This window comes from Oncorhynchus mykiss, chromosome 10, assembly GCF_057628025.1.
Source record: "Oncorhynchus mykiss isolate SJ-2025 chromosome 10, ASM5762802v1, whole genome shotgun sequence".
NCBI classification, from domain to species: Eukaryota; Metazoa; Chordata; class Actinopteri; order Salmoniformes; family Salmonidae; genus Oncorhynchus; species Oncorhynchus mykiss.
In genome coordinates, this window is record NC_143031.1 from 77,457,591 (window position 1) to 77,529,679 (window position 72,089).

The 72,089-nt window shown below is 41.7% G+C and overlaps 3 protein-coding genes across 5 annotated transcripts; all 3 read right to left on the reverse strand.

Annotated features, from left to right (window-relative positions):
- Positions 1-3,770: 3,770 nt before the first annotated feature.
- LOC110534593 (receptor-type tyrosine-protein phosphatase H) lies at positions 3,771-35,792 on the reverse strand. Its single transcript, XM_090188000.1, has 13 exons — positions 35,525-35,792; positions 30,549-30,591; positions 30,095-30,361; positions 28,897-29,163; positions 22,263-22,532; positions 16,399-16,659; positions 15,634-15,903; positions 12,754-13,029; positions 8,391-8,474; positions 7,806-8,306; positions 5,534-5,673; positions 5,182-5,291; positions 3,771-4,447 (listed from the first exon to the last, which is right to left on the reverse strand). The coding sequence occupies exons 1-13, from the start codon at positions 35,525-35,527 to the stop codon at positions 4,318-4,320; spliced, it is 2,622 nt and encodes an 873-aa protein (XP_090044126.1). The 5' UTR covers positions 35,528-35,792; the 3' UTR covers positions 3,771-4,317.
- Positions 35,793-41,565: 5,773 nt separating this feature from the next.
- Positions 41,566-49,567, reverse strand: LOC110534596 (uncharacterized). Of its 2 annotated transcripts, XM_090188003.1 has the most exons (7): positions 49,286-49,555; positions 46,979-47,054; positions 46,760-46,861; positions 45,355-46,674; positions 45,124-45,266; positions 43,308-43,402; positions 41,566-42,091 (listed from the first exon to the last, which is right to left on the reverse strand). In XM_090188003.1, the coding sequence occupies exons 1-7, from the start codon at positions 49,550-49,552 to the stop codon at positions 41,944-41,946; spliced, it is 2,151 nt and encodes a 716-aa protein (XP_090044129.1). In that variant the 5' UTR covers positions 49,553-49,555; the 3' UTR covers positions 41,566-41,943. The 2 variants fall into 2 exon arrangements, with proteins under 2 accessions (XP_090044129.1, XP_090044128.1); XM_090188002.1 differs by having other exon boundaries at positions 46,760-47,054; positions 49,286-49,567.
- A 5,996-nt stretch (positions 49,568-55,563) lies between these two features.
- LOC110533221 (uncharacterized) lies at positions 55,564-63,682 on the reverse strand. Of its 2 annotated transcripts, XM_090188016.1 has the most exons (8): positions 63,583-63,682; positions 60,508-60,606; positions 59,996-60,071; positions 59,776-59,877; positions 58,730-59,689; positions 56,857-56,996; positions 56,664-56,773; positions 55,564-56,261 (listed from the first exon to the last, which is right to left on the reverse strand). In XM_090188016.1, exons 3-8 carry the CDS (start codon positions 60,054-60,056, stop codon positions 56,129-56,131), a joined length of 1,506 nt encoding a protein of 501 aa, XP_090044142.1. In that variant the 5' UTR covers positions 60,057-60,071; positions 60,508-60,606; positions 63,583-63,682; the 3' UTR covers positions 55,564-56,128. The 2 variants fall into 2 exon arrangements, with proteins under 2 accessions (XP_090044142.1, XP_090044141.1); XM_090188015.1 differs by lacking the exon at positions 60,508-60,606 and having other exon boundaries at positions 63,583-63,679.
- Positions 63,683-72,089: the final 8,407 nt, after the last annotated feature.

Consider the following 72,089-nt stretch of genomic DNA (forward strand, 5'->3'; position numbering starts at 1 on the left):
CGGTTGAGATGGTGTTCTTTGACTTGCAAGCCTCCCCCTTTTTCCTCCAAACATAACGATGGTCATTATGGCCAAACAGATCTATTTTTGTTTCATCAGACCAGAGGACATTTCTACAAAAAGTATGATCTTTGTAACCATGTGCAGTTGCAAACCGTAGTCTGGCTTTTTATGGCGATTTTTGAGCAGTGGCTTCTTCCTTGCTGAGCGGCCTTTCAGGTTATGTTGATATAGGACTCGTTTTACTCGTTTGCACTTTTCGCACCAAAGTACGTTCATCTCTAGGAGACGGAACACGTCTCCTTCCTGAGCGGTATGACGGCTGAGTGGTCCCATGGTGTTTATACCTGCGTACTATTGTTTGTACAGGTGAATGTGGTACCTTCAGGCATTTGGAAATTGCTCCCAAGGATGAACCATACTTGTGGAGGATTACAATTTTTGGTCTGAGTTCTTGGCTGATTTCTTTTGATTTTCCCATAATGTCAAGCAAAGAGGCACTGATTTTGAAGGTAGGCCTTGAAATACATCCACAGGTAAACCTCCAATTCACTAAAATTATGTCAATTACCCTATCAGAAGCTTCTAAAGCCATGACACAATTTTCTGGAATTTTCCAAGCTGTTGAAAGGCACAGTCAACTTAGTGTATGTAAACTTTTGACCCATTGGAATTGTGATACAGTGAATTATAAGGGAAATAATCTGTCTGAAAACAATTATTGGAAAAATGACTTTTGTCATTCACAAAGGAGATGTCCTAACCGACTTGCCCAAACTATAGTTTGTTAACAATACATTTGTGGAGTGGTTGAAAAACTAGTTTTAATAACTCCAACCTAAGTGTATGTAAACTTCGACTTCAACTGTATGTATGTATCTATGTACATTTGAAGTCTGAAGTTTACATACACTTAGGTTGGAGTCATTAAAACTCTATTTTCAACCAGTTCAGTTCACTTAAGAGGGTTAACATTATGATGGAAGTTAGAGGTACATATTAATTATTTACTGGTAAAAATGCACTGACTAGTATGTGACTAAAACGACTGTGGCTAAAACTAGACTAAAATTGTCCAGAGTTTTAGTTGGCTGAAAATAACAAACAAATTATGAAGGATGAAATTACAAAACTGTGACTAAGACTAAAATGTATTTTAAGACTAAAACTAAGACTAAATCTAAAATAACTGTAAAAATGAACACTGGTTGGGGCACACGAGGGAGACTTCTCACTGATGGAATATTGCTTGAATCGTAAACTAGTCCCTCATCGCTGACAACTCGCTCGAATGTCTGTTGCCACACTGGCTGATGTCAGAGGGTGACTTCCATAGCGGCCAGGGTAGCAATAAACCCGATCAACTTCGGGACACACTCATTACTTTAAAAATGTTATAACGAGCATCAAATTCTAATTGATAAAAACCCTCTGTCATTTTACAAGATATACATTTCAGTAATGGTTAAACATTTTATTTTGGGAGGTATTTCATTATGTGTCACGCCTTGAAATCAGACCGAACAAATGTACGTCATTAGGCACCCCTTTCCATAATTTGTTATGAAATTGCGCAAACTCCAACCATATCGCAGTGTGTGTCACAGGCTGACTACACCGCTTGCATCGCGTGCGCGAGCATTGCAAAATACATTTTGAAATCTATATTATTCAATTATCGCACCCACACTGCTCGTGCGCGCCAACAAGCATCTAAAATACAAGTCAGTTCTATTTGTGATGGGGATCGCGCTGCAAGTCCTGACTTTCCCATCTCCTCATTGGTTTATAGAAGCAGGTACCCACTGAAAAATTTGTGGATTAAACCAGCATCCTCTGGGCTTGATTTTTCATGTTTGGAAAGCGTTTCATTCAGTGAGCCATAAAACTGGTATTTTGTTGCTGTGTTGTACTTCTCCTTCAAAGCAATGTCACACTGGATGTCGATGAGCTCCAGTTGTGTGTCAGGTGGTGCTTTCTCGCTGTCGAAAGACAGGGGGCATGATACACCCTCCAGCTCAGTCTCAATATTGCCAAAGTCTACTGTATGTCTCAGTGTGGCACTGCTATGTGGGCGCATACAGTGCGGCCAGTGTCCTGAAATGAGCTAGACCTGCGGCTCATTTTTACTGGAGAACAACATACCTTTGGCCTTGAATTCTTTCACCTTGGAATACAGTTCATGCACAGAAACAGAATTTCACATTCAGATCATTCAGATTCCCCGATATGTCCACACCGAAAGCAACGTCGCCCAGCCAGTCTGTGTCTTTCAACTCGGAGAAGTCGTCAGCTTTACCAACTGTATCAAGGAACATACCTATCTCCCTTCTCAGTTCCCACACGGCGAAATACTTTTCCCAGGCTTAGCCAGCGCACATTTGAATGTAATGATGTATTTGAGACAAGGCCTCATTGTTCAAATGTATTTGTTTTCAAACATTGGAGACTAAATATAGTTTACATGCTGTCAACAATCTAAGCCAACCCTGTCAGTTATTCCCCATGGTTGCTCATTGATTTTGTTGTTGTACAATGAACCCATGTGTTACATATTTTAATTTCTTAATTTAATATAATTTAAAATATGCATTTTTCTAATGTTCATTAAGTTATAGCAGTACAATAACTGACCACCAGATGGTGGACTTGGTATGTCATCTATGTGTAACTCTGTTTGTGGCGCACTGCTTTGCTTTATCTTGGCCAGGTCACAGTTGTAAATGACGACTTGTTCTCAACTAAATTACCTGGTTAAATGAAGGTGAAAAAAATAAAATATGGACATGTGACCAGACCAAGGGGCCAATTCAGCACAATGCAGTGTTCAGGAACTGAAATATACTACATAGTAAAAAACATGCCTCTGACGTGTAGAATAAGGAATCATGTCCGCTTTGTTGATATCATTTATATCTGCAACTTTTGACCAAGTTTGAGTTCTGAATGTGGCCAGAGGCTCTTTCACTATAGTCTCTCTCTCCTTGTCTCCTCCCCTACATCTGCACTGATTGGCTTCACAGGTGAAAACAATGTGGTGGAGGGAAGCTCATCATTAGGCTGGTTTAACTTTCACCTGGTCAGCGCTTTCAGATCAGTGAAGGAGAGAACAGCAGAGAATAACTATTTTTAGACGACTGAGAAAGAGCCCTAGTGTGTAGGGGATAGTGTAGTGTTGTTGATTTAGCACAGGCTGCAGCTCTTCTAGGCCAGTCGTGCATAGTCACTGGTGGAACCTTAAGTGTGGAGGATGGGCTTGTAATGGCTGGTGCAGAATTAGTGGAATGGTATCAAATACATCAAACATATGGTTTCTATGGTTTCTTTGTGATTGATGCCATTCTATTTGCTCTGTTCCAGACATTATTATGAGCCGTCCTCGACAGCAGCCTCTGATGATTTAAAGGCTTTTAGATGAATCTCATGCATTCTGTCAATCACACACACACACACACACACACACAAAACCCTGCCTAAGGCTGTCTCTCTGATAACTGGAGGTATTTGCCACCTGTCCTACTGTAGTCAATGATTAGTCCCAGTTAGTTTAGTAACAAAACCATAGACACTGTTTTGATAAATGATGGTGATTTATGATCCAACCCTACATTCTGGTGTTGTCACCACAAACAGGAAGTTAACAAGATATGAGTCCAAATGTAAACAGTAACATTCACTCTCTATCCTAAAGTGGCAGAGAGGTGTCTTGTCCTTCTAGATTCCATGTTAGCTTAAACATAGTAGAGAACAATAATGTACTAGACAGGAAATGTCTTTAATCTCGGTTGAATGATTTATTGAATTAGCAGGAAGAACACATAGTTTATGTTCAGAATGATAAAAGCACAAGAAGCAAACATATTGTATATCTGATAAACATATACAGTCATTTTAAATGTATTTGAAGTGTAAAACAACAGTAATTGATTGACAGCGGCTATTGAATGATATTACACCCCTATTCTACACATCATTGTTTGACAAATTAATTATGTGAAAGCTTGTGTAGAGGACATGACTCGGTCATGATTGGTTGCTCATAGTCATGTGATGAGGTAGCCCTGCCTGCAACTTCAAAATCAGTGTCAGCTCTCGGCCCGAAAGGGAATTTCCTCTTTGTCTAATTAAGACGTTGGCTTCTCCTGTGCGAGACTCTGGTTCAGATCACTATCTTCGTGTGTGTGAATGTGTTTGTATGTGTTTCTCTCCTAGCTGTAGTTGAGTACAATTCTATCAAATCAAACCAGTCTTCAGAACATCATTAACATACAGTAGAGTTCATTAATCAGCAGTGCAGAGAAAGTACCTATGAGAAGCCTATTTCTCACAGATCCATTGTTGTGAAAAGGTACAATCATAATCCCTCCATACTCCTTGACCTGACGACATGTATATTTCCACACAGTTCTGGTCTCTCCAACCATCAGGCTCTCCACTCCACCAATACCTGTAGTAGAACAACACATAGTTAGACTGACCTCTATTTCAGAACCTAGAGTATGAACAACACAGAGTTAGACTTACCACTCTCCCAGAACCTAGAGTATGAACAACACAGAATCAGTCCTACTTCTTCCACTGTGGTCAGTGTTATTATAGAGCAGTAGTCTCTTACCTTGGGGTGGTCAGTGTTTTATTAGAGCAGGAGTCTCTTACCTTGGGGTGGTCAGTGGTATTAGAGCAGTAGTCTCTTACCTTGGGGTGGTCAGTGTTATTATAGAGCAGTAGTCTCTTACCTTGGGGTGGTCAGTGTTATTAGAGCAGTAGTCTCTTTCCTTGGGGTGGTCATTGTTACTATAGCGCAGGAGTCTCTTACCTTGGGGTGGTCAGTGTTACTATGGAGCAGGAGTCTCTTACCTTGGGGTGGTCAGTGTAATTATAGAGCAGTAGTCTCTAACCTTGGGGTGGTCAGTGTTATTATAGAGCAGTCATCTCTTACCTTGGGGTGGTCAGTGTTATTAGAGCAGGAGTCTCTTACCTTGGGGTGGTCAGTGTTATTATAGAGCAGTAGTCTCTAACCTTGGGGTGGTCAGTGTTATTATAGAGCAGTAGTCTCTTACCTTGGGGTGGTCAGTGTTATTAGAGCAGTAGTCACTTTCCTTGGGGTGGTCAGTGTTACTATAGAGCAGTAGTCTCTTACCTTGGGGTGGTCAGTGTTACTATAGAGCAGTAGTCTCTTACCTTGGGGTGGTCAGTGGGGTGCCGTCCACCCATTTCCAGGTCCCCTCAGTAACAGAGTCAGTCAGACCAATCCAGGCAAAAGTGACTGATTCAAACCCATTGATGAATGTCTGTTGTGGAACAGAAAAAACATTGGTACAGTTTAACTCATTTATGTTTTATTCAATCGGGCAAATCAGCTGAGAACAAATTCTTATTTACAATGACGGCCTACACCGGTCAAACCCAGACGACGCCGGGCCAATTGTGCGCCGCCCTATGGGACTCCCAATCACGGCTGGTTGTGATACAGCCTGGATTCGAACCAGAGTGTCTAGTGAGATGCAGTGCTAGATACATGTCTGTCTCTCACCTGTTCCTCTTCACTGTTAATGATAACCAGATCTGCTCCTCTCTCCAGACAGTCCTGTCTACTCTCCTTCCAGGATTTCCTCTCAGTAGAGAGGTAGTAACAGCTGCAGCCAAACCTTCTCCATCCTTCAGGATAGGACCCTAGAAGTTTGACATTTACCATAGGTGTTACTTGAATGACATTTACTATGACTTTGACACTCAAATGTTATTTAAAATAAAAAGAACATGGCCTCCCGGGTGGCGCAGTGGTTAAGGGCGCTGTACTGCAGTGCCAGCTGTGCCACCAGAGACTCTGGGTTCGCGCCCAGGCTCTGTCCTTGCGGAGATGGTGCAAAATCTATCAACACGGTCGGTCCCTGGGATTGGGCTGGCTAACACGAGTCGGTTTGCTTGGAAGGAAAAGGAGTTGGAGCCTTTAGGACGGGAAACTTTTGGAAGGACAATTTTGATGGGGATTCTAAAGCTGACGGTGAAGGACGTGTTTTGTTTCCAAGGCAACTCCAACGGGAGGGAGCATACGACGTGGCACTACATACAGAGGAGAAACACGATGATATCCTGAGAAGGGCAAGAGCAGTGGGAGGTGAGAGGCCGATGAGCCACTATGAAATAACAAGCCTGGCGAGGAACAACATTAGGGTTGTAACTGTCAACATTTACAACCCATACGTTAAGAACGAAAAGGTGAGGGCCTTTCTGGGGAGATACATGGATAACGTCTCCTCAGCAAGGCACCTCAAAGACTCCCTTGGGTTTTGGAATGGGAGGAGAGGCTTCCAGGCCCTCCTCAGGGAGGACCCAAAGGGACATGGTGGCTACCTCCATCCTCCTGCTATGTTCTCCCTGGGGGCTGACAGGGGGACGTTGTTTTATGCACGTCAGCCTCCATTTTGCAGGCGCTGTATGGCCTACGGCCACATCCTCGCCTCGTGCAGCGCAAGAAAATGCAGATTTTGTGGATCTGGGGAGCACAAGGCGAAGGATTGTGACGAGCCTAAGGCGTGCCACGGGTGTGGCACACCTGTGGCGGGGGTGCCCGGCTTGTCAGAGGTCATACGCGTCTGTGGCTGGGGGGGGGAGCAGGAGCGGGGGAAGAAGAGGAGGGGAAGGAAGCACGCCTCATGACCAGAGTACAGGTCCAGAGGGGAGGGTCGCAAGGAAGGAGGAGGATCAAGAAGCGGCGGATGGAAGAGAGAAGGAAACGGAAGGCACGGGAGTAGGAGAACCAGGAAAAGCGGCGGAAGAAGGCAACTGAGTGGAGGAGCATGAGAGAGAAGAAAGCGAGGGAGGGGCGGTGGAGAAGGATAGGAGATGGTGGATATGCCACACCTTTCAGGTGGACCGGATCATCTTGGCAAAGGAGAAATGCTCACTAACAGAGATGAAAACAAATTTGAGCATTTGAGAGAAACTGGCTTTTGGAGCATTTCTGGTATCTTTTATTTCTGCTCATGAAACATGAGACCAACACTTTACATGTTGCGTTTATATTTTTGTTCAGTGTATCTGACATTTACACGTTAAACATAACTTTTGCAACTATTATTTATTCACACATTCAATAAGTAGCTTTGCATGAGCCTTGGCTTATGAGGGGCCAGAACAGCTCATAGGATCTAGTCTCCTGTTTCTGTAGAGGCAGCTTGATGTTCAAGTAAACACTCTCTAGTCTCTAGTCTCTAGTCTCTTCTAGAATTACTCATTATAAAACTGGGTCAATTAATTACATTACACTTCAGATCCCCAGTTTCTACACAGATCAGAAAATGTCCCTTCAGTTGTGATGCACCTTACATGTGGAACAGTTTTTAACTGTTCATTGTGATTGTTTTCTTAAGGTGTATATGTCTTGTGTCTAAGTAGTTGTGCATGTATGTGTTTTATTTATTTGTATTGAAAACAGGGCTCTACTGCAAATGAGACATTGGTCCTAGTTGATCCTGTTTAAATAAAATAAAAATGTAAGTACACCCGCTGGACACTAGTCTATCGTAGGACCTCCGCTTTATCTCCTTTATGCTGAGTGCCAAGCAGACACTCATCGGGTAACATTTTACAGCCTTTCATATGACTCGGTCGGGGATCAAACTCCCAGACTTCCAATCTCAGGGCGGACTAACCACAAGGCCACTGGTGAATTATAAAAAAATGTCCAACAACAATTTATCTAACTTCCTTGACTGACAAACCTAAATCTGAGGGTGTTCGAGGTAGGTAGTTCTGATTAACTCTGATCTCCTGTGGCATGTGGGGGACAGGTCTATCCTTACCTATATCCTTCTGTAGCTGGTCATGCTCCATAGTTATAGTGTTCAGTCTCTTCATCAACTTGTCTATTTCAGTGGTTTTGGTATTTAGACTATTCTGTAGCTGGTCTCTCTCTGTGGTCCTGGTATTTAGACTATTCTGTAGCTGGTCTCTCTCTGTGGTCCTGGTATTTAGACTATTCTGTAGCTGGTCTCTCTCTGTGGTCCTGGTATTTAGACTATTCTGTAGCTGGTCTCTCTCTGTGGTCCTAGTATTTAGACTATTCTGTAGCTGGTCTCTATCTGTGGTCCTGGTATTTAGACTATTCTGTAGCTGGTCTCTCTCTGTGGTCCTGGTATTTAGACTATTCTGTAGCTGGTCTCTCTCTGTGGTCCTGGTATTTAGACTATTCTGTAGCTGGTCTCTCTCTGTGGTCCTTGTATTTAGACTATTCTGTAGCTGGTCTCTCTCTTTAGTCAGGGTGTTGTAAATTGTCTGTAGCTGGTCTCTCTCTGCAGCTGCATCTGTAAAAGGGAAAACTCAATCAAAATGTGTAACTGTCACAACATTGACTACAAATGTTTTAGTAAAAAACAATGTTGACTTACAGGAATCCCACAGGCCAATGATCACAGCCAGTAGAACAAACACTGCAGCAACTCTGGAGGGCCTCTTCCACCACTGAACATGTTCTGAATAACAAGTTATTAAAGTCAGATCTTTGGTAATGTGGTAATGTGTTTTACTGTATCATTGTTTTATTTGAGCTGGATTCTGCAGGAACAGGAACAGCACCTCAGTTTTGGACTGATGGATTCCACAACCTATTTGGCTGGATCCGCTACCTCTCATGGCATTACAAATAGTTACAATTTGCAGTGTAAAAAAATTATAATTAAAGCAATCAAAGTTATTTTGAGTTTTCTCCTCGTCAATTCTCCTACCCCCTAAAACAAATGCAATGTGAAAACTTAGATTTTCAGCTCGCACCTGAAAAAGGGCACTGTAGGTAGAGGCAGGTAGCCTCAATATTAACGGGCACTGTAGTTAGGGGTAAGGTAGAGGCAGGCAGCCTCGAGGTTACAGTGTTGTGCCAATAACCAAAGGTTGCAGGTTTGAATACCGGAGCGGACAAGGTGAAAAATATGTTGTGCCTTTGAACAAGGCACTTCATCCTAATTGCTGCAGGTTGGAGCCATTGTGATCGTTGTCAAGAAGTCACACCCTTCCCACTGGAGTTAGAAGTTCAGAGTGAGAAAGTATAGACTATATAGAAATATTACGCTAAAATTATAAATGAAATTATGAGGATTTCTATACTCTTGAACAGGAGGAAAAGTAGAATAGTAGTCAAAGAAAATGTACCTTTACATCCCATGCTGACACATACATTATGATTACTAAAGTATTTATTTATTTATTTATTTCACCTTTATTTAACCAGGTAGGCTAGTGGAGAACAAGTTCTCATTTGCAACTGCAACCTGGCCAAGATAAAGCATAGCAGTTCGACACATACAACAACCCAGAGTGACACATGGAACAAACAAAACATACAGTCAATAATACAGTAGGGAAAAAAAGTATATACTGAGTGCAAATGAGGTAAGATAAGGGAGTTAAGGCAATAAATAGGCCATGGTGGCGAAGTAATTACAATATAGCAATTAAACACTGGAATGGTAGATGTGCAAAAGATGGACGTGCAAGTAGAGATACTGGGGTACAAAGGAGCAAGATAAGCAAATAAATACAGCATGGGGATGAGGTAGTTGGATGGGCTTTTTACAGATGGGCTATGTCCAGGTGCAGTGATCTGAGAGCTGCTCTGACAACTGGTGCTTAAATCTAGTGAGGGAGATAGGAGTCTCCAGCTTCAGTGATTTTTGCAGTTTGCTCCAGTCATTGGCAGCCGAGAACTGGAAGGAAAGGTGACCAAAGGAGGAATTGGCTTTGGGGGTGACCAGTGAAATATACCTTCTGGAGCGCGTGTTACGATTGGGTGCTGCTATGGTGATTGGGTGCTGCTAGCGAGCTGAGATAAGGCGGGGCATTACCTAGCAGAGACGTGTAGATAACCTGTAGCCAGTGGGTTTGGTGACGAGTATGAAGCAAGGGCCAGCCAACGAGAGCGTATGGGTCGCAGTGGTGGGTAGTGTATAGGGCTTTGGTGACAAAACGGATGGCACTATGATAGACTGCATCCAATTTGTGGAGTAGAGTGTTGGAGGCTATTTTATAGATGACATAGCCGAAGTCGAGGATTGGTAGGATGGTCAGTTTTACGAGGGTATGTTAGGCAGCATGAGTGAAGGATGCTTTGTTGCGAATTAGGAAGCCGATTCTAGATTTAATTTTGAATTGGAGATGCTTAATGTGGGTCTGGAAGGAGAGTTTACAGTCTAGCCTGACACCTAGGTATTTGTAGTTATCCACGTATTCTAAGTCAGAGCAATCCAGTGATGCTGGATGGGCGGGCAGGTGCGGGCAATGATCGGTTGAAGAGCATGCATTTAGTTTTACTTGCATTTAAGAGCAGTTGGAGGCCATGGAAGGAGAGTTGTATGGCATTGAAGCTCGTCTGGAGGTTAGTTAACACAGTGTCCAAAGAGGGGCAAGAAGTATACAGAATGGTGTCGTCTGTTTAGAGGTGGATCAGATAACACCAGCAGAAAGAGCGACATCATTGATGTAGACAGAGAAGAGAGTCGGCCTGAGAATTGAACCCTGTGGCACCCCCAAAGAGACTGCCAGAGGTCCGGACAACAGGCCCTCCGATTTGACACACTGAACTCTATCAGAGAAGTAGTTGGTGAACCAGGCGAGGCAATCATTTGAGAAACCAAGGCTGTTGAGTTAGCCAATAAGAATGTGGTGATTGACAGAGTCGAAAGCTTTGGCCAGGTCGATGAACACGGCTGCACAGTAATGTCTTTTGTCGATGGCGGTTATGATATTGTTAAGGAGCTTGAGCGTGGCTGAGGTGCACCCTTGACCAGCTCCGAAAACAGATTGCATAGCGGAGAAGGTACGTTGGGATACGAAATGGTCGTTAATCTGTTTGTTAACTTGGCTTTCGAAGACCTTAGAGAGGTAGGATAGATATAGGTATGTAGCAGTTTGCGTCTAGAGTGTCTCCCCCTTTGAAGAGGGGGATGACCGCGGCAGCTTTCCAATCTTTGGGAATCTCAGACAATATGAAAGAGAGGTTGAACAGGCTAGTAATAGGTGTTGCAACAATTTCGAGAGATCATTTTAGAAAGAGAGGTTCCAGATTGTCCAGTACGGCTGATTTGTAGGGGTCCAGATTTTGCAAGCTCTTTCAGAACATAAGCTATCTGGATATGGGTGAAGGAGAAATGATGCGGGCTTGGGCGGGTTGCTGTGGAGGGTGCATAGAGAAATGCTTATTGAAATTCTCAATTATACTGGATTTATTGGTGGTAACAGTGTTTCCTAGCCTCAGAGCAGTGGGTAGCTGGGAGGAGGTGCTCTTATTCTCCATGGACTTTACAGTGTCCCAGAACATTTCGGAGTTTGTACTACAGGATGCACATTTCTGATTGAAAAAGCTAGCCTTAGCTTTCCTAACAGCCTGTGTATATTGGTTCCTAACTTCCCTGAAAAATTGCATATCACAGGAGCTATTCGATGCTAATGCAGAACGCCACAGGATGTTTTTTTGCTGGTCACGTCTGGAGTGAACCAAGGGTATATATCTAGCTATATATATAGCTATATCTATTCCTGGTTCTACATTTTTTGAATGGAGCATGCTTATTTAAGATGTTGAGGAAGGCACTTTTAAAGAATAACCAGGCATCCTCTACTGACGGGATGAGGTCAATGTCATTCCAGGATACCCTGGCCAGGTCGATTAGAAAGGCCTGCTCGCTGAAGTATTTTAGGGAGCGTTTGACACTGATGAGGGGTGGTCGTTTTATCGCAGACCCTTTACGGATGCAGGCAATGAGGCAGTGATCGCTGAGATCTTGATTGAAAACAGCAGAGGTGTATTTGGAGGGCGAGTTAGTTAGAATGATATCTATGAGGGTGCCCGTGTTTACGGATTTGGGGTTGTACCTGGCAGGTTCATTGATAAATTGTGTGAGATTGAGGGCATCAAGCTTAGATTGTAGGATGGCCGGGGTTAAGCTCAGAAGATAGATGGGTGGCAATCAATTCACATATGGTGTCGAGGGCACAACTGGGGGCAGAGGGTGGTCTATAGCAAGTGGCAACGGTGAGAGACTTGTTTCTGGAAAGGTTCATTTTTAGAAGTAGAAGCTCGCATTGTTTGGGTACAGACCTGGATAGTAAGACAGAACTCTGCAGGTTATCTTTGCAGTAGATTGCAATACCGCCGCCTTTGGCAGTTCTATCTTGGCAGAAAATGTTATAGTTAGGGATGGAAATTTCAGGGGGTTTTGTGGTTTTCCTAAGCCAGGATTCAGACATGGCTAAGACATCCGGGGTTGGCAGAGTGTGCTAAAGCAGTGAGTAAAACAAACTTAGGGAGTAGGCTTCTAATGTTAACATGCATGAAACCAAGGCTTTTACGGTTGCAGAAGTTAACAAATGAGAGCACCTGGGGAGTGGGAGTGGAGCTAGGCACTGCAGGTTCTGGATTAACCTCTACATCACCAGAGGAACAGAGGAGAAGTAGGATAAGGGTACGGCTAAATGCTATAAGAACTGGCCGTCTAGCACATTCGTAAACAAAGAGTAAAAGGAGCAGGTTTCTGGGCACGATAGCATAGATTCAAGGCAAAATGTACAGACAAAGGTAAGGTAGGATGTGAGTACATTGGAGGTAAACCTAGGCATTGAGTAATGAAGAGAGTGATATAGTCTCTAGAGATGTTTAAACCAGGTGATGTAATCGCCTATGTAGGAGGTTATTTTGATATCTAGTTAAGATCTTATAAACTTTGACACCAAACATAATACTTTAGTAGGATAATTCCTTACCTGTGGTTAGGGTTGTTGACACCAGTTGACTTTGCTTTCCATTTTCCAGCACAGTGCAGACAGTGACGGAGTACTGAGTACCACATTGCAGGTCAGAGAGACTGATGCTGTGTGAAGATGTGGTAGTGATGTGTGGTTTTGTCCCTGGACACTGGTAGGAGATTTGGTAATGATAATGATGTTGGGTTTGGTTCAATCCTGGTGGCTGACTCCAGCTAACAGCAGCTGATGTGGTGTCCACTGAGTCAACAGTCAGCTGGTCTGGAGCAGGAAGTACTAAGGGAAAATACATTATTGTCAGTGCTATAGATTAACTCTAGAAATAAACTACAGAAGGGAAAGTAGAATAGTTGTAATGAAGTAGAAAAGGCCAGCTTGCAATTCCTTTAGATATGGGAAGAAATAAGTTAAAAACAGACGTCACACAACAGCAGTTGGATTTGTAAAGTAACACAAATGAAGGGTTTCTGCTCTATTCATTTAGTAACGGTGCTGTGCCGCTGCCAGATTGTTGCCACACCAAAGATAAATCAATATAAATGAAAAGAATGTTGTGATTATAAATCCTCTCCACAATAACAAGTGTTTAATACTGTACTACTGATAAAGTTAAAGCAATCAGAGGCAGATCAACTCCTTGATATAATGACTCACAGGAATAGAAGACAGCCTGAATTCAGACACTGTATTATAAACAATGTTTAATGATATCAGCACCAAACTGCATGATAAGATCTGGGAATTCACCATCATATATAACTCATCAGGGAAGATACTGGACCTTTACACCCCATGCTGACTGTTACGGGTTTCGGTTCTGTTACGAGTTTCAGTTTCTCTATCCATTTAGAGGTTGACTAGGCTGGGCACTCTGATTGGAGTCACCTCGTTAGTCAGTATGTGTTACATCTGTGCTGGCCCTGCTGGTATTTAAGAGCTGCTGGTCCTGCTGGAATTTAAAACTTATTTGGGATCGGTTTCCCTTCCATGGGAAGGTTGAGCTAACATAGGCCAATGAGATTAGCATGAGGTTGAGCTAACATAGGCCAATGAGATTAGCATGAGGTTGAGCTAACATAGGCCAATGAGATTAGCATGAGGTTGAGCTAACATAGGCCAATGAGATTAGCATGAGGTTGCGCTAACATAGGCCAATGAGATTAGCATGAGGTTGAGCTAACATAGGCCAATGAGATTAGCATGAGGTTGCGCTAACATAGGCCAATGAGATTAGCATGAGGTTGAGCTAACATAGGCCAATGAGATTAGCATGAGGTTGAGCTAACATAGGCTAATGCGATTAGCATGAGGTTGTAAGTCACAAGAAAATTTCCCAGGACATAGACATATCTGATATTGGCAGAAAACTTAAATTATTGTTAATCTAACTGCACTGTCCAAATTACAGCAGCTTTTACAGTGCAATAATACCATGCTATTGTTTGAGGAGAGTGTATAATTTTGAACATGAAAAGTTATTAATAAACAAATGAGGCACATTTGGGCATATTGGGATACCTACACCTCATGTTAGGATGGCCAAGGCATTTAGCGAGAAACTCCTGTTTATTTAGCTCCATATCCCTTTTAACTTCAGATCCTAAGTTGGTGTTTGCTTATCTGAGACAAACCTTAAGGGGCATCCATGGAGGGTGGCTTTTAGAACCCGTTACTAGTGGCTTTGCCATCTTTCAGTGGGAACCCCCATGGTGTCTTTTAGAACCCGTTACTAGTGGCTTTGCCATCTTTCAGTGGGAACCCCCATGGTGTCTTTAGATCCCGTTACTAGTGGCTTTGCCATCTTTCAGTGGGAACCCCCATGGTGTCTTTTAGAACCCGTTACTAGTGGCTTTGCCATCTTTCAGTGGGAACCCCCATGGTGTCTTTAGAACCCGTTACTAGTGTCTTTGCCATCTTTCAGTGGGAACCCCCATGGTGTCTTTTAGAACCCGTTACTAGTGGCTTTGCCATCTTTCAGTGGGAACCCCCATGGTGTCTTTAGAACCCGTTACTAGTGTCTTTGCCATCTTTCAGTGGGAACCCCCATGGTGTCTTTAGAACCCGTTACTAGTGGCTTTGCCATCTTTCAGTGGGAACCCCCATGGTGTCTTTTAGAACCCGTTACTAGTGGCTTTGCCATCTTTCAGTGGGAACCCCCATGGTGTCTTTTAGAACCCGTTACTAGTGGCTTTGCCATCTTTCAGTGGGAACCCCCATGGTGTCTTTTAGAACCCGTTACTAGTGGCTTTGCCATCTTTCAGTGGGAACCCCCATGGTGTGTTTTAGAACCCGTTACTAGTGGCTTTGCCATCTTTCAGTGGGAACCCCCATGGTGTCTTTAGAACCCGTTACTAGTGGCTTTGCCATCTTTCAGTGGGAACCCCCATGGTGTGTTTTAGAACCCGTTACTAGTGGCTTTGCCATCTTTCAGTGGGAACCCCCATGGTGTCTTTAGAACCCGTTACTAGTGTCTTTGCCATCTTTCAGTGGGAACCCCCATGGTGTCTTTAGAACCCGTTACTAGTGGCTTTGCCATCTTTCAGTGGGAACCCCCATGGTGTCTTTAGAACCCGTTACTAGTGTCTTTGCCATCTTTCAGTGGGAACCCCCATGGTGTCTTTAGAACCCGTTACTAGTGGCTTTGCCATCTTTCAGTGGGAACCCCCATGGTGTCTATCAGAAGCCCTTTTGAAACCCTTTCTGTGTTTGGTTGTTGAAGTGATTATCTTTGTTAGTTCCCTTTTCTGGGAGTGACGACTGTTTGTCTTTTGGGAACATAAAACAGACACATAATTATGATTTGTTAAATTACATTTGTCTTTTTGATATCTAGTCAAAATGTGACACCAGACAGAATACTTTAGTTGGGTACTTCCTTACTTGTGGTGAGGGTTGTTGACACTAGTCGACTTTGCCTTCCATTTTCCAGCACAGTGCAGACAGTGACAGAGTACTGAGTACCACATTGCAGGTCAGAGAGAGTGATGCTGTGTGAAGATGTGGTAGTGATGTGTGGTTCTGTCCCTGGACAGCGGTAGGAGATCTGGTAATGATGTTGGGTTTGGTTCAATCCTGGTGGCTGGTTCCAGCTAACAGCAGCTGATGTGGTGTCCACTGAGTCAACGGTCAGCTGGTCTGGAGCAGGAAGTACTAAGAAAGATAAATAAGAAAGAAGCTAAAAAATAGAAGTCACAACAGAAGTTGGATTTAGGGGTTTCTGCTGTATCCATTTATCAACGGTGGTCCGCTGCTGCTACATTGTTGTCGCCACTCCAATTTCTTTAAATATAAAATAAAATAATGGTGTCATTATAAATCCTCTCCACAATAACAAGTGTTTAACACTGTACTACTGATAAAGTTGAAGCAATCAGAGGCAGATCAACTCCTTGACATAATGACTCACACTAATGGGAAGCAAGCAAGAATTCACACACTATAAAAACCTTTATTAATTTCAGCACCAAACTGCATGATGAGGTCTGGGGAATTAACCATCATATATTTCTCATCAGGGAAGATACTGGACCTTTACATCCCATATTGACACATCCATTATCATTAGTTCATAGTTATTTCAATAACTAGTTCAAGTTTAATCAGCTTTGACACTAAACAGAATACTTAAGCAGAGTACTTCCTTACCTGTGGTGAGGGTTGTTGACACCAGTCGACTTTTCTTTCCATTTTCCAGCACAGTGCAGACAGTGACAGAGTACTGAGTACCACCTTGCAGGTCAGAGAGAGTGATGCTGTGTAAAGATGTGGTAGTGTAGTGTGGTTCTGTCCCTGGACAGTGGTAGGAGATCTGGTAATGATGTTGGGTTTGGTCCAATCCTGGTGGCTGGCTCCAGCTAACAGTAGCTGATGTGGTGTCAACAGTCAGCTGGCCAGGAGCAGTGGGTACTAAGGGGAAATAAACTTTTGTCAGGGCTATTGTTTATCTCTAGAAACTACAGAAGGAAAAGTAGAATAGTACTTGAAAAATAAGCTTGCAATTCCTTTTAATATGGGAAAAAATAAGCTAAAGCAGAAGTCAGAACAGAGGTCAGATATTAGATAATGTAAATAAAAAAGAAGAGTTTCTGCTATATTCATTAATACATATAAATGAAAAGAATGGTGTAATTATATCTCCACAATAACAAGTGTTTAATACTGTACTACTGATCAAGTTAAAGCAAGCAGAAGCAGATCAACTCCTTGACATAATGACTCACAGGAATGGAATAATATACAGTGCCTTGAGAAAGTATTCGGCCCCCTTGAACTTTGCGACCTTTTGCCACATTTCAGGCTTCAAACATAAAGATATAAAACTGTATTTTTTTGTGAAGAATCAACAACAAGTGGGACACAATCATGAAGTGGAACGACATTTATTGGATATTTCAAACTTTTTTAACAAATCAAAAACTGAAAAATTGGGCGTGCAAAATTATTCAGCCCCTTTACTTTCAGTGCAGCAAACTCTCTCCAGAAGTTCAGTGAGGATCTCTGAATGATCCAATGTTGACCAAAATGACTAATGATGATAAATACAATCCACCTGTGTGTAATCACGTCTCCGTATAAATGCACCTGCACTGTGATAGTCTCAGAGGTCCGTTAAAAGAGCAGAGAGCATCATAAAGAACAAGGAACACACCAGGCAGGTCCGAGATACTGTTGTGAAGAAGTTTAAAGCCGGAATTGGATACAAAAAGATTTCCCAAGCTTTAAACATCCCAAGGAGCACTGAGCAAGCGATAATATTGAAATGGAAGGAGTATCAGACCACTGCAAATCTACCAAGACCTGGCCGTCCCTCTAAACTTTCAGCTCATACAAGGAGAAGACTGATCAGAGATGCAGCCAAGAGGCCCATGATCACTCTGGATGAACTGCAGAGATCTACAGCTGAGGTGGGAGACTCTGTCCATAGGACAACAATCAGTCGTATATTGCACAAATCTGGCCTTTATGGAAGAGTGGCAAGAAGAAAGCCATTTCTTAAAGATATCCATAAAAAGTGTTGTTTAAAGTTTGCCACAAGCCACATGGGAGACACACCAAACATGTGGAAGAAGGTGCTCTGGTCAGATGAAACCAAAATTGAACTTTTTGGCAACAATGCAAAATGTTATGTTTGGCGTAAAAGCAACACAGCTGAACACACCATCCCCACTGTCAAACATGGTGGTGGCAGCATCATGGTTTGGGCCTGCTTTTCTTCAGCAGGGACAGGGTTGGTTAAAATTGATGGGAAAATGGATGGAGCCAAATACAGGACCATTCTGGAAGAAAACCTGATGGAGTCTGCAAAAGACCTGAGACTGGGACGGAGATTTATCTTCCAACAAGACAATGATCCAAAACATAAAGCAAAATCTACAATGGAATGGTTAAAAAATAAACATATCCAGGTGTTAGAATGGCCAAGTCAAAGTCCAGACCTGAATCCAATCGAGAATCTGTGGAAAGAACTGAAAACTGCTGTTCACAAATGCTCTCCATCCAACCTCACTGAGCTCAAGCTGTTTTGCAAGGAGGAATGGGAAAAAATGTCAGTCTCTCGATGTGCAAAACTGATAGAGACATACCCCAAGCGACTTACAGCTGTAATCGCAGCAAAAGGTGGCGCTACAAAGTATTAACTTAAGGGGGCTGAATAGTTTTGCACGCCCAATTTTTCAGTTTTTGATTTGTTAAAAAAGTTTGAAATATCCAATAAATGTCGTTCCACTTCATGATTGTGTCCCACTTGTTGTTGATTCTTCACAAAAAAATACAGTTTTATATCTTTGTTTGTGGCAAAAGGTCGCAAAGTTCAAGGGAGCCGAATACTTTCGCAAGGCCCTGTATATTTTTATTTATTTAACCTTTATTTATCCAGCTAGGCCAGTTGAGAACAAGTTCTCATTTACAACTGCGACCTGGCCAAGATAAAGCAAAGCAGTGCGACACAAACCACAGCACAGCGTTACACATGGAATAAACAAACATACAGTCAATTACACAATAGACAAATGTATATACAGTGTGTGCAAATGAGGTAAGATTAGGGAGGTAAGGCAATAAATAGGCCATAGTGGCAAAATAATTACAATTTAGCAATTAAACACTGGAGTGATAGATGTGCAAAAGATGGATGTGCAAGTAGAGATACTGGGGTGCAAGTAGAGATACTGGGGTGCATAGGAGGAAAAAATACAATATGGGGATGAGGTAGTTGGGTGGGCTATTTACAGATGGGCTATGTACAGGTGCAATGATATGTAAGCTGCTCTGACAGCTGGTGCTTAAAGTTAGAGAGGGAGATATGAGTCTCCAGCTTCAGTGACTTTTGCAGTTCGTTCCAGTCATTGGCAGCAGAGAACTGGAAGGAAAGGTGGCCAAAGGAGGAATTGGCTTTGGGGGTGACCAGTGAAATATACCTGCTGGAACACGTACTACGGGTGGGTGCTGCTATGGTGACCAGTGAGCTGAGATAAGGCAGGGCTTTACCTAGAAAATACTTATACTACCCACCACTGCGACCTGTATGCTCTCATTGGCTGGCCCTCGCCTCATATTCGTCGCGAAACCCACTGGCTCCAGGTCATCTATATGGGGCTTTGGTGATAAAACGGATGGCACTGTGATAGACTGCATCCAATTGCTGAGTAGAGTGTTGGAGGCTATTTGGTAAATGACATTGCCGAAGTCAAGGATCGGTAGGATAGTCAGTTTTACGAGGGTATGTTTGGCAGCATGAGTGAAGGATGCTTTGTTTGCGAAATAGGAGGCCGATTCTAGATTTAATTTTGGATTGAAGATGCTTAATATGCGTCTGGAAGGAGAGTTTACAGTCTAACCAGACACTTAGGTATTTGTAGTTATCCACGTATTCTAAGTCAGAACCGTCCAGACAGGTGATGCTAGACGGGCGGCAGGTGCGGGCAGCGATCGGTTGAAGAGCATGCATTTAGTTTTACTTGCATTTAAGAGCAGTTGGAGGCCACGGAAAGAGTGTTGTATGGCACTGAAGCTCATCTGGAGGTTAGTTAACACAGTGTCCAAAGAAGGGACAGAAGTATACAGAATGGTGTTGTCTGCGTAGAGGTGGATCAGAGAATCACCAGCAGCAAGAGCGACATCATTGATGTATACAGAGAAAATAGTCGGCCCGAGAATTGAACCCTGTGGCACTCCCATAGAGACTGCCAGAGGTCCAGACAACAGGCCTTCTGATTTGACACACTGAACTCTATCTGAGAAGTAGTTGGTGAACCAGGCGAGACAGTCATTTGAGAAGCCAAGGCTATTGAGTCTGCCGATAAGAATGCGGTGATTGACAGTCGAAAGCCTTGGCCAGATCGATGAATACGGTAGCACAGTATTGTCTTTTATCGATGGCGGTTATGATGTCGTTTAGGACCTTGAGCGTGGCTGAGGTGCACCCATGACCAGCTCGGAAACCAAAATGTAATCGCAGAGAAGGTACGGTGGGATCCGAAATGCTTTGTTAACTTGGCTTTCGAAGACATTAGAGAGGCAGGGTAGGATAGATATAGGTCTGTAACAGTTTGGGTCTAGGGTGTCTCTCCTTTTGAAGAGGGGGATGGTCGCGGCAACTTTCCAATCTTTGGGGATATCAGACGATATGAAAGAGAGTTGAACAGGCTAGTAAAAGGGGTTGCAACAATTGCGGTGGATAATTTTAGAAAGAGAGGGTCCAGATTGTCTAGCCCAGCTGATTTGTAGGGGTCCAGATATTGCAGCTCTTACAGAACATCAGCTATTTGGATTTAGGTGAAGGAGAAGCTGGGGAGGCTTGGGCAATTGCTATGGGGGGTGCGGAGTTGTTGACCGTGGTAGGGGTAGCCAGGTGGAAAGCATGGCCAGCTGTAGAAAAATGCTTATTGAAATTCTCAATCATCTCAGATATATCGGTGGTGACAGTGTTTCCTAGCCTCAGAGCAGTGGGCAGCTGGGAGGAGGTGCTCTTATTCTCCATGGACTTTACACTGTCCCAGAACTTTTTGGAGTTTGTGCTACAAGATGCACATTTCTGTTTGAAAAAGCTAGCCTTTTCTTTCCTAGCTGCCTGTGTATATTGGTCCCTAACTTCCCTGAAAAGTTGCATATCGTGGGGGCTATTCGAAAGTGTGAAAGCGTGAACTCTGATATTAGTGCTTTCGCAAAGTATTAAGACCCCTTAACTTTTCCACACTCTGTGACGTTACAGCCTTTTTCTAAAATGTTTTAAATAATTTCCCCCCCCATGTCAATACTCCATAGTGACAAAACATTTGTATTTTTTTTATATTGCAAATTTGATTTAAAACATCACATTTACATTAATACTCAGACCCTTTACTCATTACTTTGTTGAAGCAGCTTTGGAAGCGATTACATCCGTGAGTCTTCTTGGGTATGACGCTACAAGCTTGGCATACCTGTATTTGGGAAGTTAATCCCATTCTTTTTCGATCTTCTCAAGCTCTGTCAGGTTGGATGGGGGCGTCAAAGCACAGATATTATCAGGTCTTTCCAGAGATGTTTGATCGGGTTCAAGTTCGGGCCCTGGCTGGGCCACTCAAGGACATTCACAGTCTTGTCCCGAAGCCAATCCTGAATTGTCTTGTCTGTGTGCTTAGGGTCATTGTCCTGTTGGAAGGTGAACCTTCCACCCAGTCTGAGGTCCTGAGCGCTCTGGGGCAGGTTTTCATCAAGGATCTTTCTGTACTTTGCTCCGTTAATCTCTTCCTCGATCATGACTAGTCTCCCAGTCCCTGCCGCTGAAAAATATCCCCACAGCATGATGCTGCCACCAACATGCTTCACCGTAGGGATGGTGCTAGGTTTCCTACATACGTGACGATTCACATTCAGGCCAAAGAGTTCAATCTTGGTTTCATCAGACCAGATAATCTTGTTTCTCATGGTCTGAGAGTCCTTTAGGTGGCTCTTGGCAAACTCCAAATGGGCTTTCATTAGCCTTTTACTGAGTAACAGTTTCCGTCTGGACAATCTAACATAAAGGCCTGATTGGTGGAGTGATGCAGGGCTGGTTGTCCTTCTGGAAGGTTCTTCCATTCCACAGAGGAACTCTGGAGCTCTGTCAGAGTGACCATCGGTTTCTCGGTCACTTACCTGACTAAGGCCCTTCTCCCCTGATTGCTCAGTTTTGGCCAGCTCTAGGAAGAGTTTTGGTGGTAACAAACTTCTTCCATTTAAGAATGATGGAAGCCACTGTGTTCTTGGGAACCTTCCGTCCACCAAATGGCTTGGTGGCTTTGCTCTGACATGCACTGTCACCTGTGGGACCTTATATAGACAGGTGTGTGCCTTTCCAAATCATGTCCAATCAATTGAATTTACCACAGGTGCACTACAATCAAGTTGTAGAAACATATCAAGGAGGACCAATGGAAATAGGATGCACAACTTTTATTGATTTCACTACCAAACTGCATTTTGAGTTCTGGGGAATTCACATATAGTCATTTTGATAACCAGACCTAATACTTAAGTAGGGTAGTTACCTGTGGTGAAGGTTGTTAACACGAGTTGACTTTGCTTTCCATTTTCCAGCACAGTGCAGACAGTGACCGAGTACTCAGTAGCAGGTTTCAGGTCAGAGAGAGTGATGCTGGGTGAAGATGTGGTAGTGATGTGTGGTTTTATCCCTGGACAGCGGTAGGAGATCTGGTAATGATGTTGGGTTTGGTCCAATCCTGGTGGCTGGCTCCAGCTAACAGCAGCTGATGTGGTGTCCACTGAGTCAACAGTCAGCTGGTCTGGAGCAGGAAGTACTAAGGGAAAATAAACACATTATTGTCAGGGTTACAGTTTAACTCCAGATATACACTGAGTGTACAAAACATTAAGGATACCTGCTCTTTTCATGACAGACTTTCTATGACAGACCAGGTGAATCCAGGTGAAAGCTATGATCCTTTTTGATGTCACTCGTTAAATATACTTTCTGTCTTGAATGAGCAAGACAGAAATATTTAAGTGCCTTTAAACAGGGTATGGTAGGTGCCAGGAGCATAAGTTTTGGTCAAGAACTGCAACGCTGCTAAGTTTTTCACACTACACAGTTTCAAGTGTGTATCAAGAATGTTCCACCACCCAAAGGACATCCAGCCAACTTGACACAACTGTAGGAAACATTGGAGTCAACATGGGCCAGCATCCCTGTGGAACGCTTTCGACACCTTGTGGAGTCTATGATCCAACAGATTGAGGCTGTTCTGAGGGCAAAATGTTTGTACACTCAAATGTAATTCAATGTTTAATAGATGTCCCACTTAACATTTCTCAAAAATTGTATAATCAGAAAAATTTAAAACTTGTAAAAAAAAAAAGAAAGTCCTCAAGCTTTTGATGAAGTACATACCTTCCTCTCAGATAATGTCTGAACCAGGCCTCTTTCAGCCTCCCCAGCAGTACAACATCTCTTGATTAGGCTGCTAGGTGTTTCGCTAAGATTGCTGTAGTATTTTAAGATGTTCTCGCTAGGGATGTGGAGGTCACGACATTTTGTCAGCTGGTTATTGTCATGCAATCATTATGGCAATCATCCATGTTTATAGCCAGTAAGAAACTGCTAGCCATTGGCTGCTAACAGCTGACAACTGCTAACTGGCAAGCACAAAAAGTGAAGCGCTTCGGGAGTACAGACTCCAAGAAATCGGCTGATCGCCCTCTAGTGGTGCAAGTAAGAACTGCTGAAAATGCAGTCAAAGACAATTATTCTGTCAAGATTATTCTGTCAAAAGAAGTATTTTTTTAGAATCGAAATAGAGGAATACTAAGACCAAATAAATGTGACGGGTAAATGATAACTCATTTAGGAAATGAATACATGTATTACAATGCTGGAAGTGAAGGCTGGAATTAAACAATTAACTATGCAAATGAGCAAAAGCTGTGTACATAAAGGAAATAGACACCTGGCTCAAATAGAAGCCTGGCTCTGATATTTGCCTGTTGTGTCCAGTGATTTATGCGAATAAACGCCTGGGATATGATGCATAGCTTTGCAATATCTATATATTTGTTTAAAGTCAATTGAATATACACCATCACAATAATCAATGATTTATGTTAGGCAGGACTAAAGAAACATTATGATATGAAGACAATGTATTTCAGAAGAACAGAAGATTTGACCTACTGTATGTTATCTGGCTATGTGCCATGCCATAGACTGTAGGCTTGCTCATTTAGCAGACAATATATGAAGAGTTCTACTGTATGTTATCTGGCTATGTGCCATGCCATAGACTGTAGGCTTGCTCATTTAGCAGACAATATATGAAGAGTTCTACTGTATGTTATCTGGCTATGTGCCATGCCATAGACTGTAGGCTTGCTCATTTAGCAGACAATATATGAAGAGTTCTACTGTATATTATCTGGCAATGTGCCATGCCATAGACTGTAGGCTTACTCATTTAGCAGACAAGATATGCTTAAGTCCTGTGCGATTATTTTATATTATATACATTTATAGTAAGAAGAATATAATTGAACTTAGCTGATTAAAATAGAGAGGATATTTTTCCCAATCCAGAGCTGGTGCGCATACGAAGTGTCTGAGCTGGTGCGCATACGAAGTGTCTATGTTGAGTGTAAAAGTGATCATTTGAAACAGGTCCTATATGCAAGATTCAAAGTTATTTGGTAACTTTAGTTTTGAATTATAGAAACCCTTATAATGTCTTAGAAATCAAAACATATATGGGCTGCATTATAGGACTATAGGGACCGAGTGCAAGCAAAAAAGCTTCAGGCTGCACACACTGTTCTCTCATCAAGTGATCATATTTTCACCCATCAGACTATTCTCAATTTAATCTTGCCTTTACACTACTGAACAAAATTATAAAAGCAACATGTAAAGGGTTGGTCCCATGTTTCATTCGTTGGAATAAAATATCCTAGAAATGTTCCATTTGCACAAAAAGCTAATTTCTCTCAAATTTGTTTACATCCCTGTCAGTGAGTGTTTCTCCTTTGCCAAGATAATCCCTCCACCTGACAGGCATGGCATTAAACAGCATGATCATTACACAGGTGCTGGGGGAAATATTGGGCCACTATAAAATGTGCAGTTTTGTCACAACACAATGCCACAGATGACTTTTGAGGGATTGTGCAATTAGCATACTGACTGCAGGAATGTCTACCAGAGATGTTGACAAATAATTGAATGTTCATATTTCATATTTCTGCGGGATTGTTTGAGACCAGCCACCAGGAGAGCTGATGAAACTGAGGAGTATTTCTGTCTGTAATAAAGCCCTTTTGTGGGAGAAAACTCATTCTGATTGGCTGGGCCTGGCTCCCATTGTGAAATGCATAGATGAGGGCCTAATTAATTTATTTCAATTGACAGATTTCCTTATATGAACTTTAACTCAGTAAAATTATATAAAATGTTGCGTTTATATTTTGTTCAGTATAATACGTCAAATCTGTTTTCAATTTCAGTAGCTGTGTGTGGGTAAAATCACAGGGGAAGCCCCCCCCCCCCCCCACTAAACAACTATTGATCAAAGTTGTAATTCTGCTAGGGACCTGTTTTCATCGCATTATGTCTCCAGTCAATAACCTGTACAGTGGTTGTATTTTCACCTGTGTTCCCATTTAATTAGCATCTAAATAAATAATTAAACCAATTTCCGTAGTTCTGAAACATAAGTAAGGCTCAGGTTTTTGCAGATGCAACGAGTTTACGAATGGTGATATGATACGAGGTCATGGTTCATAAGTTGACTGTTTATAGATGTGATAGGTAAAGACCTTGAAGAGTTTAATTCGGGAGATGGTAACTCTTTAAACAAACGCTCTCGTGGTGCCCCAAATCCAAATAAAGTTAAGTGTTACATGATTCATTTTAGTACATAGTTCATTGATTAGTTTAACATTAATCTGAGGATTTAAAGTCACTACACTGTCCATGGTTCTGATTTGATGATGTTGAAAGGTCATGTAACTGTCTGTTACTGTTACATGCAATATGCCGCAACAGCCCTATTTCTACCTTAACATTTTAGTTCACCTCATTTTCAAAAATATTTATCACTTAAACATTTAATCAAATGTTTATAGCCTTAAGGGTGGAACAGTAGAATAAAGCCAGGGCTTTAGATATGGGAGAAAAAACACACACACACACAAAAAACAGATCACTAACAACAAAACAAAAATGTTATTTGTAAAGTAACAAAATCTCTGTAGTTACTGGTAAAGAGATACCTCTCTAGTTACTGGTAAAGAGATACCTCTCTAGTTACTGGTAAAGATATATCACTATAGTTACTGGTAAATATATATCTCTCTAGTTACTGGTAAAGATATATCACTATAGTTACTGGTAAAGATATATCACTATAGTTACTGGTAAAGATATATCTCTCTAGTTACTGGTAAAGAGATACCTCTCTAGTTACTGGTAAAGATATATCACTATAGTTACTGGTAAAGAGATACCTCTATAGTTACTGGTAAAGATATATCACTATAGTTACTGGTAAAGATATATCTCTCTAGTTACTGGTAAAGATATGTCTCTCTAGTTACTGGTAAAGATATATCACTATAGTTACTGGTAAAGATATATCACTATAGTTACTGGTAAAGATATATCACTATAGTTACTGGTAAAGATATATCTCTCTAGTTACTGGTAAAGATATATCACTATAGTTACTGGTAAAGATATATCTCTCTAGTTACTGGTAAAGATATATCTCTCTAGTTACTGGTAAAGATATATCACTATAGTTACTGGTAAAGATATATCTCTATAGTTACTGGTAAAGATATATCACTATAGTTACTGGTAAAGAGATATCTCTCTAGTTACTGGTAAAGATATATCACTATAGTTACTGGTAAAGATATATCTCTCTAGTTACTGGTAAATATATATCTCTATAGTTACTGGTAAAGAGATATCTCTCTAGTTACTGGTAAAGATATATCACTAGTTACTGGTAAAGATATATCTCTCTAGTTACTGGTAAAGAGATACCTCTCTAGTTACTGGTAAAGATATATCTCTATAGTTACTGGTAAATATATATCTCTCTAGTTACTGGTAAAGAGATACCTCTCTAGTTACTGGTAAAGATATATCTCTCTAGTTACTGGTAAAGATATATCTCTATAGTTACTGGTAAAGATATATCACTATAGTTACTGGTAAAGATATATCACTATAGTTACTGGTAAAGATATATCTCTCTAGTTACTGGTAAAGATATATCACTATAGTTACTGGTAAAGATATATCACTATAGTTACTGGTAAAGAGATATCTCTCTAGTTACTGGTAAAGAGATACCTCTCTAGTTACTGGTAAAGATATATCACTATAGTTACTGGTAAATATATATCTCTCTAGTTACTGGTAAAGAGATATCTCTCTAGTTACTGGTAAAGATATACCTCTCTAGTTACTGGTAAAGAGATACCTCTCTAGTTACTGGTAAAGATATATCACTAGTTACTGGTAAATATATATCTCTATAGTTACTGGTAAATATATATCTCTCTAGTTACTGGTAAAGAGATATCTCTCTAGTTACTGGTAAAGATATATCACTATAGTTACTGGTAAAGATATACCTCTCTAGTTACTGGTAAAGAGATATCTCTCTAGTTACTGGTAAAGATATATCACTATAGTTACTGGTAAAGATATATCACTATAGTTACTGGTAAAGATATATCACTAGTTACTGGTAAAGATATATCTCTCTAGTTACTGGTAAAGAGATACCTCTCTAGTTACTGGTAAAGATATATCTCTATAGTTACTGGTAAATATATATCTCTCTAGTTACTGGTAAAGAGATACCTCTCTAGTTACTGGTAAAGATATATCTCTCTAGTTACTGGTAAAGATATATCTCTATAGTTACTGGTAAAGAGATATCTCTCTAGTTACTGGTAAAGATATACCTCTCTAGTTACTGGTAAAGAGATACCTCTCTAGTTACTGGTAAAGATATATCACTAGTTACTGGTAAATATATATCTCTATAGTTACTGGTAAAGATATATCTCTCTAGTTACTGGTAAAGATATATCTCTCTAGTTACTGGTAAAGAGATATCTCTCTAGTTACTGGTAAATATATATCTCTATAGTTACTGGTAAAGAGATATCTCTCTAGTTACTGGTAAAGAGATATCTCTCTAGTTACTGGTAAAGAGATATCTCTCTAGTTACTGGTAAAGATATATCACTATAGTTACTGGTAAAGAGATATCACTATAGTTACTGGTAAAGAGATATCTCTATAGTTACTGGTAAAGATATATCTCTATAGTTACTGGTAAATATATATCTCTATAGTTACTGGTAAAGATATATCTCTATAGTTACTGGTAAAGATATATTTCTATAGTTACTGGTAAAGATATATCTCTATAGTTACTGGTAAAGATATATCTCTATAGTTACTGGTAAAGATATATCTCTATAGTTACTGGTAAAGATATATCTCTATAGTTACTGGTAAAGATATACCTCTCTAGTTACTGGTAAAGAGATATCTCTCTAGTTACTGGTAAAGATATATCTCTCTAGTTACTGGTAAAGAGATATCTCTATAGTTACTGGTAAAGATATATCTCTATAGTTACTGGTAAAGAGATACCTCTCTAGTTACTGGTAAAGATATATCTCTCTAGTTACTGGTAAAGAGATATCTCTATAGTTACTGGTAAAGAGATACCTCTCTAGTTACTGGTAAAGAGATACCTCTCTAGTTACTGGTAAAGAGATATCTCTATAGTTACTGGTAAAGATATATCTCTATAGTTACTGGTAAAGAGATATCTCTATAGTTACTGGTAAAGAGATATCACTATAGTTACTGGTAAAGATATATCTCTATAGTTACTGGTAAAGAGATATCTCTATAGTTACTGGTAAAGAGATACCTCTCTAGTTACTGGTAAAGAGATATCTCTGTAGTTACTGGTAAAGAGATACCTCTCTAGTTACTGGTAAAGAGATATCTCTATAGTTACTGGTAAAGAGATATCTCTCTAGTTACTGGTAAAGAGATACCTCTCTAGTTACTGGTAAATATATATCTCTATAGTTACTGGTAAAGAGACAATGAGCTGTAATTAGGGGAAGATCTCTTACTAGTGCAGACTGTTGTAGAGACAGGTTCACTTTGTTCCCCATTGCTCAGCACAGTTGCAACACTAACAGTGTACTCGGTGCCAGGCTGCAGGTTTGAGAAGGTTTTGTGGCAGTCGTCAGTAACGGCTGCTAGAGGGTCTGTTCCTGGGATGCAGTTGGATATGAAGAAGCACTGTGGGACTTTCTCCATCCCTTCAGCCTTGGACCAGTGGAGAGTGAAGGAGGTCTCTTCCAAATGGTCTACCTTTAAATCTCTGGGTGTGACCACTGGAACAAAAACCAAGATTAGTTTAGAATAGAGGATGTGCTGTTTTTGACAGAGAGTCCAAAAATGTCTCTAGTAATGAATGACTGATGTAGTCTGGATAAAAACACAAGTTAGCCTACTGTACCTGTTGATAGGGATGCTGAGACCTACTGTACCTGTGGATAGGGATGCTGAGACCTACTGTACCTGTGGATAGGGATGCTGAGACCTACTGTACCTGTGGATAGGGATGCTGAGATCTACTGTACCTGCGGATAGGGATGCTGAGACCTACTGTACCTGTGAATAGGGATGCTGAGACCTACTGTACCTGTGGATAGGGATGTTGAGACCTACTGTACCTGTGGATAGGGATGCTGAGATCTACTGTACCTGTGGATAGGGATGCTGAGACCTACTGTACCTGTGGATAGGGATGCTGAGACCTACTGTACCTGTGGATAGGGATGCTGAGACCTACTGTACCTGTGGATAGGGATGCTGAGACCTACTGTACTTGTAGATAGGGATGCTGAGACCTACTGTATCTGTAGATAGGGATGCTGAGACCTACTGTACCTGTAGATAGGGATGCTGAGGCCTACTGTACCTGTAGATAGGGATGCTGAGGCCTACTGTACCTGTAGATAGGGATGCTGAGGCCTACTGTACCTGTTGATAGGGATGCTGAGACCTACTGTACCTGTGGATAGGGATGCTGAGACCTACTGTACCTGTGGATAGGGATGCTGAGACCTACTGTATCTGTAGATAGGGATGCTGAGACCTACTGTACCTGTAGATAGGGATGCTGAGACCTACTGTACCTGTGGATAGGGATGCTGAGACCTACTGTACCTGTAGATAGGGATGCTGAGGCCTACTGTACCTGTAGATAGGGATGCTGAGACCTACTGTACCTGTTGATAGGGATGCTGAGGCCTACTGTACCTGTGGATAGGGATGCTGACACCCATCTGCTTTGTCTTCCATCTTCTCCCTCTGTAGCCATGTTGAACTGGTACTTTTCACCAGGTTTGAGACTGCTTATTTCAAGATGATGCACATCTTTCACTCTTGTTGAGCTTGTTTCACCGTCACACCCCCAGGTCACTCTGAATGTCTGTGGTCCTGTCAGCCCTTGAGGAGAACTCCAGCTCAGAGACACAGAATCTAATGTCAGCAACAGGACCTGGATGTCACCAGGAGGGGGCAGCACTGGTGAAGGAATAATGAGAGAGATAAACAGACTTTATTGAAAATAAAATTACTAAACCAAATGTGTATTATTCATCCCAGCAGTAAAGGGACAACAATTGATATCTTAGTAAATGTATCCTCTTAAATGTAGATTTAAATTAAATAATATAGTTTGAGTCAGTTTATTCTGTGTTTCCATACCTACCATCATCTGAGGACTGCATTGTGTGCTGGTCGCCGTAACAACTCTTAAAATATGAGAACAAAATAAGAATGAGTCATTTCTATAACAACATAGAAATAGTTATTTTGCTAAATGTACAACAGATATTTTAAAGTCAAGATACATCAACTGCTTTTGACCTACTGGTAACCTACAAAACAATGGAAACACTGGAGTAAATGAGGGATACAAAGTATATACACACAGGTTTGGTTCCTGAGTTAATTAAGCCATTAAATCATCCCATCATGCATTGGGTCATGTATAACTACTTCCAGTTGCCCATTATTTTGGCTAACAGGGCTAGAAGAGATCTCAGTGACTCTGAAAGAGGGCTCTCAAAAGGAGCGTAAGGGCTTTAAAGGGTGTGTCTGTCTCCAGATCTCAAACCAATGAAACACTTATAGGAGACTCTGGAGCCGAGCCTGAGGCAGCGTTTTACACCACAATCAACAAAACACCAAATGATGGAATTTCTCTTGGAAGAAAAGTGTTGCATCCCTCCAATAGAGTTCCAGACACTTGTAGAATGTATTACAAGGTGTATTGAAGCTGTTCTGGCTCATGGTGGCTCCCTGTTAAGATACTTTATTTGGTTAGATACCTGTATATTATTTCACAGCATTCCCACTTATACGGGCACTGAAGTTCTCATGAATGTTTTGCAACGGTGAAGGAGAGTGTGCCAGGAAACAAGCACAATTGCAGGTTTCATTGTATTCTAAAAAACATAATGTTAGGATAAAACACTGACGGTGTGGTCACACATTGCAACAATAGTTCTGTTGATACGGTACCTGACCTAACTTTTCAGCACCTCAGAACTGTACTGTACAACCCTGAGTAATGAAACAAGATAAAACAGTAGCTACCTGTCTTGTAATGGTAACCTAGGCTATCTTGTAATGGTAGCCAAAGATTATATAAATCAATTATAGTCGTTATGTAATTAGGTTATTTCGTTGTCTTTTTCATGTCGTCATCTTTTAGGAAATGTTGTAGTATTCTATCAGAAAAAGGACATGTATGACTGAGCTAGTTTGAGCTAGTACAATGGTGGACACTTGAACAGGATTTGAACTTCTCTATCAAACATTTTTTAACATTTAGAAATGTTGTGATTTTTCTCTATTTAACCTAACAGGGTAGACATGTATGAGTGAGACATACAGATATGAGTGGGACATACAGTGGGACATACAGATATGAGTGGGACATACAGATATGAGTGGGACATACAGATATGAGTGGGACATACAGTGGGACATACAGATATGAGTGGGACATACAGTGGGACATACAGATATGAGTGGGACATACAGATATGAGTGGGACATACAGATATGAGTGGGACATACAGTGGGACATACAGATATGAGTGGGACATACAGATATGAGTGGTACATACAGTGGGACATACAGATATGAGTGGGACATACAGTGGGACATACAGATATGAGTGGGACATACAGTGGGACATACAGATATGAGTGGGACATACAGATATGAGTGGGACGTACAGTGGGATATACAGATATGAGTGGGACATACATTGGGACATACAGATATGAGTGGGACATACAGTGGGACATACAGATATGAGTGGGACATACAGATATGAGTGGGACATACAGATATGAGTGGGACGTACAGTGGGATATACAGATATGAGTGGGACATACAGTGGGACATACAGATATGAGTGGGACATACAGTGGGACATACAGATATGAGTGGGATATACAGATATGAGTGGGACATACAGTGGGACATACAGATATGAGTGGGACATACAGTGGTACATACAGATGTGAGTGGGACATACAGATATGAGTGGGACATACAGTGGGACATACAGATATGAGTGGGACATACAGATATGAGTGGGACATACAGTGGGACATACAGATATGAGTGGGACATACAGTGGGGCATACAGATATGAGTGGGACATACAGATATGAGTGGGACGTACAGTGGGATATACAGATATGAGTGGGACATACAGTGGGACATACAGATATGAGTGGGACATACAGTGGGACATACAGATATGAGTGGGACATACAGTGGGACATACAGATATGAGTGAGACGTACAGTGGGATATACAGATATGAGTGGGACATACAGATATGAGTGGGACATACAGTGGGACATACAGATATGAGTGGGACATACAGATATGAGTGGGACGTACAATGGGACATACAGATATGAGTGGGACGTACAGTGGGACATACAGATATGAGTGGGACGTACAGTGGGACATACAGATATGAGTGGGACGTACAGTGGGACATACAGATATGAGTGGGACGTACAGTGGAACATACAGATATGAGTGGGACATACAGTGGGACATACAGATATGAGTGGGACGTACAGTGGGACATACAGTGGGACATACAGTGGGACATACAGATATGAGTGGGACATACAGTGGGACATACAGATATGAGTGGGACGTACAGTGGGACATACAGATATGAGTGGGACATACAGTGGGACATACAGATATGAGTGGGACATACAGATATGAGTGGGACATACAGTGGGACATACAGATATGAGTGGGACGTACAGTGGGACATACAGATATGAGTGGGACATACAGTGGGACATACAGATATGAGTGGGACATACAGTGGGACATACAGTGGGACATACAGTGGGACATACAGTGGGACATACAGATATGAGTGGGACGTACAGTGGGACATACAGATATGAGTGGGACATACAGTGGGACATACAGATATGAGTGGGACATACAGTGGGACATACAGTGGGACATACAGTGGGACATACAGTGGGACATACAGATATGAGTGGGACGTACAGTGGGACATACAGATATGAGTGGGACATACAGTGGGACATACAGATATGAGTGGGACATACAGTGGGACATACAGTGGGACATACAGTGGGACATACAGTGGGACATACAGATATGAGTGGGACATACAGTGGGACATACAGATATGAGTGGGACATACAGTGGGACATACAGATATGAGTGGGACATACAGATATGAGTGGTACATACAGTGGGACATACAGATATGAGTGGGACATACAGTGGGACATACAGTGGGACGTACAGTGGGACATACAGTGGGACATACAGTGGGACATACAGTGGGACATACAGATATGAGTGGGACATACAGTGGGACGTACAGTGGGACGTACAGTGGGACATACAGTGGGACATACAGTGGGACATACAGTGGGACATACAGTGGGACATAGTGTACAGACTAACATCATGAAACATGAAAAATAGATACAACTGAGTGTTTATATTTATGTAGCTTAAAACCATCGTTTTCCCACCAAAGAAATTATGACACTTCCTGAATGTGGTGTCATTTTAGGAAATGGTTGTTTTCTTAAATGGAGATTTACAACACACTAGCAGGGTGGAAAGTGATATCAGGGACACACAGAACATCTTAAACACAATAATAATAATGCAATAATACAAATAATTTAAAAAACATTATTGATGAGAGAATTTAACTAGGAACTATAAAATAATGAAGAAAGATACAATAATGTATTGCTTATGTTTCCTGCGGAAGTTGATGAATAATGTTATGGGTGTAAAATGGCACAGTGATGCCATCTGTTGGTAAATGTTCATTACTGCAACTCTTGTGTTTTACCGGGGTGCTTGAGATACCCGGATGTGTTGTGATGTTCTGAACAAGACTGGTTACTCGCATCAATGCCTCTGTCTCGTCATTAACATTCAAACAAATAACACCCAGGGACATGGCAAAAACACTTTCATCCACTGAAGAATAGTGTTCAAAATACATCCTTTCAGGATGAATATTTTAGTTTTTAAGGACCTTATATTTAAAGAATTTTGGAATCCACATTTGAAACTAAATAAAAAGTGATATTTCCTGGAGACAGAAAACGCACTGCGTTGTAGAAATGACCCAGGCCTAGGCTGGACACCTATCCGCCCGAACCTGGTCATGGCTAGATGGGATACAGTTTATGTATAATTGACGTCAAAGTTGTACCTTACTAGCCCAAATGTTCCAACCTGCCCCAACCATAGAGAATAATAGAGGCCTCTAGTGGCCAAAGAACTATTTTATAAATGAGCAGCGCCATTGAGGGATTTCATCGTATTAATGTAGTCAACTGGGTGGGATTTCCAACTTCACTGGCTGAAGAAGAAAATGTACTACTTTAAAATGGAGATACACTCATGGCGCTGCCCATGATTTCAGATGTTAAATGGCATAGATACAAAGTTGAGTCATCTATCTATCTCCATGGTCCCACCTTCAACCCCAAAATTGTCTGCATTTTTACCGTTTTTACGCATCCGTTTTGTATGGGTCGACTGGGAGCAGCTGCTACCGGAAGTCATAGGCCATGTCTGAAATCTACATACTATATAGAACGTACTGTTTAGTAAAAATGAATGCAGTAAGTAAATACCTGAGTGTGTAAAGAAGATTCTCTTGGTCGAAATCTACCACGGCAGAAATTAGTTTAATATCCTGGCATTTAAAGTACTCACTTTTTGAAATTGTACATTATTTTCCAAATTTCACATAATATAAAAGTCCCTATTTTCGCCCATCCTAAAATGCCTACTAATTAAAAGCAAGTATGGGTATACACCGAACAAATGTAACGAAACTCAATTTTGCTTATAGCGCAATCAATGACATGACCTCCTTTCAAAGTGTGGAAGAAATACACTGAATACACTCGATCGCTGTGTAAAAGAGAACACGTTTCGTAGACTTCTTTGTGCGCCCCTCGCCATACTGGGCCTAGAGTTTGGTATTCTATATTTTGACCTGCCATTTATTAGCAAGACGTTGAACATCGGCCGTATTATCTTCACGTTTCTTTTGGATAAATAAGAAGTGACGCCAAAAGATCTGACACCTGACTTATATGATACAAATATTAACCTACCATTTCTCCTGCTGTTGAGCTGTCTCGTGTGAAGCTACATAAAATAGTTGTCGAATTTACTTTCAGTTTCACTACTACTTTCACTTACTATTTCAGTTAAACACTATTTAAAATATTTATTATACATGAAAACATTTGATCAAGTTGAAATGTCTTCAGCTCTTGGTTAAATGCTGTTAACATACAAACAAACAAACAGACCAGAAAACATACAGTATTCTTCCTTGTTTTTTTGTCATTCCTGTGACAGTTGTAATCACTCCTTTGTTCCTCCAGGTGGAAGCAGAGGTCTTTGTGGAGCTGATGGTCCTAAAACGTTGTCAGAAAGCAGACATGATAAGAGTGAAGCTCAGGGATGATTTCAATGCGGTACGGAGACCCAATAAAATATTCATTATATTCAATGCTTTTATGAAATAAAGAGTGTGGTCACAGAGATTAAGTGACAGAACTTATTTTCTCTCAACCTGCTCTTTCAACACCTTTCTCCCTCTCTCTTTCATCTCTCTTTCTACACCTTTCTCCCTCTCTCTTTCATCTCTCTCTCTACACCTCTCTTTCTATACCTTTCTCCCTCTCTCTTTCATCTCTCTTTCTACACCTTTCTCCCTCTCTCTTTCATCTCTCTTTCTACACCTTTCTCCCTCTCTCTTTCATCTCTCTCTCTACACCTCTCTTTCTATACCTTTCTCCCTCTCTCTTTCATCTCTCTTTCTACACCTTTCTCCCTCTCTCTTTCATCTCTCTTTCTACACCTTTCTCCCTCTCTCTTTCATCTCTCTCTCTACACCTCTCTTTCTATACCTTTCTCTCCCTCTCTCTTTCATCTCTGTTTCTACACCTTTCTCCCTCTCTCTTTCATCTCTCTTTCTACACCTTTCTCCCTCTCTCTTTCATCTCTCTCTCTACACCTCTCTTTCTATACCTTTCTCCCTCTCTCTTTCATCTCTCTTTCTACACCTTTCTCCCTCTCTCTTTCATCTCTCTCTCTACACCTCTCTTTCTATACCTTTCTCCCTCTCTCTTTCTACACCTCTCTCTCTACACCTCTCTCTCTACACCTCTCTCTCTACACCTCTCTTTCAACACCTTTCTCCCTCTCTCTTTCTACACCTCTCTCTCTACACCTCTCTCTCTACACCTCTCTTTCAACACCTTTCTCCCTCTCTCTCTCTACACCTCTCTCTCTACACCTCTCTCTCTACACCTCTCTTTCAACACCTTTCTCCCTCTCTCTTTCTACACCTCTCTTTCTACACCTCTCTCTACACCTCTCTTTCAACACCTTTCTCCCTCTCTCTTTCATCTCTCTTTCTACACCTCTCTCTCTACACCTCTCTTTCTACACCTCTCTTTCTACACCTTTCTCCATCTCTTTCATCTCTCTTTCTACACCTCTCTCTCTACACCTCTCTTTCTATACCTTTCTCTCTACACCTCTCTTTCTACACCTTTCTCCCTCTCTCTTTCATCTCTCTTTCTACACCTTTCTCCCTCTCTCTTTCAGCTCTCTCTCTACACCTCTCTTTCTATACCTTTCTCCCTCTCTCTTTCATCTCTCTTTCTACACCTTTCTCCCTCTCTCTTTCATCTCTCTTTCTACACCTTTCTCCCTCTCTCTTTCATCTCTCTCTCTACACCTCTCTTTCTATACCTTTCTCTCCCTCTCTCTTTCATCTCTCTTTCTACACCTTTCTCACCTCTCTCTTTCATCTCTCTTTCTACACCTTTCTCCCTCTCTCTTTCATCTCTCTCTCTACACCTCTCTTTCTATACCTTTCTCCCTCTCTCTTTCATCTCTCTTTCTACACCTTTCTCCCTCTCTCTTTCATCTCTCTCTCTACACCTCTCTTTCTATACCTTTCTCCCTCTCTCTTTCTACACCTCTCTCTCTACACCTCTCTCTCTACACCTCTCTCTCTACACCTCTCTTTCAACACCTTTCTCCCTTTCTCTTTCTACACCTCTCTCTCTACACCTCTCTCTCTACACCTCTCTTTCAACACCTTTCTCCCTCTCTCTCTCTACACCTCTCTCTCTACACCTCTCTCTCTACACCTCTCTTTCAACACCTTTCTCCCTCTCTCTTTCATCTCTCTTTCTACACCTCTCTCTCTACACCTCTCTTTCTACACCTCTCTTTCTACACCTTTCTCCCTCTCTCTTTCATCTCTCTTTCTACACCTCTCTCTCTACACCTCTCTTTCTATACCTTTCTCTCTACACCTCTCTTTCTACACCTTTCTCCCTCTCTCTTTCATCTCTCTTTCTACACCTCTCTCTCTACACCTCTCTTTCAACACCTTTCTCCCTCTCTCTTTCATCTCTCTTTCTACACCTCTCTCTCTACACCTCTCTTTCTACACCTCTCTCTCTACACCTCTCTTTCTACACCTTTCTCCCTCTCTCTTTCATCTCTCTTTCTACACCTCTCTCTCTACACCTCTCTTTCAACACCTTTCTCCCTCTCTCTTTCATCTCTCTTTCTACACCTCTCTCTCTACACCTCTCTTTCTATACCTTTCTCCCTCTCTCTTTCATCTCTCTTTCTACACCTCTCTTTCTACACCTTTCTCCCTCTCTCTTTCATCTCTCTTTCTACACCTCTCTCTCTACACCTCTCTTTCTACACCTTTCTCCCTCTCTCTTTCATCTCTCTTTCTACACCTCTCTTTCTACACCTCTCTTTCTACACCTTTCTCCCTCTCTCTTTCATCTCTCTTTCTACACCTCTCTCTCTACACCTCTCTTTCTACACCTTTCTCCCTCTCTCTTTCATCTCTCTTTCTACACCTCTCTTTCTACACCTCTCTTTCATCACCTTTCTCCCTCTCTCTTTCATCTCTCTTTCTACACCTCTCTCTCTACACGTCTCTTTCTACACCTTTCTCCCTCTCTCTTTCATCTCTCTTTCTACACCTCTCTCTCTACACCTCTCTTTCTACACCTTTCTCCCTCTCTCTTTCATCTCTCTTTCTACACCTCTCTTTCTACACCTCTCTTTCTACACCTTTCTCCCTCTCTCTTTCATCTCTCTTTCTACACCTCTCTCTCTACATCTCTCTTTCTACACCTTTCTCCCTCTCTCTTTCATCTCTCTTTCTACACCTCTCTCTCTACACCTCTCTTTCTATACATTTCTCGCTCTCTCTTTCATCTCTCTTTCTACACCTCTCTCTCTACTCTCTACACCTCTCTTTCTATACCTTTCTCCCTCTCTCTTTCATCTCTCTTTCTACACCTCTCTCTCTACACCTCTCTTTCTATACCTTTCTCCCTCTCTCTTTCATCTCTCTTTCTACACCTCTCTCTCTACACCTTTCTTTCAACACCTTTCTCCCTCTCTCTTTCATCTCTCTTTCTACACCTCTCTCTCTACACCTCTCTTTCTATACCTTTCTCCCTCTCTCTTTCATCTCTCTTTCTACACCTCTCTCTCTACACCTCTCTTTCAACACCTTTCTCCCTCTCTCTTTCATCTCTCTTTCTACACCTCTCTCTCTACACCTCTCTTTCAACACCTTTCTCCCTCTCTCTTTCATCTCTCTTTCTACACCTCTCTCTCTACACCTCTCTTTCTACACCTTTCTCCCTCTCTCTTTCATCTCTCTTTCTACACCTCTCTCTCTACAGCTCTCTCTCTACACCTCTCTTTCAACACCTTTCTCCCTCTCTCTTTCTTCCTCCATCCCCTTCTTTCCATTTCCTCTCTATTTATTCAGATTTATTGTAGTTTATTTGGGATCATTCACCACAATTAGAAATAATGTTCAAGAGTTGTACTTAATTTTTATGTGTTCATTTATTTTCCTTTAAACAATTGTTATTTTAAAAAGTATTCAATTATAAATCGTGTACATCTTTGTTTGTTTAATGTTTAACAGATTCATTGAAATAGGTTGCATGCACTTTTCTACGATAAAAGAATGCTGAGATTTTGAACAAAGAATCAATCCACTTTTCTCTCCCATACTGTATCGTTGTGTCATTATGCTTATATGAATCAGTTCTTGCAGCAATAATCTGTATATTCAAACAACTCAGTGATTGCAGTGCTATAATACCAAACACAGTTGAATGTACAGTGCCTTCAGATAGGATTCATAGCCCTTATTCCACATTGTGTTGAATTACAACCTGAATTCAAAATTCATTTAAAAATGATCTCACTAAACTACACACAATACACCATAATGACAAAGTGAAAATATGTTTTTAGAAATGTTTACAAATGTATTGAATGTACAGAACTATCAAGTTGACATACGTATTTACACCCCTGACTCATTACAAGTTAGAAACACCTTTGGCAGGGATTACAGCTGTGAGCATTTCTGGGTAAACTGCCAAGAGCTTTGTACACCTGCATTGTACAATATTTGCACATTATTCTTTTAACAATTGTTGACCATTGCTGGAGAGCCATTTTCAAGTATTGCCATAGATTTTCAAGCCCATTTAAATCAAAACTGTAACTAGGCCATTCGGGAACATTCATTGTCGTCTTGGTAAACAATTACAATTATCTCCTTTGTTTTGTTGACGCTGAGTGTGAGGTTATGTTCCTGACACCACACCCAGAGGGCCCTCACCTCCTCCCTGTAGGCTGTCTCGTCGTTGTTGGTAATCAAGCCTACCACTAGTGTTGTCTACAAACTTGATGATTGAGTTGGAGGTGTGCATGGCCACGCAGTCTTGGGTGAACAGGGAGTACAGGAGAGGGCTGAGAATGCACCCTTGTGGGTCCCCAATGTTGAGGATCAGCGGGGTGGAGATGTTGTTTCCTACCCTCACCACCTGGGTCGGCCCGACAGGAAGTCCAGGACCCAGTTGCACAGGGTGGGATCGAGACCCAGGGTCTCGAGCTTAATGACGAGTTTGGAGGGTGCTATGGTGTTAAATGCTGAGCTGTAGTTGATGAACAGCATTCTTACATAGGTATTCCTATTGGGACGGTAAGTAAATTGGAGTGGGTCTAGGGTGTCAGGTAGGGTGGAGATGATATGATCCTTGACTAGTCTCTCAAAGCACTTCATGATGACGGAAGTGAGTGCTACGGGGCGGTAGTCGTTTAGCTCAGTTACCTTAGCTTTCTTGAGAACAGGAACAATGGTGGCCCTCTTGAAGCATTTGGGAACAGCAAACTGGGATAAGGATTGAATGAATATGTCCGTAAACACACCAGCCAGCTGGTCTGCGAATGCTCTGAGGACGTGGCTGGGGATGCCGTCTGGTCCTGGCAGTGTACCATATCTGATCTCATAAATTGCCATATCATATCTGATCTCAAAAATTATAATATTGGAGTAAAGTGTCCTTGTGGGTCAGTAGCCTACACTGGGTGTAATATTGGAGTAAAGTGTCCTTGTGGGTCAGTAGACTACACTGGGTGTAATATTGGAGTAAAGTGTCCGTGTGGGTCAGTAGCCTACGCAGGATGTAATATCTCATTTAGACAAACAATTATTAACTAATATACCATTGGACAATAGGTTCAGCTATACGGTAAGGTGGTTAACGTGGGCTTATTCAAAAAATGTGTGGGTGGTTGGAAACAGACACTATGTGTAACTAAAGTTCACAGTCAACTGAAAGTTCATGTCCCAGAATACTGCACAGATGTTCTAAATGTGAATATTTTATCCAAAAGGAGTGTTGTGTCGCTAGTTGGGTAGAGTTTGCACTTTTGGGACAATCCCATTGGTTCCATTGTACTGGGTAAGCTAAGTAAAAATAATAATAATAATAAAAGAACATTACCAGAGAGAAGTCAAAGACAAAACTGATCCTAGATCAGCACTCTTATTACTCTGGGACTCTCTGTGAATACAGGCTCTGGTCACATGTCCATGGATGACACAACCCATCTAGTGTCCACTCTGGTATTGCTAGAACTTTTATGATAAGGAATATTTTCTATTAACTAAAGTATTTTTACTGCACTATGTCAGTTATATTTAGAAGGAAAACACGAGTTACTATTTGTATATTATAACACTTAAGTAATACAGTATACTTGACAAGCAGATGACATACCTGGATCACAGTATATAGATGTATTTAATCAGTAGAATGAACACATGGAACATATGGAACAGAATGGAAGCAAACATAGAACACTGCTGCATTTCAAATGTATTGATAGCTGTAAAAACTTCAATGAAACAGTATCTTGTTAAATTGGTATATGTACACCATATAGGTAAAAATGTAAACCACAGTTAGAGCCTACGAGGCCACAGTTCCACTCCCCTGGGCCTGATAAACGGTAGACTCCACATAGCACTGGTCTCTTTAAAGACAGGAATACATCTTTCAATGTAGTTAGTTCCACATAGAAACAAAAACAGGTTAAGATTAACAGGCAAAACCAGAACAACTCCATAAGATATGGGGTTACCTTCGCTACTATAATTAGACTACGGTGTGAACGGTTTTTCACACACCCAGTGTTTTGGAATACACGGTCCATCCTTCCAACTCTTCAATGGGTCTGATGCCGTCTGTGAGATCTCAACACAAGCCGCCTCGTCATTCAAGTTATTAGGTTCCCCTTCCATCCAATATCTATAAACCACAGAGATTCAGAATTGAAAATCATCCAATACAAGTCCCCTGTAATGCTCCGGGTGTCGTGGGTGTGGAGTCAAATGCAGGAGACAGAGAGTTCAATGCTGCGCGTCTTTTAATCGCACCAACGCACCACAGGGTGCTCACAAAAAAGTTACGTTCCCAAAACACAGGGAATCAAAATGTACAATGGGAAACAATCCCGACCGGACACTAACACGTGCCTATACCACAGAGCCGAAGGTTACATAGAAATAATCCCGCACAACAACCAGGCTGTCTAATAAAGACAAACTAATTAAACATCCACAGGTGCTACCACTCAACATACAAGGAGGGGAAGAAAAAACAATCAGTGGCAGCTAATAGGCCGGTGACGACGACCGCCGAGCGCCACCTGCCCGGGAAAGGGAAACACCCTCGGTCGGACTCGTGACATCCCCAGGCTCAGTTGTTACCATTCTACAGAGAGAATCAGATAGTTAACCTATTCCCCAGGCTCAGTTGTTACCATTCTACAGAGAGAATCAGACAGTTAACCTAGTCCCCAGGCTCAGTTGTTACCATTCTACAGAGAGAATCAGACAGTTAACCTAGTCCCCAGGCTCAGTTGTTACCATTCTACAAGGAGAATCAGACAGTTAACCTAGTCCCCAGGCTCAGTTGTTACCATTCTACAGAGAGAATCAGACAGTTAACCTAGTCCCCAGGCTCAGTTGTTACCATTCTACAGAGAGAATCAGATAGTTAACCTATTCCCCAGGCTCAGTTGTTACCATTCTACAGAGAGAATCAGACAGTTAACCTAGTCCCCAGGCTCAGTTGTTACCATTCTACAGAGAGAATCTGACAGTTAACCTAGTCCCCAGGCTCAGTTGTTACCATTCTACAAGGAGAATCAGACAGTTAACCTAGTCCCCAGGCTCAGTTGTTACCATTCTACAGAGAGAATCTGACAGTTAACCTAGTCCCCAGGCTCAGTTGTTACCATTCTACAAGGAGAATCAGACAGTTAACCTAGTCCCCAGGCTCAGTTGTTACCATTCTACAGAGAGAATCTGACAGTTAACCTAGTCCCCAGGCTCAGTTGTTACCATTCTACAGATAGGGAGACAGAGAGCTGGCTGAGAATGAGAATATCAGTAATTATCAGTAATCAGTAATTTATTACAACAGAAAATAATGTAAAAGTCCTCCAGAACCTGTTCCTTACGTAGGTTTAAATGGTGTGCTGTCAACCCACTGCCAGATTCTGTCTTTTTTATATGTACCAATCCAGACATTCTTCTTAAATCCATGGATAAACATCTAGAATAGAATTGTGGATAAAAAACAATGGCCATTATTTCATCTCCACAGCAGAGAAACACTTTTACATTTTATAAATAATAGTAGTAGTAGTAGTCTAATAGTAGTTGTAGTATAATGTACTCAGCCTGGTAACTAGACATACAAGGGGATTTAGGATGTTTGAAAAGGTCCTGAGTACTTCCATATATTCCTTCCTCACAAAAACAATACAAAACTGTTGCAGAACACTGGTGCAAACTCATGATGCTCGAGGGGAAGCGTGCTCAGACCACACAGACCAAGCACTCTGCTCTGACGACTGCACCACGGCAGTTCACAATGATCTAGCAAGCTGGGAGAGCTGGGAGAGTGTGTTGTGTTTAATCATTTTCGTTTTAATCTTTCCCCAACCCATAGACACTAACCTTAACCAGTTACCATAACCACTAACCTTAACTACTTACCATAACCATAACCACAAACCTTAACCACTAACCATAACCACTAACCTTAACCCCTAACCATAGCTCTAACCTTAACCACTAACCATAGACACTAACCATTTGAATTGTTTCGGTTTTACCCCTGCAACTACACAGAATTAACCCTGTAACCACACAGAATTAACCCTGTAACCACACAGAAATAACCCTGTAACCACACATAAATAATCCTGTAACCACACAGAATTAACCCTGTAAGCACACAGAATTAACCCTGTAACCACACATAATTAACCCTGTAACCACACAGAATTAACTCTGTAACCACACAGAATTAACCCTGTAACCACACAGAAATAACCCTGTAACCACGCAGAAATATCCCTGTAACCACACAGAATTAACCCTGTAACCACACAGAATTAACCCTGTAACCACACAGAATTAACCCTGTAACCACACATAATTAACCCTGTAACTACACAGAATTAACCCTGTAACCACACAGAATTAACCCTGTAACCACACAGAATTAACCCTGTAACCACACAGAATTAACCCTGTAACCACACAGAATTAACCCTGTAAGCACACAGAATTAACCCTGTAACCACACACAATTAACCCTGTAACTACACAGAATTAACCCTGTAACCACACAGAATTAACCCTGTAACCACACAGAATTAACCCTGTAACCACACAGAATTAACCCTGTAACCACACAGAATTAACCCTGTAAGCACACAGAATTAACCCTGTAACCACACACAATTAACCCTGTAACCACACACAATTAACCCTGTAAGCACACAGAATTAACCCTGTAACCACACAGAATTAACCCTGTAACCACACATAATTAACCCTGTAACTACACAGAATTAGCCCTGTAACCATACAGAATTAACCCTGTAACCACACATAATTAACCCTGTAACCACACACAATTAACCCTGTAAGCACACAGAATTAACCCTGTAACCACACAGAATTAACCCTGTAACCACACATAATTAACCCTGTAACTACACAGAATTAACCCTGTAACTACACAGAATTAACCCTGTAACCACACAGAAATAACCCTGTAACCACACAGAAATAACCCTGTAACCACACAGAATTAACCCTGTAAGCACACAGAATTAACCCTGTAAGCGCACAGAATTAACCCTGTAGCCACACAGAATTAACCCTGTAACCACACAGAATTAAACATGTTGAAAATGAATGAGAGATAATAATAATAATGAAACAGTAGTATTATAGTATTACTAATGTATTATCTATTACCTGTTCTTCTCTGCTGTTTATAATAACCGACTCTCCTCCCATTGTTCTGCACTCCCTCTGACCGCCCCCAGCTGTGTTCATCGTGGAGGAGACATAATAACAGCTGGTGCCAAACTTCCACCATCCATCCAGACAGGGTTTCTCTGAGATAAACACAACAGAACTGCAGGCATTTAAAAGTATGAAATAAAATTATACTTCTAAAATAAGAAAATGAAAGACTCCACTCACCATAGAACCTAAGCCTCGTTTTGAACTGGTCTCTCTCAGTGGTTGTGGTATTTAGACTATTCTGTAGCTGGTCTCTCTCAGTGGTCCTGGTATTTAGACTATTCTGTAACTGGTCTCTCTCTTTGGTCTGTGAGTTAAGATTATTTTTTAATTGATCCCTTTCAGCAGTCATGACTTTAAGACTATTTTGTTGCTTGTCCCTGTCTTTGGTCCTTGTAGTGAGACTATTTTGTAGCTGATCTCTCTCTTTGGTCCTGGTATTTAGGCTATTCTGTAGCTGGTCTCTCTCTGTGGTCCTGGTATTTAGGCTATTCTGTAGCTGGTTTCTCTCCTTAGTTTTTGTATTTAGACTATTCTGTAGCTGGTCTCTCTCCTGAGTTATTGTGGTGAGAGTATTCTGCAACTGGTCTTTCTCCTTAGTTTTGGTTGTGAGACTATTCTGTAGCTGGTTTCTCTCTGTGGTCCTGGTATTTAGACTATTCTGTATCTGGTCTCTCTCCTGAGTTATTGTGGTGAGAGTATTCTGCAACTGGTCTTTCTCCTTAGTTTTGGTTGTGAGACTATTCTGTAGCTGGTTTCTCTCTGTGGTCCTTGTATTTAGACTATTCTGTAGCTGGTTTTTCTCTGTGGTCCTAGTATTTAGATTATTCTGCAACTGGTCTCTCTCTTTTGTCCGTGAGTTAAGACTATTCTTTAATTGATCCCTTTCAGCAGTCATAACTTTAAGACTATTTTGCTGCTGGTCCCTGTCTTTGGTCCTCGTGGTGAGACTATTCTGTAGCTGGTCTCTCTCTTTAGTCAGGGTGTTGTAACTGCTCTGTATCTCGTCTCTCTCTTTAGTTAAGTTGTTGTAACTGCTCTGTAGCTCGTCTCTCTCTTTAGTTAAGGTGTTGTAACTGCTCTGTAGCTCGTCTCTCTCTTTAGTTAAGGTGTTGTAACTGCTCTGTACCTCGTCTCTCTCTTTAGTTAAGGCGTTGTAACTGCTCTGTAGCTTGGCTCCCTCTTTTGTCAAGTTATTAAAACTGTCTGGTTGCAGATCTCCTTTAGTCAGGGTGTTGTAACTGCTCTGTATCTCGTCTCTCTCTTTAGTTAAGGTGTTGTAACTGCTCTGTAGCTCGTCTCTCTCTTTAGTTAAGGTGTTGTAACTGCTCTGTAGCTCGTCTCTCTCTTTAGTTAAGGTGTTGTAACTGCTCTGTAGCTCGTCTCCCTCTTTTGTCAAGTTATTATAACTGGTTGGTTGCAGATCTCCTTCTTTAGTCAGAAGGCTGTAACTGGTCTGTTGGTCTCTCTCTGTTGAGTAGTGATGATCAATGACTCCATCTGTAAAAGGGAAAAGTTGATCAAATATTAAATTATGTTTAACTATCACACCATTAAAGTTAACAAAACGGCATTATACACTTACAGTAGACAGACAGGCCTATGATCCCAGCCAATAGAAGAACACACAGCAGCCCCAGACACACTGCAGCAACTCCAGAGGGTCTCTTCCACCACAGAAAATTAGCTGAATCACAGGGATGTATCATGTAAGATCTTTGCACTCTCTCTGGTAATCTTAAAATACTTATATTATCCAGGATTTGAAGGTACATATGGTGTGTGCTTGTACTTGAATTGATACCTGAAAATGTAACACTGGGCTTGTTGGGAGACGTGTTGTCATCAATAACCATGGTCTGCATTGTTGTATTCTCCACCTGTGTTTGTATAGATTGTCTCTTACATTTGTAGAAGTTAAATGCTATATTTTCCTCTGTTACTTCAGCTCTAGTATAGGTTTGTAACTGTGCCTTATGTGTCGTCAAGGCAAATACTTGAGGTCACCTGACTTGGCTTACCCAGTACAAAGGAAACAATAGGATAGTCCCAATCTCTACCCAACTAGCGACACATACACGGTAGTAGAGCTCAAACAAGCACACTTCAGTACAGTGCATTTGGAAAGTACTCAGACCCCTCAGATATCCCTCTAGTGGTGTGGGGGCTGTGCTTTGGCAAAGTGGGTGGGGTTATATCCTTCCTGTTTGGCCCTGTCCAGGGGTGTCCTCGGATGGGGCCACAGTGTCTCCTGACCCTTCCTGTCTCAGCCTCCAGTATTTATGCTGCAGTAGTTTATGTGTCGGGGGGCTAGGGTCAGTTTGTTATATCTGGAGTACTTCTCCTGTCCTATTCGGTGTCCTGTGTGAATTTAAGTGTGCTCTCTCTAATTCTCTCTTTCTCTCTTTCTTTCTCTCTCTCGGAGGACCTGAGCCCTCGGACCCTGCCTCAGGACTACCTGACATGATGACTCCTTGCTGTCCCCAGTCCACCTGGCCGTGCTGCTGCTCCAGTTTCAACTGTTCTGCCTTATTATTATTGGTCCATGCTGGTAATTTGAACATCTTGGCCATGTTCTGTTATAATCTCCACCCGGCAGAGCCAGAAGAGGACTGGCCACCCCACATAGCCTGGTTCCTCTCTAGGTTTCTTCCTAGATTTTGGCCTTTCTAGGGAGTTTTTCCTAGCCACCGTGCTTCTTGCTGTTTGGGGTTTTAGGCTGGGTTTCTGTACATCACATTGAGATATCAGCTGATGTACGAAGGGCTATATAAATAAATTTGACTTTTTCCACATTTTGTTACGTTACAGCCTTATTGTATAATGATTTGTATTTTCTTTAAATCCTAATCGATCTACAAAAAATACCCCATAATGACTAGTATAAACATGTTTATGGATTTTTTTGCAAATGTATTAAAAAACAGAAATACATTATATGCATAACTATTCAGACCATTATAAGGTCTGTCTATACAAGGTCCCACAGTTGACATTGCATGTCAGAGTGAACCAAGCCACTATGTCAAAGGAATTGTCCGTAAAGCTCCGAGACAGGATTGTGTCGAGGTACATATCTGGGGAAGGGTACCAAAAAAGGAAGGTCCCCAAGAACACAGTGGCCTCCATCATTCTTAAATTGAAGTAGTTTGGATCCACCAAGACTCTTCCTAAAGATGGCCGCCCGGCCAAACTGAGCAATCGGGGGGGAAGGCCCTTGGTCAGGAACCCAATGGTCATTCTGACAGAGTTCCTCTGTGGAGATGGGAGAACCTTCCAGAAGGACAACCAACTCTGCAGCACTACACCAATTAGGCCTTTATGGTGGAGTGGCCAGACAGATGGTAGAAAAAGGCACATAACAGTCCGCTTGGAGGTTGCCAAGAGGCACCTTAAGGACTCTCAGACAATGAGAAACAAGAGTCTCTGGTCTGAAGAAAGCAAGATTTGGCCTGAAAGCCAAGTGTCAAGTTTGAATGAAACCTGGCACTATCCCTACGATGAAGCATGGTGGTGGCAGCATCATACTATGGGGATATTTTTCAGCAGCAGGGACTGGGAGATCAGTCAGGAACGAGGGAAAGATGAACGAAGCAAAGTACAGAGCGCTGAGGACCTCAGACTTGGGCGAAGGTTCACCTTCCAACAGGACAATGACCCTAAGCACACAGCCAAGAGAACTTAGGAGTCTCTGAATGTCCTTGAGTTGCCCAACCAGAGCAGGTGTGCCAAGCTCGTAGCGACATTCCCAAGAAGACTCAAGGCTGTATTCGCTGCCATAGGAGCTTCAACAAAGTACTGAGTAAAAGGTCTGAATACTTAGGTCAATGTAATATTTCCGGGTTTTTTTTCATTATGGGGTTTTGTGTGTAGATTGATGAGAGGAAAAATACAATTTAATGCATTTCAGAATAAGGCTGTAACGTAACAAACTGTGGAAAAAGTCAAGGGGTCTGAATACTTTCCGAATGTATTGTAGATATGTACTTTGTCCTGTTTACTGTTCACCTGCTTAGTCTCCCAGAGACACTAACATATTACATAAGAATCACACAATAAACACACCTCATAAAATGATAATATCTGGTGAAATAGAGAAATACAATCTTACCACAGTCTTTGAGAGTTGAAAACGGATGCATACAAATATGTTAAATGAATGAGCATCAAAGTAAGATTGGAATAATGTGTCCACGTTTTTTATAGTCTGAGAGACCCCACCTTTTGTGTCAACGTCAGCATATCCTTTAAATTTGGTAAAACAATTATGAACTAATATACCACTGGATGTTAGGTTCAGATAAAAGGCAACGTGGTTGACAGGAAGTAAGTCAAACTGAAAGTTCAAGTTACAGAATGCTGCATATAAGTGTTTCATTTCCCCTCTCTCTCAAGCACATGAGCTATAGGGGTCAAAGGTATAATTTAGGTTAAAAGTAATGGTTGAATGTTCAGTTACTCCAAAAATCTAAAGCTTAGAAAACTTGGAAGGCTAAATGTCAAAATATGTCTATACCTTATTTAACCTATTGTAGAGTTGATTGCTGAATTTACAGCAGCTCGGTAGCCTATTCTAGGGTTGTTAGGCTAATGAGCAACTCTAAATTAAGCTATGATGTAATTTACATCTCTGGTGGGTTGATTTGCATCTGAAAGTGGGCGCCCTGCCAGTAAGGCCGGTGAGCAAGTCTGCTGTCTCACTGCCCAAATCATTTTGGAGATCCACCTGCCTGCTGAATGTTGTTGCTAACTAGGTAGCTAGCTTGTTAGAGAGCCACCTGCCTGCTGAGTGCTTGTTGCTAACTGGGTAGCTAGCCTGTTGGAGAGCCACCTGCCTGCTGAGTGCTTGTTGCTAACTGGGAAGCTAGCCTGTTGTAGAGCCACCTGCCTGCTGAGTGCTTGTTGCTAACTGGGTAGCTAGCCTGTTAGAGAGCCACCTGCCTGCTGAGTGCTTGTTGCTAACTGGGTAGCTAGCCTGTTGGAGAGCCACCTGCCTGCTGAGTGCTTGTTGCTAACTGGGTAGCTAGCCTGTTGGAGAGCCACCTGCCTGCCGAGTGCTTGTTGCTAACTAGGTAGCTAGCTTGTTGGAGAGCCACCTGCCTGCTGAGTGCTTGTTGCTAACTGGGTAGCTAGCCTGTTGGAGAGCCACCTGCCTGCTGAGTGCTTGTTGCTAACTGGGAAGCTAGCCTGTTGTAGAGCCACCTGCCTGCTGAGTGCTTGTTGCTAACTGGGTAGCTAGCCTGTTAGAGAGCCACCTGCCTGCTGAGTGCTTGTTGCTAACTGGGTAGCTAGCCTGTTGGAGAGCCACCTGCCTGCTGAGTGCTTGTTGCTAACTGGGTAGCTAGCCTGTTGGAGAGCCACCTGCCTGCTGAGTGCTTGTTGCTAACTGGGTAGCTAGCCTGTTGGAGAGCCACCTGCCTGCTGAGTGCTTGTTGCTAACTGGGTAGCTAGCCTGTTGTAAGGCCTTGTAGGGGCTACTGTAGGTCAACCAAGATCTAGTGGTTTACAAGAAACTGTATAGGACTTTAAGAAGTCACATGTTACCAGAGTGGAGTTTTAGGTGGATTCCTTCTCATAACCCTGACACAGCTCCTCCACTTCTCCTTTTCTCACACCAAACATTCATATTTTTATCTTTCACTTTCCACTTTTTTTCTCTGTAGTTTCTGTAAAGTAATTAGACTTTTGTAAAACCTAAAGAAAGTGCCTCATTAGCAGACTCAAGTCAGGGCCCATATTTGTCAAATGTCTCAGTGTAGGTGTGCTGATCCAGGGTCTGTTTATCGTTTTTGATCACAATGAATGCGGTCATGTGGACAGGAAGGACTTGATCCCAGGTCAGTATTCCTGAGATGGTGGATCTCTAGATCTACATTTTCTTTGCATCGAGTCCATTGGGTTTATTTTACTGCAGAAGATTCCCTGCACTGTTAGTCACACAGAACATATTAATTCACAAAACATATCTTTGAAAGTAAGGTATAGACACATTTTGGTATTGAGGCTTCTGGAGGAACAGAAAATTTGACCATTCATAGCCCCATTCATAACCCCAGATTTTGTGCTTGAAACAGGGGGTTGTGAAACACTTCTGTGCAGCAGTCTGCAACTTGAACTTTCAGTTGGACTTTAGCTTGACTGTGAACTTTAGTTACACTTCCTGCCTGTTTCCAACCAACCACACATTCTGTTGTCACATGATGTATCTGAACCTATCAGACAGTAGTACATCAGTTCATTATTGTTTGTCTTAATAATGCTCTCACTACTATTGTGTTGTTTGTCTTAACAACAATCCAATGTAACATATATGGTGAATGCATTTTCAACTCTCAAAGACCTCGATAAGATGAATTTTCTTCATTTCACATGATATGATCATTTTATGGCTGATTGTTATGTAATGTGTTAGTGGTTCTGGGGGACTGAGCAGGGGGTGATTAAAAAACCTGCCAGTGGGGTTGAAAGCAAATAACTAGAGCAATGAAGACCATGGATATTGATGATGACACGTATGCTGACAAGCCCAGAGAAATGGATGGTGTTTGGTGTTACATTTCCAGGGTTCAATGCAAGTACAGCCAGACGTAAAGACAGAAACACACACACTTCCTAGCTTCATAAGTAGAATGAACACATGGTCCACATAAACCTGTCATTTAAATGTGTTCATAACTGTAAAAACATACAAATGAAATCAGTTTGTGGTTAAATTGTTATATCACACCATGATGGTAAATGTTGAAATTGTAACCACAGCCTATTAGACAACAGGTGTGTGTTCCCTGGGCCTGATGAATGGTGGACCAGCTCACATAGCTCCAATACAACTCCATTAATTAAACATGGGCTACAGCATGATACACTATTGGTCATTTAGGTTTGAAGCGACATGAACAGCGTTTACCATGAATGCAGTTCCTGCTAACATAGGGGGAAAATGCCTGTAAAAGGTGCATTGTCAGCTGTAAAGTTCTTCACACTATAACATGCCTTGCATTGAATCCCAGTCTGTAGTCCTTCACACACTCATACCCATATAGTGGTTGAATATGGCAGATTTGGACACTGATAAACGCCTAAATTGTAATGCTGTGGCTGTACAGTAACATGCTATACATGATGTCATAGATCAGGGTCTCCACTTCACAGTTCTGTGTGCGTTTAGACAGACAGCTGTTCTGAAATTGAGCACTGCGCGCCACAAGAAGTTGACCCCATCCCTCTCGCTAATTGGGAAACTTTGAAAATGTTTGGTTGTCTGAGTGAGGGAAATGCTGTAAATTAAAAGCACTCAATTTAACATTGACAGTAATTGTGTGATGGCTGGGTTGTTTCCAGTTTGGGAAAAAAAGGTCAGATTGAACAAATTAGAAACCATTGATGTATATAAACCTGGATTGCTGATGCTTTGTATTGGCCAATGAGAGGCTTTGAAGCCCCCGGTCGCCATATTGGCACTCCCCAGTATGAGCAGTCCTCCATAGGAATGTTTGTTTGTTCACCGTTCTGTTTGAGCTACATTATTTGGTTCTTGCTGGAGAACGTAAGCGGTTGTGATTCTGGATGACCAAATTGGTAGCAAGATTGACAAGAAACTTCCATGTGGTGAATTGTAAGTGGCTCGTTTCATCATCATTGATACCGTTTCTTGTTTTAAATGTTTTGACTGATTTCACTTTAATATGGGTAATATTTGCTAGCTGTCTCACCAGCAACAGTAATGATGTATTTGAGACAAGGCCTCATTGTTCAAATGTATTTGTTTTCAAACATTGGAGACTAAATATAGCTTACATGCTGTCAACAATCTAAGCCAACCCTGTCAGTTATGCCCCATGGTTGCTCATTGATTTTGTTGTTGTACAATGAACCCATCTGTTATATATTTTAATCTTCATTTAATATAATTTTAAAGTATGCATTAAGTTGTCTAATATACATACATTAAAATGTCTGATATACTATACTTGTCATTTGAATGTAGACATTAATAAATGCATTTCTGTATCTTCCAAAATCTTTACAATGGAGTAGCACCAAAATGAATGTGCAGAGGCTTCAAAACAGTTGTCAAGAGGTAATGCATACCTTTGTAAGAAACTAGTCTGAGGAAATGTATAGCAGTATAATAATTGACCACTAGATGGTGGACTTGGTACGTAATCTATGGACATGTGACCAGACCAAGGGCCCGTTCAGCAGGGTGCAACGTTTAGGAACTTAAATATAGTATGTAGTTAAAAAAAACACGCCTCTGACGTGTAGAATAAGGAATCAATTCTGCTTTATTGATATGATTTATATCTGCAACTTTTGACCAAGTTTGGCTTCTGAATGTGGCCAGAGGCTCTTTCACTATAGTCTCCCTGTCCTTGTCTCCTCCCCTACATCTGCACTGATTGGCTTCACAGGTGAAAACAATATGGTGGAAGGAAGCTCATCATTACGCTGGTTTAGCTTTCACCTGGTCAGCTCTTTCAGATCAGTGAAGGAGTGGACAGATGTTTAGATGTCTGAGAAAGAGCCCAGGTGTATTGGGTTAGTGTTGTGTAATGTAGTGTTGAATTAGCACAGGCTGCAGCTCCTCTAGGCCGGTCACACATGTTTATTGGTGGACCCTTAATTGTGGAGGACGGGCTTGTCATGGCTGGTGAAGAATTAGTGGAATGGTATGAAATACATCAAGCGTATGGTTTCTGTGATTGATGCCATTCTATTTGCTCTGTTCCAGACATTATTATGAGCCGTCCTCCTCAGCAGCCTCCGATGATTTATACCCTATTAGATGAATCTCATGCATTCTGTCAATCACATCCACTCAAAACCCTGTCTCTCTTATAACTGGAGTTAATTCCACCTGTCCTACTGTAGTCAATGATTAGTCCCAGGTAGTTTAGTAACAAAACCATAGACACTGTTTTCATAACTAATGGTTATGATCCAACCCTTCATTCTGGTGTTGTCACCACAAACAGGAAGTTAACATGATATGAGTTCAAATGTAAAAAATATTCTTTAGAAATATTTAACTTTCACACATTAACAAGTCCAATACCTCAAATGAAAGATCTTGTTCATCTACCCATCATGTCCGATTTAAAAAAAATATTTTACAGCGAAAACACATATATTTATGTTAGACCACCACCAAATCAAAGGGAAAACGCAGCCATTTTTCCCAGCCAAAGATAGAGTCACAAAAGCAGAATTAGAGATAAAACCTTTGATAATCTTCATCAGATGACACTCATATGACATGTTACACAATACATTTATGTTTTGTTCGATAATATGCATATTTACATCCACAAATCTCGGTTTACATTGACGCCATGTTCAGAACTGCCTCCAAAATATCCGGAGGAATTATAGAAAGCTACGCCAGATAACAGAAATACTCATCATAAACTTTGACTAAAGATACATGTTCTACAAATAATTAAAGATACACTGGTTCTTAATGCAACCGCTGTGTCAGATTTTTTTTAAACGTTACGAAAAAGCCTAACATTGCAATAATCTGAGACGGCGCTCAGACGTAAAAGTATTTCTCCGCCATGTTGGAGTCAACAGAAATACGAAATTACTTCATAAATATTCCCTTACCTTTGATATTTCATCAGAATGTAGTCCAAGGAGTCCTAGTTCCACAATAAATCGTTGTTTTGTTCCATAATGTCCAATACTAGTGTCCAATTAGCTGCATTTGCTATCACTTTCAGCTCACGTGCCCAAAAACTGACTGCTGGTCCAGGACAACTCGCACGAAAACTTCAAAAATATATATTCCAGGTCGAATAAACTGGTCAAACTCAGTAGAGAATCAATCTTCAGGGTGATATTATCATATATATCCAATAACATTCCAACCGGATCATACGTTTTCAGCTGCAGCCAAATGGAACGATGGTAGCACCCACAGAGAAATGCGCCACAGGAAAATGGCATTTTGTCGGGATACTGACTATTTCCCCTCCCATTCGGTCAAAGTTCACAGCAAATGCCCCATTCCACTTTCTACTGAATGAGGACATCTAGTGGCACGCGTAGGAAGTGTTACCAGATCCACATCTTGTTGGGAAAGGAGGGGGCGATGACGTCAAAGTTGACCCACATTCAGAATTTCACTTCTTGTTTGGAAGATTGCCTGCCCTATGAGTTCTGTTATACTCACAGACATAATTCAAACAGTTTTAGAAACTTGAGTGTTTTCCATGCAATAGTAATAATAATATGCATCTATTAGCAATCTAGGACAGAGTTTGATGCAGTTCACTATGGGCACGCAATTCATCCAAAGTGAAAATACTGCCACCTATCCTCAACAAGTTTTAAGATTAAAGTATAGAACAGATTAGAGAGAACAAAAATGTACTAGACAAGAAATGTCTTTAATCTAGATTAAATTATTTATTGAATAAGCAGGAAGTACACGTTTAAGTACGGAATGATAAAAGCACAAGAAGCAGACACTGTATTACTAATAAACATATACAGTCATTTTAAATGTATTTAGAAATGTAGAACTTAACAGTAATTGATTGACAGTGGCTATTGAATGATATCTATATTCTACACATAATTGTTTGACATATGAATAAATTATTGTGTGTCAGCTTGTGTAGCAGACATGAGTCGGTCATGATTGGTTGTTCATCGTCACGTGATGTGGTAGTCCCGCCTGCGAGTTGAAAATCAGTGTCAGCTCTCGGCACAAAAGGGAATTTCCTCTTTGTCTAATAAAGGTGTTGTTTTCTCCCATGGGAGACTCTTGTTCAGGTCCTGTATGTTGGGGTGTGTGTGTGTGTCTGAATGTGTGCATGTGTGTATGTTTCTCTCCTACGTGTAGTTCAGAGTACCATTCTATCAAATCCCATCAGTCTTTCAGACCATCATTAACATACAGTAGAGTTCAATATTCAGCAGTGTAGAGAATGTACCTAAGAGAAGCCTATTTCTCACAGATCCATTGTTGTGAAGAGGAACAATCAAAACTCCACCATACTCCATGGCCTGATGATACGTAATAGTGAAACCCACAGTTATGGTATGTACCAGCATTAGGATGTCTTCTACCCCAATAGCTGCAGTAAAAAAAAACAGAGTTAGACTGACCACTCTCTCAGAACCTAGAGTATGAACAACACAGAGAATCAGTCCAACTCCTTCCAGTGTTATTATAGAGCAGTAGTCTCTTACCTTGGGGTTGTCAGTGTTATTATAGAGCAGTAGTCTCTTACCTTGGGGTGGTCAGTGTTATTATAGAGCAGTAGTCTCTTACCTTGGGGTTGTCAGTGTTATTATAGAGCAGGAGTCTCTTACCTTGGGGTGGTCAGTGTTATTATAGAGCAATAGTCTCTTACCTTGGGATGGTCAGTGTTATTATAGAGCAGAAGTCTCTTACCTTGGGGTGGTCAGTGTTATTATAGAGCAGTAGTCTCTTACCTTGGGGTGGTCAGTGTTATTATAGATCAGTAGTCTCTTACCTTGGGGTGGTCAGTCGGGTGCCGTCCACCCATTTCCAGGTTCCCTCAGTAACAGAGTCAGTCAGACCAATCCAGGCAAAAGTGACTGATTCAAACCCATTGATGAATGTCTGTTGAGGAACAGAAAAAGCATTGTTACTATCACATGATGGAATAATAAATAGAGTATAAAAAGTAGCTCTCTTTCTCTCACCTGTTCCTCTTCACTGTTAATGATCACCAGATCTGCTCCTCTCTCCAGACAGTCCTGTCTACTCTCCTCCCAGGATTTCCTCTCAGTAGAGAGGTAGTAACAGCTGCAGCCAAACCTTCTCCATCCTTCAGGACAGGACCCTAGAAGTTTCACATTTACCATATGTGTCACTTGAATGTTATTTAAAATAAAAAGAACATGACACAGATAAAGCTAATGAACCCTTCGACTGAGCTGATTCTGCCTTTCCCCAGGAAATGAATCAAATGTTCTGGTGATGTCCCACAGCAATCGTTTGTGTGAATTGCCTGTTTGCCTACAGCTTTTACACTGAAGAATATAAACGGAGCATGCAACAATTTCAAAAATGTCACTTAGTTACAGTTCATATAAGGAAATCAGTCCATTGAAATACATTTTTTAGGTCCGAATGTATTGATTTCACATGACTGGGAATACAGAAATGCATCTGTTGGTCTCAGACACCTTAATAAAGGTAGGGGTGTGGATCAGAAAACCACCATTTGTCTCATGCGGTGTGACACATCTCTTTCACATAGAGTTGATCAGGCTGTTGATTGTGGCCTGTGGAATGTTGTCCCACTCCACTTCAATGGCTGTGCAAAGTTGCTGGATATTGGCGGGAACTGGAACACGCTGCTGTACACGTCAATCCAGAGCATCACAAACATGCTCAATGGGTGACATGTCTGTTGAGTATTCGGCCCATCGAAGAACTGGACCATTTTCAGATTCCAGGAACTGTGTACAGATCCTTGCGACATACAAATTAGCTTCCCTGAGACGATTTCTGACAGTTTGCACTGAAATTCTTGTTGTGCAAACCTACAGTTTCATCAGCTGTCCGGGTGGCAGGTGAAGGAGTCAGATGTGGAGGTCCTGAGCTGGCATGGTTACACCTGGTCTGCGGTTGTGAGGCCGGTCGGGCGTACTGACAAATTCTCTAAAACGACGTTGGAGGCGGCTTACGGTAGAGAAATGAGAATTCAATTATCTGGCAACAGCTCTGGTCGACATTATTGTAGTCACCATGCCAATTGCATGATCCCTCAACTTGAGACATCTGTATTGTGTTGTGGACAAGACTGCACAATTTAGTGTGTCCTTTTATTGTCCCCAGCACAAGTTGCACCTATGTAATTATCATGCTGTTTAATTAGCTTATTGATATGCCACACCTTCCAGGTGGAACGGATCATCTTGGCAAAGGAGAAATGCTCACTAACAGAGATTAAAACAAATTGGAGCATTTGAGAGAAACTGGATTTTTGTGTGTATGGAACATTTCTGGCATCTTTTATTTCAGCTCATGAAACATGAGACCAACACTTTACATGTTGCGTTTATATTTTTGTTCATTGTATCTGACATTTATACGTTAAACATAACTTTTACAACTGTTATTTATTCACACATTGAATAAGTAAGTAGCTTTGCACGAGCCTTGTCTTATGAGAGGTCAGAACATCTCATATGATCTATGCTCCTGTTTCTGTAGAGGCAGCTTGATGTACAAGTCACAACTTCCAATGTATCTGACATCTCTAGTATCTTCTAGAATGACTAATTATTAAACTGGGTCAATGTATTACATTACACTTCAGATCCCCACAGTTTCTACACAGATCAGAACATGTCCCTTCAGTGTTGATGCACCTTACATGTGGAACAATTTACAAAAAACTATTAGAATGGATGTTTGCTGCTCCCTGCACAATGAAAAAACTAGATTTCTGATCTTTTAAATGTTAATTGTGATTGTTTTCTTAAGGCATCTTGTCTGTGTAGTTGTGCACGTGTTTTTATTTTGTTGTATTGAAAACAGGGCTCTACTGCAAAATACTTTCCTTACCTGTGATATTACAGTTCAGCCTTTCCCTCTCCTTCTGTAGCTGGTCACGCTCCATAGTTCTATTCTCCACACTCTTCTTCAACTTGTCAATTTCAGTGGTTGTGGTATTGAGATGATTCTGTAACTGGTCTCTCTCTATGGTACTGTTATTTAGACTATTCTGCAACTGGTCTCTCTCCCGAGTTATTGTGGTGAGAGTATTCCGCAACTGGTCTCTGTCCTTAGTTTTGGTATTAAGACTATTCTGCAGTTGATCTCTTTCCTGAGTTATTGTGTTGAGAGTATTCTGCAACTGGTCTTTCTCCTTAATTTTGGTTGCGAGACTATTCTGTAGCTGGTCTCTCTTTTGAGTCAGGGTGTTGTAACTGGTCTGTAGCTGGTCTCTCTCTTTAGTCAGGGTGTTGTAACTGGTCTGTAGCTGGTCTCTATTTTTAGTCAGGGTGTTGTAACTGGTCTGTAGCTGGTCTCTCTCTTTAGTCAGGGTGTTGTAACTGGTCTGTAGCTGGTCTCTATTTTTAGTCAGGGTGTTGTAACTGGTCTGTAGCTGGTCTCTATTTTTAGTCAGGGTGTTGTAACTGGTCTGTAGCTGGTCTCTCTCTTTAGTCAGGGTGTTGTAACTGGTCTGTAGCTGGTCTCTATTTTTAGTCAGGGTGTTGTAACTGGTCTGTAGCTGGTCTCTCTCTTTAGTCAGGGTGTTGTAACTGGTCTGTAGCTGGTCTCTCTCTTCTGTCAGGTTATTGTAACTGCTCTGTAGCTGGTCTCTCTCTTTAGTCAGGGTGTTGTAACTGGTCTGTAGCTGGTCTCTCTCTTTAGTCAGGGTGTTGTAACTGGTCTGTAGCTGTTGTCTCTCTTTAGTCAAGTTATTATAACTGGTTGGTTGCTGATCTCCTTCTTTAGTCAGAAGGCTGTAACTGGTCTGTTGGTCTCTCTCTGTTGAGTAGTGATGATCGATGACGCCATCTTTAAAATGGAAAATTATATACATATGTTTAACTATTACACCACTGAAGGTTACAAATATTTATGTAAAAACATTCTAAACTTACAGTAGACAAACAGGCCTATGATCCCAGCCAATAGGAGAACACACAGCAGCCCGAGACATACTGCAGCAATTCCAGAGGGTCTCTTCCACCAATGAAAATTTGCTGAATCACAGGGAAATATCATGTAAGATCTTTGAACTCCCTCTGGTAACGTTAAAAATACTTATATTATCCAGGATTTGAAAGTACAAAGGCTGTGTGCTTGTATTTGAATTGATACCTGAAAATGTAACACTGGGCTTGTTGGGAGACGTGTCGTCATCAATATCCATGGTCTGCATTATTGTATTCTCCACCTGTGTTTGTATAGATTGTCTCTTACATTTGTAGAAGTTAAATGCTATATTTTCCTCTGTTACTTCAGCTCTAGTGTAGGTTTGAATCAGTGTCTTATGTTTTGTCAAATACTTGAGGTCTTGTCTTAGCTTACCCGGTATAAAGGAAACAATAGGATAGTCCCAATCTCTACCCAACTAGCGACACATACACGGTGGTAGAGCTCAAACAAGCACACTTCAGTAATTGACATATAGTGCATTCAGAAAGTATTCAGACCCCTTGACTTTTTCCACATTTTGTTACTTTACAGCCTTATCATATAATGCTTTTTATAAAAAATAAAAAAATCCTCATCGATCTACATAAAATACCCCATAATGACAAGTATAAACATGTTTTAGATTTTGATGCAGATGTATTAAAACTAAAAACAGAAATAGATTATTTACATACGTATTCAGACCATTTGCTATGAGACTCGAAATTGAGCTCAGGTGCATCCTGTCTCCATTGATCATCTTGAGATGTTCTACAACTTGATTGGGAGTCCACCTGTGGTAAATATAAAGTTTTTGACATTATTTGGAAAGGCACACACCTGTCTATGTAAGGTCCCACAGTTTACAGTGCATGTCAGAGCAAAAACCAAGCCATGAGGTCAAAGGAATTGTCCGTAGAGCTCCAAGACAGGATTGTGTCGAGGCACAGATCTGGGGAAGGGTACTAAAAAATTAAGGTCCCCAAGAACAGTGGCCTCCATCATTCTAAAACGGAAGTAGTTTGGACCCACAAAGACTCTTCCTAGAGCTGGTCGCCCAGCCAAACTCAGCAATCAGGGGAGAATGCACTTGGTTAGGGAGGTGACCAAGAACCCGATGGTCAGTCTGACAGAGCTCCAGTTCCTCTGTGGGTTAGGGTTAGGGTTAGGGGAGAACCTTCCAGAAGAATAACCATCTCTGCAGCACTCCACAAATCAGGCCTTTATGGTAGAGTGTCCAGACAGATGGTAGTAAAAGGCACATAACAGCCCGCTTGGAGTTTGCCAAGAGGCACTTTAAGGACTCTCAGACCATGAGAAACAAGATGCTCTGGTCTAAAGAAAGCAAGATTGAACACTTTGGCCTGAATGCCAAGTGTCACATTTGAAGGAAACCTGGCACCATCCCTACGGTGAAGCATGGTGGTGGCAGCGTCATACTATGGGGATGTTTTTCAGCGGCAGGGACTGGGAGATCAGTCAGGATCGAGGGAAAGATGAACGGAGCAAAGTACAGAGCGCTGAGGACCTCAGACTTGGGCGAAGGTTCACCTTCCAATAGGACAATGACCATAAGCACACAGCCAAGACAATTTAGGAGTGGCTTTGGGACAAGTCTCTGAATGTCCTTGAGTGGCCCAGCCAGAGCACAGCGTTGAACCCGATTCGACATCTCTGGCGGGACCTGAAAATAGCTGTGCAGCGACTCTCCCATCCAACCTGACAGAGCTTGAGAGGATCTGCAGAGGAGAATCGGAGAAACTCCCCAAATACAGGTGTGCCAAGCTTGTAGCGTCATACCCAATAAGACTTAAGGCTGTAATCGCTGCCATAGGTGCTTCAACAAAGTACTGAGTAAAATACTTCAGTTTTATTTTTTCATTATGGGGTTTTGTGTGTAGATTGATGAGAGGAATTTAAAAAAAAAATACATTTCAGAATAAGGCTGTAACGTAACAAAATGTGGAAAAAGTCAAGAGGTCTGAATACTTTCGAATGTATTGTAGATATGTACAGTGCCTTGCGAAAGTATTCGGCCCCCTTGAACTTTGCGACCCTTTGCCACATTTCAGGCTTCAAACATAAAGATATAAAACTGTATTTTTTTGTGAAGAATCAACAACAAGTGGGACACAATCATGAAGTGGAACGACATTTATTGGATATTTCAAACTTTTTTAACAAATCAAAAACTGAAAAATTGGGTGTGCAAAATTATTCAGCCCCCTTAAGTTAATACTTTGTAGCGCCAACTTTTGCTGCGATTACAGCTGTAAGTCGCTTGGGGTATGTCTCTATCAGTTTTGCACATCGAGAGACTGACATTTTTTCCCATTCCTCCTTGCAAAACAGCTCGAGCTCAGTGAGGTTGGATGGAGAGCATTTGTGAACAGCAGTTTTCAGTTCTTTCCACAGATTCTCGATTGGATTCAGGTCTGGACTTTGACTTGGCCATTCTAACACCTGGATATGTTTATTTTTGAACCATTCCATTGTAGATTTTGCTTTATGTTTTGGATCATTGTCTTGTTGGAAGACAAATCTCCGTCCCAGTCTCAGGTCTTTTGCAGACTCCATCAGGTTTTCTTCCAGAATGGTCCTGTATTTGGCTCCATCCATCTTCCCATCAATTTTAACAATCTTCCCTGTCCCTGCTGAAGAAAAGCAGGCCCAAACCATGATGCTGCCACCACCATGTTTGACAGTGAGGATGGTGTGTTCAGGGTGATGAGCTGTGTTGCTTTTACGCCAAACATAAAGTTTTGCATTGTTGCCAAAAAGTTAAATTTTGGTTTCATCTGACCAGAGCACCTTCTTCCACATGTTTGGTGTGTCTTCCAGGTGGCTTGTGGCAAACTTTAAACAACACTTTTTATGGATATCTTTAAGAAATGGCTTTCTTCTTGCCACTCTTCCATAAAGGCCAGATTTGTGCAATATACGACTGATTGTTGTCCTATGGACAGAGTCTCCCACCTCAGCTGTAGATCTCTGCAGTTCATCCAGAGTGATCATGGGCCTCTTGGCTGCATCTCTGATCAGTCTTCTCCTTGTATGAGCTGAAAGTTTAGAGGGACGGCCAGGTCTTGGTAGATTTGCAGTGGTCTGATACTCCTTCCATTTCAATATTATCGCTTGCACAGTGCTCCTTGGGATGTTTAAAGCTTGGAAAATCTTTTTGGATCCAAATCCGGCTTTAAACTTCTTCACAACAGTATCTCGGACCTGCCTGGTGCGTTCCTTGTTCTTCATGTTGCTCTCTGCGCTTTTAACGGACCTCTGAGACTATCACAGTGCAGGTGCATTTATACGGAGACTTGATTACACACAGGTGGATTGTATTTATCATCATTAGTCATTTAGGTCAACATTGGATCATCCAGAGATCCTCACTGAACTTCTGGAGAGAGTTTGCTGCACTGAAAGTAAAGGGGCTGAATAATTTTGCACGCCCAATTTTTCAGTTTTTGATTTGTTAAAAAAGTTTGAAATATCCAATAAATGTCGTTCCACTTCATGATTGTGTCCCACTTGTTGTTGATTCTTCACAAAAAAATACAGTTTTATATCTTTATGTTTGAAGCCTGAAATGTGGCAAAAGGTCGCAAAGTTCAAGGGGGCCGAATACTTTCGCAAGGCGCTGTACTTTGTCCTGTTTACTGTTCACCTGCTTAGTCTCCCAGAGACACTAACATATTACATAAGAATCAGACAATAAACACACCTCATAAAATGATCATATCTGGTGAAATAGAGAAATACAATCTTACCACAGTCTCTGAGAGTTGAAAACGGATGCATACAAATATGTTAAATGAATGAGCATCAAAGTAAGATTGGAATAATGTGTCCACGTTGTTTATAGTCTGAGAGACCCCACCTTTTGTGTCAACGTCAGCATATCCTTTCAATTTGGTAAAACAATTATGAACTAATATACCACTGGATGTTAGGTTCAGATAAAAGGCAACGTGGTTGACAGGAAGTAAGTCAAACTGAAAGTTCAAGTTACAGAATGCTGCATATAAGTGTTTCATTTCCCCTCTCTCTCAAGCACATGAGCTATAGGGGTCAAAGGTAAACTTTAGGTTAAAAGTAATGGTTGTATGTTCAGTTACTCCAGAATTCTAAAGCTTAGAAAATTTGGAAGGCTGAACGTGTCTATATCTTATTTAAATCCCTGTCAACTGCCATTTTATAACAATGTTCAGTGTTCAAACTGGGTTCTGAACTTTCTAATCCTGTTCCTGTCCTGACCTACTTGCAGGATGCATAGCAGACCTTTTGTAACTACTTGTTGAACCCTGTTCAGGAGGAGGGTGCTAGAATGGTTTAAGCCAACAACAGATTCACCAAACTGTCCGTGACAGGCCTAGCTCGTAACATATTAATCACTCTGGAGGCAACATTAGTTATCCCCCCACCCCCTTCTCTTTAATGCATTTGGCATCCTGCAGTCAGCTGGCATATTATAGAGTACCTAGCAGGCCTATTATAGAGTACCTAGCAGGCCTGTAGTAAGATCCCTAGCAGGCCTATTATGGAGTACCTAGCTGGCCTATAGTAGGATCCCTAGCAGGCCTATTATAGAGTACCTAGCAGGCCTATTATAGAGTACCTAGCAGGCCTATAGTAAGATCCCTAGCAGGCCTATTATAGAGTACCTAGCAGGCCTATTATAGAGTACCTAGCAGGCCTATAGTAAGATCCCTAGCAGGCCTATTATAGAGTACCTAGCAGGCCTATAATAGGATCCCTAGCAGGCCTATTATAGAGTACCTAGCTGGCCTATAGTAGGATCCCTAGCAGGCCTATTATAGAGTACCTAGCTGGCCTATAGTAGGATCCCTAGCAGGCTTATTATAGAGTACCTAGCTGGCCTATAGTAGGATCCCTAGCAGGCCTATTATAGAGTACCTAGCAGTCCTATAATAGGATCCCTAGCAGGCCTATTATAGAGTACCTAGCTGGCCTATAGTAGGATCCCTAGCAGGCCTATTATAGAGTACCTAGCAGGCCTATAGTAGGATCCCTAGCAGGCCTATTATAGAGTACCTAGCAGGCCTATAGTAAGATCCCTAGCAGGCCTATTATAGAGTACCTAGCAGGCCTATAGTAGGATCCCTAGCAGGCCTATTATAGAGTACCTAGCAGGCCTATAATAGGATCCCTAGCAGGCCTATTGTAGGATCCCTAGCAGGCCTATTATAGAGTACCTAGCAGGCCTATAGTAGGATCCCTAGCAGGCCTATTATAGAGTACCTAGCAGGCCTATTATAGGGTACCTAGCAGGCCTATAATAGGATCCCTAGCAGGCCTATAGTAGGATCCCTAGCAGGCCTATTATAGAGTACCTAGCAGGCCTATAGTAGGATCCCTAGCAGGCCTACTATAGAGTACCTAGCAGGTCTATAGTAGGATCCCTAGCAGGTCTATAGTAGTATCCCTAGCAGGCCTATAGTAAGATCCCTAGCAGGCCTATTATAGAGTACCTAGCAGGTCTATAGTAAGATCCCTAGCAGGCCTATTATAGAGTACCTAGCAGGTCTATAGTAAGATCCCTAGCAGGCCTATTATAGAGTACCTAGCAGGTCTATAGTAAGATCCCTAGCAGGCCTATTATAGAGTACCTAGCAGGCCTATTATAGAGTACCTAGCAGGTCTATAGTAGGATCCCTAGCAGGCCTATAGTAGAATACCTAGCAGGTCTATAGTAGGATCCCTAGCAGGTCTATAGTAGGATCTCTAGCAGGCCTATAGTAGGATACCTAGCTGGTCTATTGTAGGATCCCTAGCAGGTCTATAGTAGGTTCTGGCCTTTCTAGGGAGTTTTTACTAGCCACCATGCTTCTACACCTGCATTGCTTGCTGTTTGAGGTTTAAGGCTGGGTTTCTGTACAGCACTTTGTGATCTCAGCTGATGTAAGAAGAGCTTTATAAATACATTTGATTGATAACACAATAGTAGTGATAGAGCATGATTAAGATAGGCCAAACAATAATGAACTGATGTACCACTGTCTGATAGGCTCAGATACATAATGTGACAACAACAGAATGTGTGGTTGGTTGGAAACAGGAAGGATATGTTACTAAAGTTCAGTCAAGCTCAAGTCCAACTGAAAGTTAAATTTGCAGGCTGCTGGCTTTCACAACCCCCTCTCTCAAGCACAAATCCTGGGGTTATGAATGGTTGAAAATTCTGCTACTCCAAAATTCCCTAACGTTAGAAAACTTGAAAGATTCAACACCAAAATGTGTCTATACCGTACTTTCAAATAAATATTTTGTGAAATAATGTGGTCTGTGTGAATGACAGTGCAGGCAATATTCTTCAGTGAAATCAACCCGAACCTTAACTCAATGCAAGAGCAAATCTAGAGATCAGGGCCCTTCTTTATCAAGCATGTCAGAAATACTGATCTGGGATCAAGTCATCCCTGCCAATATGACCTTATTCATAATGATCAAAAAGTATAAACAGATCCTAGATCAGCACTCCTACACTGACACGTTTGATAAATATGGGCCCTGCCTTGAGTCTGCTGATGCAGCACTTTCTTTAGGTTTTACAAGTCTAAATATTCTACAGAAACTACAGAGAGAAAGTGAAAGATAAAAATATGAATGTTTGGTGTGAGAAAAGGAGAAGTGGAGGAGCTGTGTTAGGGTTATGAGAAGGAATCCACCTAACACTCCACGGGGGTAACATGTGACTTCTTAAAATCCTATACAGTTTCTTGTAAACCACATGATCTTGGTTGACCTACAGTAGCCCCTACAAGGCCTTACAACAGGCTAGCTACCCAGTTAGCAACAAGCACTCAGCAGGCAGGTGGCTCTACAACAGGCTAGCTACCCAGTTAGCAACAAGCACTCAGCAGGCAGGTGGCTCTACAACAGGCTAGCTACCCAGTTAACAACAAGCACTCAGCAGGCAGGGGCCTCTACAACAGGCTAGCTACCCAGATAGCAACAAGCACTCAGCAGGCAGGTGCCTCTACAAGAGGCTAGCTACCCAGATAGCAACAAGCACTCAGCAGGCAGGTGCCTCTACAACAGGCTAGCTACCCAGATAGCAACAAGCACTCAGCAGGCAGGTGGCTCTCCAACATGTTTTGGATGGTGAGACAGCAGACTTGCTCACCCTACTGGCACGATGCCCACTTTAAGATGCAAATCCTCCTGCCAGATACAAATCAACCCAAAACAGATGCAAATCACTTCATAAGTGCGGAACTCTGCTTACCCGCTGGTGGGTAGAGAACCTACTATAGACCTGCTAGTGACCCTACAATAGACCAGCTAGTGATCCTACAATAGACCAGCTAGTGATCCTACTATAGACCAGCTAGTGACCCTACTATAGACCAGCTAGTGACCCTACAATAGACCAGCTAGTGATCATACTATAGGCCAGCTAGTGACCCTACAATAGGCCAGCTAGTGATCCTACAATAGACCAGCTAGTGATCCTACTATAGACCAGCTAGTGACCCTACAATAGACCAGCTAGTGACCCTACAATAGACCAGCTAGTGATCATACTATAGACCTGCTAGTGACCCTACAATAGACCAGCTAGTGATCCTACTATAGACCAGCTAGTGACCATACAATAGACCAACTAGTGACCATACAATAGACCAACTAGTGATCATACTATAGGCCAACTAGTGATCCTACTATAGGCCAGCTAGTGACTCTACAATAGGCCAGCTAGTGACACTACAATAGACCAGCTAGTGATCCTAATATAGGCCAGCTAGTGATCCTACTATAGGCCAGCTAGTGACCCTACAATAGACCAGCTAGTTATCCTACTATAGGCCAGCTAGTGATCCTACTATAGGCCAGCTAGTGACACTACAATAGACCATCTAGGGACCCTACTATAAACCAGCTAGTGACCATCTAGGGACCCTACTATAGACCAGCTAGTGACCCTACAATAGGCCAGCTTGTGACCCTACAAGAGGCCAGCTAGTGATCCTACAATAGGCCAGCTAGTGATCCTACAATAGGCCAGCTAGTGACCCTACAATAGGCCAGCTAGTGACCCTACAATAGGCCAGCTAGTGATCCTACAATAGGCCAGCTAGTGATCCTAAAATAGGCCAGCTAGTGATCCTACAATAGGCCAGCTAGTGATCCTACAATAGGCCAGCTAGGGATCCTACAATAGGCCAGCTAGGGATCCTACAACGTTGGGATTAAAGATGTATGTATGCTGTACTGTACTAATAGTATAGTAACACCAGTGTTTCACTTCTAAATGGTGTCAGTTATAAGTTAACAACGCAGTGTGAAAAGAAAAGGTCAGATTGAACAGATAGAAACCAATGATGTATATAAACCTTGGATTGCTGATGCTATGTATTGGCCAATGAGAGGCTTTGAAGCCACCGGTCGGCCATATTGACACTCCCCGTCCTCCATAGGAATGAATTTAAATCTACATTATTTCAATCATGTATTTAAGTGTTTTTTGTTGTAGTGGGGACAGTAACATTAGTACTCTCTAAAATATATTTTAAGGAATATGGTTTTATATATTTTTGAAATATAATGTTTATGTTCAGGTCACTTAATATAATGTTTATGTTCAGGTCACTTAATATAATTTTTATGTTCAGGTCACTTAATATAATGTTTATGTTCAGGTCACTTAATATAATTTTTATGTTCAGGTCACTTAATATAATGTTTATGTTCAGGTCACTTAATATAATTTTTATGTTCAGGTCACTTAATATAATTTTTATGTTCAGGTCACTTAATATAATTTTTATGTTCAGGTCACTTAATATAATGTTTATGTTCAGGTCACTTAATATAATGTTTATGTTCAGGTCACTTAATATAATGTTTATGTTCAGGTCACTTAATATAATGTTTATGTTCAGGTCACTTAATATAATTTTTATGTTCAGGTCACTTAATATAATTTTTACGTGCTAATTAGAGATTCTGTAGTAGAATATCTTCTGTTGAATCTGACAATTAATCTTAATGGTTGTACAGTCGTCTCAAATAAAACTGTGAAGGACCTCGGCGTTACTCTGGACCCTGATCTCTCTTTTGAAGAACATATCAAGACTATTTCAAGGACAGCTTTTTTCCATCTACGTAACATTGCAAAAATCAGAAACTTTCTGTCCAAAAATGATGCAGAAAAATTAATCAATGTTTTTGTCACTTCTAGGTTAGACTACTGCAATGCTCTACTTTCCGGCTACCCGGATAAAGCACTAAATAACCTTCAGTTAGTGCTGAATACGGCTGCTAGAATCCTGACTAGAACCAAAATATTTGATCATATTACTCCAGTGCTAGCCTCCCTACACTGGCTTCCTGTCAAAGCAAGGGCTGATTTCAAGGTTTTACTGCTAACCTACAAAGCATTACATGGGCTTGCTCCTACCTATCTCTCTGATTTGGTCCTGCCGTACATACCTACACGTACGCTACGGTCACAAGACGCAGGCCTCCTAATTGTCCCTAGAATTTCTAAGCAAACAGCTGGAGGAAGGGCTTTCTCCTATAGAGCTCCATTTTTATGGAACGGTCTGCCTACCCATGTCAGAGACGCAAACTTGGTCTCAACCTTCAAGTCTCTACTGAAGACTCATCTCTTCAGTGGGTCATATGATTGAGTGTAGTCTGGCCCAGGAGTGGGAGGGTGAACGGAAAGGCTCTGGAGCAACGAACCGCCCTTGCTGTCTCTGCCTGGCCGGTTCCCCTCTTTCCACTGGGATTCTCTGCCTCTATCCCTATTACAGGGGCTGAGTCACTGGCTTACTGGGGCTCTCTCATGCCGTCCCTGGAGGGGGTGCGTCACCTGAGTGGGTTGATTCACTGATGTGGTCATCCTGTCTGGGTTGGCCCCCCCCCCTTGGGTTGTGCCGTGGCGGACGTCTTTGTGGGCTATACTCAGCCTTGTCTCAGGATGGTAAGTTGGTGGTTGAAGATATCCCTCTAGTGGTGTGGGGGCTGTGCTTTGGCAAAGTGGGTGGGGTTATATCCTTCCTGTTTGGCCCTGTCCGGGGGTGTCCTCGGATGGGGCCACAGTGTCTCCTGACCCATCCTGTCTCAGCCTCCAGTATTTATGCTGCAGTAGTTTGTGTCGGGGGGCTAGGGTCAGTTTGTTAAATCTGGAGTACTCCTCCTGTCCTATTCGGTGTCCTGTGTGAATCTAAGTGTGCGTTCTCTAATTCTCTCCTTCTCTCTTTCTTTCTCTTTCTCGGAGGACCTGAGCCCTAGGACCATGCCCCAGGACTACCTGACATGATGACTCCTTGCTGTCCCCAGTCCACCTGGCCGTGCTGCTGCTCCAGTTTCAACTGTTCTGCCTTATTATTATTCGACCATGCTGGTAATTTATGAACATTTGAACATCTTGGCCATGTTCTGTTATAATCTCCACCCGGCACAGCCAGAAGAGGACTGGCCACCCCACATAGCCTGGTTCCTCTCTAGGTTTCTTCCTAGGTTTTGGCCTTTCTAGGGAGTTTTTCCTAGCCACCGTGCTTCTACACCTACATTGCTTGCTGTTTGGGGTTTTAGGCTGGGTTTCTGTACAGCACTTTGAGATATCAGCTGATGTACAAAGGGCTATATAAATACATTTGATTTGATTTGAATATACTTGTCAAAAACAAATGTAGATGTTAATAAATGGTCTGTGCTCTCCGGGAACCTTGGGACCTCCCTAACCCATTGAGTTTGAAACGTAAAAATTGTAAGAATTAGGTAAGGGTTATGGTTAGGGTAAGGGTTAGGGTTTCAATTGAGGAGTAGTACCAACATGACTGTGCCGTCGCTTCAAAACAGTGCTCCCTGTTCGTCATCTCGTGTTATTACACATCATTGATAGAAACTCGTCTTTATAAGGAAGGTTATAGCAGTACAATAATTGACCAGTAGATGGTGGTCTTGGTCCGTCATCTGTGAACATGTGACCAGACCAAGGGGCCTGTTCAGCAGGATGCAACGTTTAGAAACGTTCAGATAGAAATATGCTGTGTAGAAAAAACTTACCCATCGGATGTGTAGAATAAGGAATCAAGTCTGCTTAATTCATGGCATTTCTGCAACGTTCGACCACGTTTGGCTACTAAACGTGGCCAGAGGCTATTTCTCAATTGTCTCCTCTTCATCTGCACTGATTGGCTTCACAGTTAAAATAAAAATAACAGTGGAAGGAAGCTTAGACTGGCTTAGCTTTCACCTGGTCACTTCTTTCAGATCAGTGCAGGAGAGGACAGAGTTTTAGGTGACTGAGAGACAGCCCAAGTGTACGGGGTTCGTGTTGTGTTATTACTCCGCTAGACTGGAACTGAAGCCTGCACAGGATGTAGAGCTTCTGGGCCAGATGTGGTGAGCATGGTTATCATGCATGGTCACTGAGCAGTCACACATAATGGATGTATAGGCTTTTACATGTATCACACATACATCTCATGCATTCTCTGTCACACACACACACACACACACCATGCCTAAGGCTGTCTCTCTGCAAACATGCTCTAACATACAGGACAACACAACCACAGGATAAGATGGTGTGTTTGTGTGTCAGTTGGGTTCAGTGTACAGTATGTTTCTATATCCACACCACAGTATAGTCTTGAAACACAGACGTCAACCTCTAAAGGCCCACAACCACCACTGACCTGGGATCAAGTCCTCCCTGTCCACATGACCTTATTCATTATGATCAAAAAGGATACACTGATCCTAGATCAGCACTCCTACACTGACACGTTTGATAAACATGGGCCCTGACTTGAGTCTGCTGATGCAGCACTTTCTTTAGGTTTTACATAAGTCTAAATATGTTACAAAAACTACAGAGAAAAAGAGAGAAAGTGAAAGATGAAAATATGAAAGTTTGGTGTGAGAAAAGGAAAAGTGGAGGAGCTGTGTCAGGGTTATGAGAAGGAATCCACCTAACACTCCACTCTGGTAACATGTGACTTCTTAAAGTCCTATACAGTTTCTTGTAAACCACATGATCTTGGTTGACCTACAGTAGCCCCTACAAGGCCTTACAACAGGCTAGATACCCAGTTAGCAACAAGCACTCAGCAGGCAGGTGGCTCTACAACAGGCTAGCTACCCAGTTAGCAACAAGTACTCAGCAGGCAGGTGGCTCTATAACAGGCTAGCTACCTAGTTAGCAACAAGCACTCAGCAGGCAGGTGCCTCTACAACAGGCTAGCTACCCAGTTAGCAACAAGCACTCAGCAGGCAGGTGCCAGCTAGTGATCCTACT

Excerpts from the sequence above, each read along its gene's own strand:
- LOC110534593 (XM_090188000.1), bottom strand. Across the intron at positions 29,164-30,094 it reads GTCAGCATCCCTATCCACAG|TGGTCACACCCAGAGATTTA; the intron begins GTACAGTAGGCC and ends TTTTTGTTCCAG. Across the intron at positions 4,448-5,181 it reads ACCCCACTGACCACCCCAAG|GTATTGGTGGAGTGGAGAGC; the intron begins GTAAGAGACTAC and ends GTTCTACTACAG.
- LOC110534596 (XM_090188002.1), bottom strand. The coding sequence starts at position 49,552 with ATGAAACACTTATATGCAGCATTCTGTAACTTGAACTTTCAGTTTGAC. Across the intron at positions 45,267-45,354 it reads AACGAGGCTTAGGTTCTATG|AGAAACCCTGTCTGGATGGA; the intron begins GTGAGTGGAGTC and ends TGTTTATCTCAG. Across the intron at positions 42,092-43,307 it reads AGCACACCATTTAAACCTAC|ATATTGGATGGAAGGGGAAC; the intron begins GTAAGGAACAGG and ends TGTGGTTTATAG.
- LOC110533221 (XM_090188016.1), bottom strand. The coding sequence starts at position 60,056 with ATGCAGACCATGGATATTGATGACGACACGTCTCCCAACAAGCCCAGT. Across the intron at positions 56,997-58,729 it reads GCTGAACTGTAATATCACAG|GGTCCTGTCCTGAAGGATGG; the intron begins GTAAGGAAAGTA and ends TGAAACTTCTAG. Across the intron at positions 56,774-56,856 it reads TTAACAGTGAAGAGGAACAG|ACATTCATCAATGGGTTTGA; the intron begins GTGAGAGAAAGA and ends GTTCCTCAACAG.